This window comes from Lolium perenne, chromosome 6 (assembly GCF_019359855.2).
Source record: "Lolium perenne isolate Kyuss_39 chromosome 6, Kyuss_2.0, whole genome shotgun sequence".
Taxonomy (NCBI): Eukaryota; Viridiplantae; Streptophyta; class Magnoliopsida; order Poales; family Poaceae; genus Lolium; species Lolium perenne.
The window spans coordinates 136,085,307-136,157,395 of NC_067249.2; the positions used below are offsets into that span (position 1 = coordinate 136,085,307).

At 43.0% G+C, this 72,089-nt stretch overlaps 3 protein-coding genes across 3 annotated transcripts in view; 1 reads left to right on the plus strand and 2 right to left on the minus strand.

The window, feature by feature from the left end:
- The first annotated feature begins 33,755 nt into the window (after positions 1–33,755).
- Positions 33,756–35,606, plus strand: LOC127334427 (uncharacterized). The gene has a single exon (XM_051360873.2). It carries the CDS (start codon positions 33,822–33,824, stop codon positions 35,490–35,492), a length of 1,671 nt encoding a protein of 556 aa, XP_051216833.1. The 5' UTR covers positions 33,756–33,821; the 3' UTR covers positions 35,493–35,606.
- A 1,208-nt stretch (positions 35,607–36,814) lies between these two features.
- LOC127334428 (probable protein kinase At2g41970) lies at positions 36,815–39,599 on the minus strand. Its single transcript, XM_051360874.2, has 8 exons — positions 39,431–39,599; positions 39,013–39,162; positions 38,622–38,875; positions 38,360–38,486; positions 37,987–38,260; positions 37,749–37,881; positions 37,470–37,556; positions 36,815–37,383 (listed from the first exon to the last, which is right to left on the minus strand). The coding sequence occupies exons 2-8, from the start codon at positions 39,095–39,097 to the stop codon at positions 37,249–37,251; spliced, it is 1,095 nt and encodes a 364-aa protein (XP_051216834.1). The 5' UTR covers positions 39,098–39,162; positions 39,431–39,599; the 3' UTR covers positions 36,815–37,248.
- Positions 39,600–67,813: 28,214 nt separating this feature from the next.
- The window catches only part of LOC127334426 (homeobox-leucine zipper protein HOX7), a 5,804-nt gene continuing 1,528 nt past the window's right edge, over positions 67,814–72,089 (minus strand). The window contains exons 2-5 of the mRNA XM_051360872.1: positions 69,680–69,939; positions 69,286–69,539; positions 68,629–68,708; positions 67,814–68,538 (exon numbers count right to left, since the gene is read on the minus strand). Coding sequence (XP_051216832.1) covers positions 68,184–68,538; positions 68,629–68,708; positions 69,286–69,539; positions 69,680–69,939 — 949 coding nt within the window. The 3' untranslated portion in view covers positions 67,814–68,183. The remainder of the gene's footprint in view (positions 68,539–68,628; positions 68,709–69,285; positions 69,540–69,679; positions 69,940–72,089) is intronic.

Sequence of the window (72,089 nt, forward strand, 5' to 3'; positions counted from 1 at the left end):
TAGAACCTTCCATAGAATCTTCCGGATCATTTTAAATCACATAAAATGACATCCTATATATGAATCTTATTCTCCGGACCATTCCGGAACTCCTCGTGATGTCCGGGATCTCATCCGGGACTCCGAACAAATATTCGAACTCCATTCCATATTCAAGTTCTACCATTTCAACATCCAACCTTAAGTGTGTCACCCTACGGTTCGTGAACTATACGGACATGGTTGAGTACTCTCTCCGACCAATAACCAATAGCGGGATCTGGAGATCCATAATGGCTCCCACATATTCAACGATGACTTAGTGATCGAATGAACCATTCACATATGATACCAATTCCCTTTGTCACGCGATATTTTACTTGTCCGAGATTTGATCAACGGTATCACTATATACCTTGTTCAACCTCGTCTCCTGACAAGTACTCTTTACTCGTACCGTGGTATGTGGTCTCTTATGAACTTGTTCATATGCTTGCAAGACATTAGACGACATTCCACCGAGAGGGCCCAGAGTATATCTATCCGTCATCGGGATGGACAAATCCCACTGTTGATCCATATGCCTCAACTCATACTTTCCGGATACTTAATCCCACCTTTATAACCACCCATTTACGCAGTGGCGTTTGATGTAATCAAAGTACCTTTCCGGTATAAGTGATTTATATGATCTCATGGTCATAAGGACTAGGTAACTATGTATCGAAAGCTTATAGCAAATAACTCAATGACGTGATCTTATGCTACGCTTAATTGGGTGTGTCCATTACATCATTCATACAATGATATAACCTTGTTATTAATAACATCCAATGTTCATGATTATGAAACTAATCATCCATTAATCAACAAGCTAGTTAAGAGGCATACTAGGGACTCTTTGTTGTTTACATATCACACATGTATCAATGTTTCGGTTAATACAATTATAGCATGGTATATAAACATTTATCATAAACATAAAGATATATAATAACCACTTTTATTATTGCCTCTTGGGCATATCTCCTTCAGTCTCCCACTTGCACTAGAGTCAATAATCTAGTTTACATTTGTAAAGATATAACACCTTGGCCTTCCGGTGCTTTATCATGTTTTGGTCACGGGAGAGGTTTTAGTCAACGGATCCGACACGCTCAGAAATGTATGTATTTTGTAATTCATTTGCGTCTCAACGCATCACTCATTTTCAAATGAGTCGGCATTAAATATGTTTGGTCTTCTGGTGGAACCTTAATTCCGCAGTCTGAAATATGTCACTAATATTGTCACACACAATATAGCTTCAAAGTTCTGACTCTGTCGGAACTACACCAAGTTCTCAAAGAACCTCTTGACTTAACATCCTTTGTCATTGTCAAAACAATGACATACTCTGCCTTCTTTTGTAGAATCCGTCACAATATTTAGAACTCTTCTAAATCTAGCATAGACAACTTCTAGCTCATTGTGCTACCTTTTAAATAACACTTAGTCTAATTTGAGATTGAAATTTTATTTTCATATGTGACAAAACAAATATCGGTGCAACATCTTACAGCGATTTGTTTGTCATTTCTCCATACAAAACTATATATATATATCCTTGGTTCTTCTTAAGTACTCAAGAATATTCTTTACTGTTTTTCAATGATCATCACATGAATCATTCTGGTATATGCTCCTAACTCTTTAGAGCACATGACATCTGATTTTTGTACATATTCTTCGTGATCTAAAATCACTCATGTGTTTTTACTCATCAAGTGTCAGATACACTTAAGTCTTGTTAAAACTTCACATGACAAGAACATTTTCTTAATATTTCTATATTGAACTATTTCAATATCCATTCTATGTACTTTGACTTAAACATATTATGTGTTTCAATCTATCTTCATAAATCTTGACACAAAATTTGTTTCAGTCCATATCCTTTCATTGAAGTTAATTTCTCAATGAAACCTTTTAATCAAGTGTATAATTACATAATTTATAACCAACTATATGTCATCTACATAAGTATTATAAATATGTCTCAGCGCTCCCACTTAATTTCTTGCAAATGCAAGCCTCTTCATCGTCTCTGATGAAATCAAAAACTCTTTGACTATTTCATCCGGTGAAGATTCCAACTCCGTGATACTCACTTCATCCAATTGAAGTTTGTATACCTATCTAGTATTCCACGGACCAGCAAAACTCTTGGTTGTATCTTGTATACACCTTTAATACACACTTCTGATAAGTAATGTATTTTGCCATCCTACTTACATATCTCATAAAAGAAATATGTAGTGATTACTAGAATAATCCATATAGACTATAAGCATTGCTACGGAAGATCTAATTTTGTCGTAGTCAACTCTTTGAACTTTGTCGTAAACAACTTTTCGACAAGTCAAGCTTCTTCAAGGATATTTCATCCAAGTCCATAAATTTTATAGATGCATTTACTTTCAAAAAGTATTCATCTATCTTGGATTTCATGGCGTATAGCCATTTTAATGGAGTCAAGGCCCATCATAACTTCTTTGTTTGTAGTTGGTTTATCATTGTTCAAAATTAATCCTTTGTCCACAAATCATTTATTTGATCACAAAGTAAACCATACCTACAAGGTTCAATATGTACTTCGATCTTCATGGCTAAAACACTTTGTAGTCATGGGAGCCATGATCGTCGTGGTCGCTTCCGGAACCAATTTCCGATGCTGCGCTACTCTGATCATTATGCTCAGGTTCATAAACCTTATCAAGTTCTATTGTCCTCCCACTCAAATACTTCGCTAGAAAACAATTTCTTGGAAATAAGCAAGTAACATTAACAAACAGTTTTGTCGTTTACTTCATAGTGGAAAGAATTCCCAATCAATTCTTTGGGATAACCAACAAAGACATTCATCCGTTTTTGGTTGTAAACTTTTTAGACCAAAATTTAAGAAAAGACTATCAGGTTTCATACCCATGCCATAACTCGTATGGTGTCATTTCAACGGATCATGATGATGCTCTATTTAGTGTAAAAGCGGTAGTCACTAAAGCATAATCCACAAAAATATAATGGCATTAATATTTTATCTCATCATTGATCCAACAAGGTTTGGATACATCTCTCGGATACTATATCATCATTATGATACTCCAATAAATGTGAGTTGTAGAACAATTTCATGACTCTCTTAGATGTTCGCTAAAACTCGTAATTCAAATATTTTCCCAATGATCCAATCATAGATATTTGATTTTTCTATTACGATGATTTCCACTTCATGCTGAAATTTATTTGAATCCATTCAAATGTTTCAAACTTCTTCCTTATCGAATATGTCCACATATATATACTCAATTCATTGTTGGAAGTTTTCATGAAGTAGAAGAATCTCCCGCACACAATTATGCCCAGTGAGCCACATATATCATCATATATGTTTTCACTAAGTTAGTTGCCCTTCAACTCTTGGCCTATGAATGGTATTTTAGTCATTCTCTTTAGAAAAGATTTGCAAGCGCCAAACGATTCAAAAAATCAAATGACTCCAAAAATCCATTTGCATGGAGTTCCTTCATGCGTTCCTTTCTAACATGACCTAAATGGCGGTTCCACAAATAAGTGGAATTCAAATCATTTGCCTTATGGCATTTTAGCGTCAGTATTATGTGTGTGTGTTTCACCATTAAGATTTATAATAACTTATCCATCGTACATGGAGTAATGTCATAATTTGAACAACTCATTGTTTTTATTTGACCAGAGCAAAATAACAATTATTAAGTTCTTTATTATAAATCCTAAGGGCTAGATAGAATGCCAATGACGAACATAATAACACTTTATTTTGTTCCAGACGTGTATTCCTATCATATTCCTTGTCAGTCACTTAGGCCATTGTATTCTTGTATTGCGTTGTTTTGTATGACACTTCATACCAACCAATATGGTACAAATACCCAATAATTTCATTGTGTGACCAAATGAGGAATACATCCAGAACATGTATATCATTTATATATACACCTGAGCTAGACTTTCTAGTCTTTTCTTTCTTTCTGCCAATAATCTTTTGTAGTTTCTCTTTTAGCTTTCCTCATTATTCAGAAAAACACTTCAACATCAATAACTTCTAGGTTTGTTGGTCAAATACCAATAACCTTGAGGTTCTTCCTTTGAAGTTGATCATCATATGACAAGTGTTCCGGATTTCACTATTAGTAACTTTGTAATATGATGAACAATTTCACTCATAATTTTATCCATTGTATCATGATGACTTTCTGAGACCATGTCTGTACATGCTAGGCTCATAAAGTTTTAACCTTGGTATTCGCATGTGCAAATCTGGCTTGCACCCGTTGTATGCACACGTAGAATCTATAACACCTGATCATCACGTGATGCTTCGATACGACGAGTCTTAGCAACGGTGCATATTAAGGATGATAACTTCATGGATATGCGAATATTGTTAGTGCCCCAATAGTTGGAGGATTGGGACGCCTTGCGTCTTCAACCTTCGTACATTCCCATAAAACTTATGAGTTTATGTAGTCTCACCAAATTATATTCTATCATCTTGCAATAAGGTCTTAGATATCACATATATCTCATACCTTGATTATTTCTGAAAACTAAATTTTCAGCTCCTTACTTTTCAAACAGATTTGAACTTCGAGTTTCACGGAGACAAGATAACTTTATGTACTAATTGAAACCATAGCTCTTTGAATCAACAGTGTGAGGTTTACTAAAAGTTTGCAATAGGACTTAATCAATTCTTGATTCTTAACAATACGGTACCAATCCGTAAAGTTTCTTGTCAGATTTTAACAGTATTTCTATCTCAATTACAAGACTAGCGCATAGTAGTAAACGGATGCCAATACTACAAAATTAATTCAAAATACTACTCAGACTAAGTTTATGATAATTAGTTCATGTTTTAATCTAATTACTAATGAACTCCCACTTAATACAACATCCCTCATAGTTGTTAAGTGGTACACGATCCAAATCCACTACACCAAAACCGATCATCACGTGAGATGATGTAGCTTCAATGGTGAACATCAACATGTTGATCATATCATCCATATGACTCGTGTTCAACCTTTCGGTTTCCGTTGTCCCGAGGCCATGTCTGTACATGCTAGGCTCGTCAAGCAAACCCAAGTATTCCGCGTGTGCAACATGGCTTACACCCGTTGTATGTGAACGTTGAGTCTATCACATCCGATCATCACGAGATGCTTCGAAATGACGAACTGTACAACGGTGCATACGAGGGGAGAACACTTTATTATCTTGATATTAATGTGAGGGATCATCTTATAATGCTACCGCCGCGTTCTAAGCAAAATAAGATGCATAAAGGATTAACATCACATGCAATTCATATGTGATATGATATGGCCCTTTTGTCTTTGCGCCTTCGATCTTCATCTCCAAAGCACGGACATGATCTCCATCATCAACGGGCATGATCTCCATCATCGTCGGCGTAGCGTCAAAGTTCATGGCGCCGTCTTCATGGTTGTTCACCTCATGTAGCAACTATTACAACTAATTTGAAATACTACTCAACATGAAATTTAAAGGCAACCATAAGGCTCCTGCCGGTTGCCACAATACAATAATGATCATCTCATACATATTTATCATCACATTATGGCCATATCACATCACCAAACCCTGCAAAAACAAGTTAGACGTCTCTAATTTGGTTTGCATATTTTACGTGGTTTAGGGTTTTCGAGAGAGATCTAATCTACCTATGAACATGAACCACAACGGTGATACTAGTGTTGTCAATAGAAGAGTAAATTGAATCTTCACTATAGTAGGAGAGCCAGACACCCGCAAAGCCTCTTATGCAATACAAGTTGCATGTCGAACGAGGAACAAGTCTCATGAACGCGGTCATGTAAAGTTAGTCCGAGCCGCTTCATCCCACTATGCCACAAAGATGCAAAATACTCAAACTAAAGACAACAAAAGCATCAACGCCCACAAAACCATTGTGTTCTACTCGTGCAACCATCTATGCATAGACACGGCTCTGATACCACTGTAGGATAACGTTGCATAGAAAACAAAAAATTTCCTACCGCGAACACGCAATCCAAGCCAAGATGCAATCTAGAAGACGGTAGCAACGAGGGGATTATCGAGTCTCACCCTTGAAGAGATTCCAAAGCCTACAAGATGAGGCTCTTGTTGCTGCGGTAGACGTTCACTTGCCGCTTGCAAAAGCGCGTAGAAGATCTTGATCACGGCGCCACGAACGGGCAGCACCTCCGTACTCGGTCACACGTTCGGTTGTTGATGAAGACGACGTCCACCTCCCGTTCCAGCGGGCAGCGGAAGTAGTAGCTCCTCTTGAATCCGACAACACGACGGCGTGGTGTTGGTGGTGGTGGAGAAATCCGGCGGAGCTTCGCTAAGCGTGTGGGATGTGGTGGAGGAGAGAGGTCGCTAGGGTTTGGGAGAGGGGGGCGCCGGCCATCTAGGTGGTGCGGCCACCTTGGTGTTGTTGGGGTGGCCGGCCCCCTCCCCTTGGCCCTCATTATATAGGTGGAACACCCAAGAGTTGGTCTACAAGTCTTCGAATAAGACCCCAAACCAAAACCTTCCATAACACATGAAACCTACCCAAGCTAGGACTCCTACTAGAGGTGGGAATCCCACCTTCCTTGGGAGGGGGTGGCCGGTCCCCCTTGGGGAGTCCACTTGGGACTCCTCCCCCCTAGGGTTGGCCGGCCATGGGAGGTGGAGTCCCACCGGGACTCCGCCTTCCTTAGTGGTTTCTTCCGGACTTTTCTAGAACCTTCTAGAACCTTCCATAGAACCTTCCGGATCATTTTTAATCACATAAAATGACATCCTATATATGAATCTTATTCTCCGGACCATTCCGGAACTCCTCGTGATGTCCGGGATCTCATCCGGGACTCCGAACAAATATTCGAACTCCATTCCATATTCAAGTTCTACCATTTCAACATCCAACCTTAAGTGTGTCACCCTACAGTTCGTGAACTATGCGGACATGGTTGAGTACTCTCGCCGACCAATAACCAATAGCGGGATCTGGAGATCCATAATGGCTCCCACATATTCAACGATGACTTAGTGATCGAATGAACCATTCACATATGATACCAATTCCCTTTGTCACGCGATATTTTACTTGTCCGAGATTTGATCATCGGTATCACTCTATACCTTGTTCAACCTCGTCTCCTGACAAGTACTCTTTACTCGTACCGTGGTATGTGGTCTCTTATGAACTTATTCATATGCTTGCAAGACATTAGACGACATTCCACCGAGAGGGCCCAGAGTATATCTATCCGTCATCGGGATGGACAAATCCCACTGTTGATCCATATGCCTCAACTCATACTTTCCGGATACTTAATCCCACCTTTATAACCACCCATTTACGCAGTGGCGTTTGATGTAATCAAAGTACCTTTCCGGTATAAGTGATTTATATGATCTCATGGTCATAAGGACTAGGTAACTATGTATCGAAAGCTTATAGCAAATAACTCAATGACGTGATCTTATGCTACGCTTAATTGGGTGTGTCCATTACATCATTCATACAATGATATAACCTTGTTATTAATAACATCCAATGTTCATGATTATGAAACTAATCATCCATTAATCAACAAGCTAGTTAAGAGGCATACTAGGGACTCTTTGTTGTTTACATATCACACATGTATCAATGTTTCGGTTAATACAATTATAGCATGGTATATAAACATTTATCATAAACATAAAGATATATAATAACCACTTTTATTATTGCCTCTTGGGCATATCTCCTTCAGTACCAAGGCGAAATATTTCGGTAAGTCTAGTTTATCTATATTGTGTATATTTTGTAACTTGAAGGCGTTGAGCCCCCGAGCGTGTCGAAGAATAAGAAGTATATCTCCACTATCTTTATTATATTGCAGCACCGCGAGCCCACCTCATTAAAAACCTTTCCGGCCCCACTCGGTGCCCCGAAAAGGAAAAGAGTGCGTCTGAAAACTCGCGGGCATTTCAGTACATTGTATTTTTACAGAGGAGGACTATATTTCGACTTCTAGGCGTAGAACCGCCTGAGCTGCGCCACGTTCCAGGGGTTTTTCTCGGGAACCCCTGTCTTCTTGTCCTTGATCCTGTATGCACCTCCTTCGGTTACTTCTGTGATGTTGTAAGGGCCTAGCCATGGCGACTCGAGCTTTTCAGTACTTTTTTGATTTAACCGTAAGACCAAATCTCCGACCTGGAAAGATCTTGGCCTCAACCGTCGACTGTGGTAGTTTTTGAGGTCCTGCTGGTATTTGGTGACTCGTGAAAGTACTTCATCTCGAGCTTCATCGAGTGCATCTAGGTCGTCCTCCAAAGCCTTTCTTGAAGTTTCCTCGTCATACTCTGTCACTCTTGGAGAATCATGCTCTATCTCAATTGGTAATACTGCTTCGGCTCCGTGGACGAGGAAAAACGGAGTTTCTTGTGTCGCCGTATTTGGTGTTGTTCGGATGCTCCACAAAACACTCGGCAGTTCTTCTGGCCAGGTATGTCGAGCTTTCTCAAGCGGTCCTAGCAAGCGCTTTTTGATACCGTTGCAGATGATGCCATTGGCTTTCTCGACTTGGCCATTGGTTTGCGGGTGCCCAACTGACGCAAAGTGCAATTTAATGCCTACTTCTGCGCAGTACTCCTTGAATTCTTTGGACGTAAAGTTACTGCCATTGTCTGTGACGATGCTGTGAGGTACCCCAAACCGGAAAACGATGCCCTTTACGAATTTGACTGCTGATTCTCCATCTGGTGAATTTATCGGCTTTGCTTTCTATCCACTTGGTGAACTTGTCGACAGCAACCAACAGGTACTCATATCCTCCTGGCGAAGCTTTGTGCAACTTGCCCACCATATCGAGTCCCCATTGGGCAAAGGGCCACGACAATGGTATTGGCATCAGCTCTGCCGCCGGAGAGTGAGGTTTTGCGGCGAATCTCTGGCACGCGTCGCAGGTTCTTACTATCTCTTTTGCATCCTCGATTGCTGTCAACCAGTAAAATCCTACCCGAAAAACCTTGGCTGCAATAGCTCGGCTGCTCGCGTGGTGACCACATATTCCTTCGTGCACATCTTTTAGGATTATCCTTCCTTCTTCGGGTGTGACGCACCTTTGCAGGACGCCTGAAATACTTCGCTTGTATAACTCCCCTTTGACCACTGTGAAAGCTTTGGACCGTCGAATAATTCGCCTTGCCACAACTGGATCATCGGGTATTTCTTTCCGAAGGATATACGATATGTAGGCTTGCATCCAAGGAACTTCTATCATCATCACAAGCTCTTGGTCTTCTTCGTCCTCCACGGCTTCTTTGAGGGGCGCCGAAGTTTTTCTTCCTTTGCTTTTTTCTGCGCCTTCTTCGGCTTTGTGGATCTCTCCGCTATTTCTTCCCAAAATACACCTGGTGGAATTGGGAGGCACTGCGACCCGATGTTTGCGAGAACATCGGCTTCATCATTGCTCAACCTACTGATGTGATTTACCTCGCATCCATCAAACAGCTTCTCAAGCTCATTGTACACCTCCTTGTATGCTATCATGCTATCATTGACTGCATCACATTGGTTCATAACTTGCTGAGCCACCAATTGTGAGTCGCCAAAGATTTTTAGTCGAGTTGCGCCGCAAGCTTTTGCCATCTTCATCCCGTGTATGAGGGCCTCATATTCTGCTTCATTGTTGGATGCGTTTGGGAACGTCATCCGTAGGACATATTTTAACTTGTCGCCTTCAGGTGATATAAGTATTACTCCTGCGCCAGCTCCTTCTACTCTCTTGGATCCATCAAAGTTCATGGTCCAAGTTCTCGACAAATCTGGGGGTCCTGTGTTTTGCAGCTCCATCCACTCTGCAATGAAATCTGGCAAAACTTGCGATTTGATTGCTTTTCTTTTTTCATACGTGATGTCCCGAGGGGAAAGTTCTATTCCCCAAAGGGAGACACGCCCTGTAGCTTCTGGATTGTTCAGTATATTTGAGAGAGGTGCTTCATTGACTACTATTATCGGGTGTGCCGAAAAATAGTGGCGCAGCTTTCTTGCCGTTGTAATCACTGCATATGCTAATTTCTGGTACTGCGGGTACCGCTGTTTGGAAGGCGATAAAACTTCACTGATGAAATATACCGGCCTTTGCACTCCATGGAGTTTCCCTTCTTCTTCTCTTTCGACGACTAGCACCGTGCTAACCACCTGGGGTGTGGCTGCAATGTACAGCAGGAGAGGTTCCTTTTCCTTTTGCGCCACCAAGATTGGTGGTGTCGAGATTGTGCGTTTCAAATCCTCGAAAGCTCTATCGGCTCCTTCGTTCCACTGGAATTTCTCCCCTTGCTTTATTAAAGCGTAAAACGGTAACGCTTTTTCTCCCAGCCTGGCGACGAATCTGCTTAAAGCTGCGACTCGCCCAGTTAATTGCTCTATTTCTTTCAATTTTGTTGGTTTCCTCATTGTTACGATAGCTTGTATTTTGTCGGGATTTGCTTCAATCCCTCTTGCTGAAACTAGAAACCCAAGAAGTTCTCCTGCTGGGACTCCGAAAGAACACTTCGTCGGGTTCAGCTTGAGGCAGAATTTGTCAAGGTTGTCTAAGGTTTCCTTGAGATCCTCGATCAGCGTCGTCCCCTTTTTTGACGTTATGACGACATCGACGATGTACACTTGCACATTTTTTCCAATCTGTGTCGCCAAACACTTCTGCATCATCCTCTGATATGTTGCTCCCGCGTTTTTCAGACCAAAGGGCATTGTTCTGTAGCAAAACACGCCGTAAGGTGTGATGAACGCTGTTTTTTTACTTCATCTTCTTCTTTTAACCTGATCTGGTTATAACCAGAATATGCGTCCAAAAAGGAAAGACGTTCACATCCTGCCGTGGAATCGATAATTTGGTCGATCCTCGGGAGGGGAAAGTGATCCTTTGGACAATGTTTATTGAGACACGTAAAGTCGACGCACATGCGAAGGACCTTAGTGTTTTTCTTCGGCACCAACACTGGATTTGCTACCCATGTGGCCTCTGTGTGCAGCTCCTTGATAAAACCAGCTTCTCTTAGACGATCAATTTCTGACAGCATAGCCTTGCGGTTTGGTTCTGAAAAACGTCGCAAAGGTTGTTTGATTGGTCTTGCTAGTGGATCCAAGTTTAAGTGGTGCTCGGCAAGTTCCCTGGGTACTCCTGGCATGTCAGCTGGACACCATGCGAAGATTTTCCAGTTCTCACGGAGGAACTCGACGAGCGCGCTTTCCTATGCGAGGTCCATGTCGTTTGCGATGGACGTCGTCTTTTTCGGGTCTGTCGGGTGAATCTGCACCTCCTTAGAATTTTTCTCAGTATTGAAAGTTGATTCTTTATTTAGCCTTCCCACGTCTGGCAGCACGTCATAGTCAGTCATGAGCCTTGACGCTAGATATTCAGCTTGCATCCCGAAAGTTTCTGATATTCGATGAAAATCCTTATCACATTTATCGGCTAGGGCGAAGCTTCCTTTGACTGTGATTGGCCCCTTGGGTCCAGGCATCCTCCATAACAGGTACGTGTAATGCGGTACCGCCATAAATCTAGCATATGCTGGTCGACCCAACAGAGCGTGGTACTGTGATGGAAAATCGACGACTTCGAACTCCAGCTTCTCGATTCTGTAATTTTCTCGGGTCCCAAACTGAACGTCGAGATTAATATTCCCCAGCGGATAACTTGGCTTCTCTGGTGTGATACCGTGGAATCTTGTGTCTGTTGGCTTCAGGTTTGCTAGGGCTATGTTCATCTTCCTTAATGTATCTGCGTACATAAGGTTTAAGCTGCTGCCGCCATCTATAAACACGCGAGATACGTCGAATCCTGCGATGACCGCTGGTAGTATGAGTGCTGACTGCCCTGGTCGAGGAACTTGTTGTGGATGATCTGCTATGGTGAAGCCAATATCTTGCCCTGACCAATTAAGATACTCGACTGTTGGTGGAGGCATTTTTTCTGTCATGAACACCTGTCGCGAGATTACTTTCTGAGCTCTATTGGATGGCCTTCCCTTCTGAATCATCGAGAACGCTCCGTTAGAGTTAGGATCCACGTAAGGCGGTGGTGGAGGTGCTGCCGCTATTCTGAGCTGATGTCGATTGTTGTCCGTAATCGCGGGAGGAGGTGGCAAGTGAATCTCACTCCTTGGTTCTCGAGGATTTCTCTGTGCTGCCTGAGCATTAGCATGCCCTGCATACCTTAGCATTGCCTGGAAATTGCGACAATCCTTCTGCAGATGTCCTGACTGTCTTTTTCCGTTGCTGTCGAGGAAAAAATGCATCTGACACGGCCCGTTCATCATCTCTTCGGGAGACACGAAAGGCCTCTGGAACCTTGGCCCGCTATTTTGCCTATTGTTTCGAGAGTCATCTCTATTGTCGCCTCGTTGCTCGTTGCTTCTCTGGTACTCATCTCTGTTGTTTCCTCCTGCGTGCGCTCGGAAACCAGCCGAGATTTGTCCTGGAGCATCATAGCTCGAGTACTGCCGAGGAAATCGTCGCCTTGGTTGATAATTTCGACCGCGGTCTTCCTCTGGCGACCTATGTCGTTTGTTGTAAACAGCATCTTCTCCATCTACCCATCTGTTTGCTATTTCCATTAACGCGGATACTGTCTTTGGATTGGTTCTCCCCAAATCCTCGACAAAATCTCCACGCCTGATCCCTGCGACAAACGCATCTATTGCTCTCTCGTCAGATATATTTTCTGCCGAGTTTTTGATGATATTCCACCTTTGGATATATTTTCTCATTGGCTCATCTGGCTTTTGTCGGCACGCTCTCAGCTCCTCTAATGACGCAGGTTTTTTACATGTGGACCAGAAATTCTTGACGAACACGTCCTCGAAGCTATCCCAGCTGTTGATAGATCCTGGAGGAAGTTTCTTGATCCAAGATCGTGCGGCTCCACTCAGATGCACCTGGATGCTTTGCATAGCTGTTGCTCTGGTTCCTCCTGCGAGTTTCACCGTCTCGAGATACTCAACTAGCCAATCCTCTGGATCCTGAAGGCCGTCGAATTTCTTGAAGTTATTAGGTAACTTGAATCCCGAAGGGACTCGAGTTTTTCGAACTCTCCTTGTGAAGCACGGCAAGCCACACATATCCTCTTCGTTTAACTCTGGGGACTGTCGATGTTCCCTTATGCTTTGTCGCGCTCTGTCGACTCTTGCTTGTGCTGCCGTGTCCCTTGCTCCACTTGGTCCTTCGGGAGCTGCTGCTGTTGCTGCCGCAGGTCGTGGACTATTTTGCCTTGACGTTCCTTCGGGAGGTGTTGATACAAACGCCGTCCCCATGGCTCCAACTCCTGCCATTGCCATGTTATACAGTGCCTCCCTTGGATCTCCTGGGGGTGGTCTGGATGCAAGGATGAAAGCTTGTGTCGCCATATACCCAGCTTCTGGTGTCTTGGGGATGATGTTTCCTCTCGTGTCTATCGACATAAAAGACATGTCGAGGTTTTGAACCAAGTGCTCTCTTTCTCCTTCAGGAACGTTTTGCAACCTTGATCTTGCTCTGTTCCGAGCTTCCCTGTGGCTATCACCCGAAGTTCTAGATTGTCGACTCAGCTCTGCCCTTCGCCTACTTGATGCAGAGGCTGCCTCCTTTCTTCTGTTTAGCTCAGCTGTCTGTTTTTCCAATTCCCTTGCAGCTCGTGCGAGCCTACATTGATATGCTTGTAGTTCTTCTGGCGTGGCTGTGGTGGCCATTGGTTCTGAGCCATCCATGGCCCTTGCGGCTCTATCCCATGCTGTTTGCGGAAGTTGGACTCTGTCTCGCGGCTGTGGCCCGATATATTTGTTGCCTAGGCCTCGTCGCAAATCAGAGGGATCGACGTATGGATTTCCCAAATCGTCGAAAGCCTCAGATGTTTCCTCCTGATCACGACTTGGCTCTCCAATGACATAAATCTGATGATACTTTGTATTCAGATCTATGTTGGGTTTGGTGACACCATCATGAAGATTGGTGAAGACCTTGCCCACTGTAGTAGATTTGTCGATGAAGTTGTAGCTGTCGACACTGCTTGAGCCATCGCTTATATAGGAGTCCGCAGATGACTCAAACGACATGTCGCTGAAGATCTTGGCAAGTTTTTCTCTTGCCCTGGTGCTGATGAAGCGTGACGACGAAGTTTCTTCCTCTCCTGATTCTGTTGACGATGTATAGCTTGAAAAATCGGAATCGACCGCCGACGATCCCGACGAAATCGGAATTTCGACACGGTACGATCCCTCTTTCTCGACGCGAAAGTGAAATCTTCCGAACGTCATCTCCATAGGCTCCTCCAGATACGCATATGCATCCAAACGGGAGGGTGGGTGAGGAACAAAATTGACAAGACCAGTTGCGATCTGTTTACCTCGATCCATCACGTTGCTTGCGGTTGATGAAGTCGACGATCTTGAACGTGCCATCGAAATCGTATCCTTGACGCCTCTAATTCCCACAGACGGCGCCAATTGACAAGGGATTAACTTGTCAATGCCTACGGGTTGTAGACTAGGGTTCAGTTGGAAGTAGAGGGCAAGTAGATCTCGAAGGTTTCAGCCAAAAAGTACTCGACGATTATGAAAACTAGGGTTTGAGAGACAATGATTCGATGCTTTCTTTATCCCTCGACTCCCCCTTATATAGGAGGTGGAGCCGAGGGATTCGTGTTGTACAAGTTACAGAGTCCGGGAAGGTTTCTAACTCATCCCGCAAGATTACAAATAATGCTTCCTATTACAACTCTAACTTTCCTTAACAATATCTTGGGCTTCCGAATCTTCTTATTCTTCGGGTAGTGGGCCTTCAGTAAACCCCGGGTACTATCTTCGGCAGGCCCATTGGGGATGCCTATGTCACCAGGAACATGGTTATCGCACAACAAGCAACTTATAAGAAATAAAATGCATAAGTACATATTCAATACCACAATAGTTTTTAGGCTACTTGTCCCATGAGCTATATATTGCAAAGACAAAGAATGGAAATTTAAAGGTAGCACTCAAGCAATTTACTTTGGAATGGCGGAGAAATACCATGTAGTAGGTAGGTATGGTGGACACAAGTGGCATAGTGTTTGGCTCAAGGATTTTGGATGCATGAGAAGTATTCCCTCTCGATACAAGGTTTAGGCTATCAAGGTTATTTGAAACAAACACAAGTATGAAGCGGTACAGCAAAACTCACATAAAAGACATATTGTAAGCATTATAAGACTCTACACCGTCTTCCTTGTTGTTCGACCCTTACTAGAAATTATCTAGACCTTAGAGAGACCAATTATGCAAATCAAATTTTAGCAAGCTCGATGTATTTCTTCATTAATAGGTGCAAAGTATATGATGCAAGAGCTTAAACATGAGCACAACAATTGCCAAGTATCAAGTTATTCAAGACATCATACCAATTACCACATGTAGTATTTCCCGTTTCCAACCATATAACAATTAACGAAGCAGTTACAACCTTCATCATGAACACTAAAAGCTAAGAACACATGTGTTCATATGAACCAGCGGAGCGTGTCTCTCTCCCACACAAGCATTTATTAAAAAAAAACAAAAAAAAAACATACAGACGCTCCAAGTAAAGTACATAAGATGTGACCGAATAAAAATATAGTTTAAAGAGAAGGAACCTGATAATTTTGTCAATGAAGAAGGGGATGCCTTGGGCATCTCCAAGCTTAGATGCTTGAGTCTTCTTGAAATATGCAGGGATGAACCACCGGGGTATCCTCAAGCTTAGAGCTTTCACTCTTCTTGATCATGTTATATCATCCTCCTCTCTTGACCCTTGAAAACTTCCTCCACACCAAACTCGAAACAAACTCATTAGAGGGTTAGTGCACAATCAAAATTCACATGTTCAGAGGTGACATAATCATTCTTAACATTTCTGGACATTGCACAAATCTACTGAAAGTTAATGGAATCAAAAAATCCATCAAGCATAGCAAAACAACCAATGCGAAATAAAAGGCAGAATCTGTCAAAACAGAACAGTTCGAAAAGACGAATTTAATTGAGGCACCAGACTTGATCAAATGAAAATGCTCAAATTGAATGAAAGTTGCGTACATATCTGAGGATCACTCACGTAAATTTGCATAATTTTCTGAGTTACCTACAGAGAATTAGGCCCAGATTTGTGACAGCAAGAAATCTGTTTCTGCGCAGTAATCCAAATCTAGTATGAACCTTACTATCAAAGACTTTACTTGGTACAACAATGCAATAAAACTAATATAAGGAGAGGTTTCTACAGTAGTAACAACTTCCAAGACACAAATATAAAACAAAGTTACTGTAGCAAAATAAACACATGGGTTATCTCCCAAGAAGTTCTTTCTTTATAGCCATTAAGATGGGCTCAATAATTTCAATGATGCACTCCCAAGAAATAAGAGTTGAAGCAAAAGAGAGCATCAAGAAGCAAATTCAAAACACATTTAAGCCTAACATGCTTCCTATGAAAAGGAATCTTGTAAATAAACAAATTCATGAAGCATAATGCAACAAGCATAGAAAGATAAAACAAGTGCAACTTCAAGATTTTAAGCATATAGAGAGGTCTTTTAGTAACATGAAAATTTCTACAACCATATTTTCCTCTCTCATAAAGATTTTCAGTAGCATCATGAGCAAACTCAACAATATAACTATCAAATGAAACATTCTTATCGTGAGTCTCATGCATAAAATTATTACTCTCCACATAAGCATAATCAATTTTATTAGTTGTAGTGGGAGAAAATTCAACAAAGTAGCTATCATTATTATTCTCATCATCAAATATAGGAGGCATATTGTAATCATAATCAAATTTGTCCTCCATAACAGGCGGCACCAAAAGACTACTATCATTATAATCATCATAAACAGGAGGCAAAGTATCATCAAAGTAAATTTTCTCCTCAATGCTTGGGGGACTAAAAATATCATGCTCATCAAAGCCGGCTTCCCCAAGCTTAGAATTTTCCATATCATTAGCAACAATGGTGTTCAAAGTGTTCATACTAATATGTTCCATGGGTTTTTTAATTTTTGCATCAAACCATCCATGTCTTAACTCAGGAAAAAGAATAAAAAGCTCCATGTTGCTTTCCATTATGCCAAACTAGTGTAAAACAAGAAACAAAAAGATGCAATTGCAGGATCTAAAGGAAATAGCTTCGAGTACTTACAACGGTGGAAAGTAGCTTAGTAGCTGAGATCCGGAGTGTGAGTACCTTTTACCTTTCCTCCCCGGCAACGGCGCCAGAAAAGTGCTTGATGTCTACGGGTGCTTCTATTCTTGTAGACAGTGTTGGGCCTCCAAGAGCAGAGGTTTATAGAACAGCAGCAAGTTTCCCTTAAGTGGATCACCCAAGGTTTATCGAACTCAGGGAGAAAGAGGTCAAAGATATCCCTCTCAAGCAACCCTGCAACCACCAAGCAAGAAGTCTCTTGTGTCCCCAACACACCTAATACACTTGTCAGATGTATAGGTGCACTAGTTCGGCGAAGAGATAGTGAAATACAAGTGGTATGAATGAATATGAGTGGTAATAACAAGCTGAATAAAATATGGCAGCGAGTAAACATGCAACAAAACAGTAAACAAACGGAGATTCGATGCTTGAAAGCAAGGCCTAGGGATCCTGCTTTCACTAGTGGACACTCTCAACAATGATCACATAATAGAACCACTCTACACTCTCTTGTTGGATGATGAACACCACTAATTGTGTAGGATTACACGAACCCTCAATGCCGGAGTTAACAAGCTCCACAATATTCGATATTCATGTTTAAATAACCTTAGAGTGCATAATAGATCAACACAACTAAACCAAGTACTAACATAGCATGCACACTGTCACCTTCACACTATGAAAGGAGGAATAGATCACATCGATACTATCATAGCAATAGTTAACTTCATAATCTACAAGAGATTACAATCATAACCTACGCCAAGTACTACACGATGCACACACTGTCACCATTACACCGTGGAGGAGGAATAGACTACTTTAATAACATCACTAGAGTAGCACATAGATGATATTCAACTAGATCACATAAAGAGAGAGATGAACCACATAGCTACAGCGGAGCCCTCAGCCCCGGGGGAGAACTACTCCCTCCTCATGGGAGATAGCAGCGTTGATGAAGATGGCGGTGGTGTCGATGGAGAAGCCTTCCGGGGGCACTTCCCCGTCCCGGCGGCATGCCGGAACAGAGACTCCTGTCCCCCAGATCTTGGCTTCACGATGGCGGCGGCTCTGGAAGGTTTCTCGTACCGTGGTTTTTCCGTATCGAAGATTTAGGTCAGGGACCTTTATATAGGCGAAGAGGCGGAGTCGGAGGGGGTACGGAGCCGCCACACAATAGGGCGGCGCGGCCAAGGCCTGGGCCGCGCCAGCCACATGTGTGGGCCCCCTGTGACCCTCCTCTGGTCCCTCTCGAGTGTTCTGGAAGCTTCGTCCAATTCTAAGACTCTGGGCGTTGATTTCGTCCGATTCCGAGAATATTTCCTTACTAGGATTTCTGAAACCAAAAACAGCAGAAAACAGGAACTGGCACTTCGGCATCTCGTCAATAGGTTAGTTCCGGAAAACGCATAAAACAATATAAAGTGTGAACAAAACATGTAGGTATTGTCATAAAACAAGCATGGAACATCAGAAATTATAGATACGTCGGATACGTATCAGTAAACAACATTTCTTTCTTCCTCCACTTGTTCTACTTGCTGTAGCACTTTTGATTTGCAAAGTTCCTTAGTTGTATAGAAATTTCAAAATCTTTTTCTGTCTAGTAATAATAAACTTAATACCCAGAAATGTGCATTTTTCAAAGTTGTCAAAAATTCACAAAAAATATACCGTTGGTCCTATTTTTCGAAGACGCACCTGGGAGCACCTGGGGATGACCAGTGGGGCACCCCAGGGTGGCACCCCACAGGCCGGCGCGGCCTGGAAGGGGGGCGCGCCACCCTGGTGTGTGGGCTCCCCCTTGCCCCACTTCTTATCTCTTCCTCCCACACTCTTCTCTCTCCCGAAAAAACCAGCACCAGTTTCCTCTCACTCGCGTTTCTGCTCAAGAGCTCAAGATTTCTCGATCTCTTTGCTCAGCCCAGATTTTTGTCTGAAATTTGGCACATTTGCTCTCCGGTATGTGACTCCTCCGATTATCCAAGTAGAATTTTGTTTGGTTGAGTATATCTTGAATATTTTGCTGCTATAGGTAACATGTTTAGTGAGCTTGCATGCTTGTTCTAAGTTGTAGAAACTAGTTTTGATGCATGATTAGTACTCTAGCAAGTTCCTATAGTAGTTCCCCTCAATTATATGTCACCAAATCAAATTTTATAATGATTGTTGAAAATTTCAGAAAATGAAGTGGAATAGACATCAACTAAACCAACAAGAATTGGAGGTGCAACAAGTCATGAGAGTGAACCGCGAAGAGGGAGTATACCCCTCTTACTACCCGTGCACAGATTTCATGAGAAGTGCATGAATCTTGGGAGATGTTCAGAATCTAATTTCTCGTGCAGAGTTGAATGATTTTGTTGACGGAGAACCATGCCAATATGCAAAATTGACTATGTCTGTTGTGCAGGATTTTAAGTTCAATTGGTCGCAATCTAACCCCATGGTTCAATACAAAATTTATAATAAAACTGTCAACTTGCCATTCGATGATTTTTGTACAACAATTAGAGTGCCGCAATGGGGATCATGCGAGAAGATAAGGGGATTGCCACGAGAGCTCTTGAACCTCTTCGAGATGATTTGTCATGGAAGGAGCTTCTCAGAGGATGGTGGTAAAATCAGTAGCATTCAACTCCCAGCTAGCCGCTACTTTGCTTATTTCATTACTAAGTGCGTTCTTGCTAGAAAGAATGGTAGTAAATTATCTATCCAGAATTTAGCTTTTCTAGCTGCTGCACTGCGAAGTAATAGGGCTTATAATTTGGGTGCATTGATAGCCTATAGACTTGCTACTAACCGTGAGAAGGGCGGAGTTTGTGGAGGTCTCATCGCCTCTCGTTTACTAGCTTTGCATGGTGTAGAACCTCACCATCTTGATATTCAACTTCCCATAGAGAAACTTGACATAGTCTCCATGATTAAACATGAATTTGTTTCTGATTCGTCTAACTTGAGTAACCTATCTTACAAGATAACATTTTACAAGAAGACTTGGAGAACAACTAAGAAAACTGAAAAACTAGTAGGATTGCCTGCACCTGTTCTATTTAACCTTGATTCCAGGGAGGATTGGTCAGTCACGGAAGGTGCACTGAATGCATACATAGAAGGAGGAGGCCATCATGCAAGAGACAACACAAAGGAGGCCGAGGAACACCTCGACTCGTCATCCGATGCAGCAAGTTCCTCGCATCAACATTTTGGGCATGTGGAGCCTCCACGCTTTTCTTCTGCACAGGGACCTCACTATGACTACACCATGTATGATCCGCCGGCGTGGAACAGCGACCCTCGCTGGGGTTGAACTCCACTTAGGCCAAAAACCTAAGCTTGGGGGGAGGTATACCGGCATCACTCATTCTTTGCATATTATGGTTGCTGGATACTTGTAAATACTTGTTTAGTTTCTTTGAGTGGTTTTCTAATGAGAGGGAGATGATATTTGGGGAAGTGCTGCCTGAAAACAGATTCTGTACTGTTACTAAAAAAATTCTCAAAAATAGTCACAACGTTATTTTGCAAAGCCAATTTTTGTGCATGTTCCCCAGGTTATTATCTAACTTTCATTAGTTGAACACTTTTCGATTTGAGCAGCGGAAGAATTTCTTAAAAATCGATTACTGTACTGCTGTCAAGTTTGACGAATTCCTGCTGCTTTGTGTTTATGTGACTTTTCTAGTTTCCATTTTCTTATTTTTGCTTTGTTTCTTTCCTAAAACACAAAAAGACCAAAAATATTTCTGTTGTTTCTCTTCACCATTTGTTTATTTTGGTTTCTTTCATTTATTTTGCTTTATTTGCTATCGCTGGTTTGCTATAAGAAAATCCAAAAAGATTTTGCTTTGTTTGCTTGTTTTCTTTTGTTCTTGTTTCCAATTCGAAAACACCAAAAATATTTGCTGTTCTTCTTTGGTTTTGTAAAGTTAATTATGAGTTAAATGGTCGTCGGTGGCTGGAGCGTGGTTTTCATTTCATATTATCCAAGCTACACAAGTGAAAGGCAATAATGACGATCTACGACAATTCGACTGTGGTGAGAGGCTGGTATGAACTCTATTTGTTTTCATTTTTGTACATATACTCATCCATGTGAGCATGCTTAGTTGGTTCATGTGAGGTATATGTCATTTAAGAAAGTCTAGTAGTTCATGATCTCTCATGTTTAGCTCCAATTTATTAATATGAGTAGCATATCATGGATGTTTGCTTGCATTGTTTTATTCATAAGTAGGTATGACATTGTGGTATCCTCCTCTGAATAATTCATTTGAATAGACTTGGCATATGCTCACGCATGCATATGACTGAACAAAAGTCAATTAAGCCTCTATGATTTACATTGTTTCAGAGTTCTTGTATCACTTTTATGCCTCCGTTAATTTATTTTGCCGCAAGCATGATTATGACAGTGACTGCTCTCTTGATTTGTCGCTCCCCAGTCTATTGCTAGCCTTCACTTGTACTGAGCGGGAACACTGCTCGTGCTTCCAAACACATGAAAACCAAGTTGTTCCAAAGTGTCCACCATAAATACCTATGCATGACATTTCAAACCATTCCAAGTAAATTCTCATGCGCTACCTTTAAAACCTTCAAAATGCTTCTCAATTTGTGTTAATGTTTTATAGCTCATGAGGAAGTATGTGGTGTTTATCTTTCAACTTGTCATTTACTTTTGACGGACTTTCATAATAAGAGCTGGCAACGGGGTGCCCAACCCCAACTAATAACTTCATTAATAATTCTCTTCACATGTTTTGCTCTGATTCATCAGTAAGCAACTTAATTTTGCAAATAGACACTCATCCATGGTATGAGATTGATGGAAGGCACCCGAGGATTCGGTTAGCCATGGCTTGTGTAAGCAAAGGTTGGGGGGAGTGTCGCCCATAATAAAACTAAAGTACATGTGTAAACAAAAGAGAAGAGGGATGATCTACCTTGCTGGTAGAAATAACGTCCTTCATGGGAGCCGCTCATGAAAGTCTGGTTGGCGAGGTAGTTGGTGTACCCATTACCATTCGTTGACAACAACAAACACCTCTCAAAATGATTTTACTCCTGTTTTAAAAATAAAAAGCTCTAGCGCATGTTAATCCCTGCTTCCCTCTGCGAAGGGTCAATCTTTTACTTTTATGTTGTGTCTCCATCCTTTCTTTGAGCACTTTCTCGAGAGCACAACTGTCATTCTTAGTGTAATATGCTTGTCCCAAAATATGATTGACTGTGGTATAACTTTGATGCCTTTATCTTTGACAATCTCTATTTCTAGTCTTTCTATGAACTTCAGAGGTGCACAGGCATTTATGTTTCTTTGTTCAAATTCGGGCAAGCGAGATACCACTTTATCATACCCTTTTATGAACATTGCAATCCTGCTTATAGACATGATTCATGATGCTTATTATTAATTGTTGGTACCTTTCCATGATTGACATAGCTATTAGATGATCTTGTTTGCATGTACCTTATTATGAACTGCCTAAGTGTTAGCCATATCATGAGAATATTTACATCATATGAGCAAATGTGTTCGTGAAAGTTCTTTTATCGCACTCAGTTGTTAACTGAATTGGTTGAGGACAAGCAATAAGCTAAGCTTGGGGGAGTTGATACATCCAAAACGTATCTACTTTCCCGAACACTTTTGCTATTGTTTTGCCTCTAATTTGTGCATTTTGGATACAACTAACACGGACTAACGCTGTTTTCAGCAGAATTGCTCTGGTGTCTTGTTTTTGTGCAGAAATTCGACTTTCGGGAAAATCCTCGGAATTTATACCAAAGGGCCTATTTTACCAGAAGACTCTCCGAGCCAGAAGGGCAAGCCAGGTGGAGGCCCGAGGGCCCCACACACCAGGCCGGCGCGGCCCAGGGGGGGCGCCGCCCTAGTGTGTGGCCCCTCCGCTGGCCTCCGACGCCCCCCTCTGGACTATAAAAAGGTTTCGATCTAAAAAACGCGAGGAGGAAGTCGAAGTCGCCAGAAACCCTCCAGTACGCCGCCACATCGCGAAACTCCGTCTCGGGGACCAGAAACTCCGTTCTGGCACTCCGCCGGGACGGGGAATTGGAGGAGATCATCGCCATCATCAACACCGACGCCTCTCCATCGACCAGCAATGCTTCCCCCATCCATGTGTGAGTAATTTCCCCGCTGTAGGCTGAAGGGGATGGTAGGGATTGGATGAGATTGGTCATGTAATAGCATAAGATTGTTAGGGCATAGTGCCTAGTGTCCGTAATTGGTACTTTGATGATATTGTTGCAACTTGTTATGCTTAATGCTTGTCACTAGGGCCCGAGTGCCATGATCTCAGATCTGAACATGTTATTGTTTCATCATGATATGCATTGTTTTATGATCTTACCTGCAAGTTGTATAGACATGTCGCTGTCCGGAACCAAAGGCCCCGAAGTGACAGAAATTGGGACAACCGGAGGGGATGGCGGCGATGTGAGGATCACATGTGTTCACGGAGTATTAATGCTTTGCTTCGGTACTTTATTAAAAGGAGTACCTTAATATCCAGTAGATTCCCTAGAGGCCCGGCTGCCACCGGCTGGTAGGACAAAAGATGTTGTGCAAGTTTCTCATTGCGAGCACGTACGACTATATACGGAACACATGCCTATGGATTGCTTTGTACTTGGACACCGTTTTATTATTATCTACAAATGCCCTGCTTTGATTGTTACATGAGTTTCTCTCATCCATGCAATGCCCGTCATCCATCCCTGTGCCTACAGTATTTTAATCCTGCTGTTTACTATAATCACTACTGCTACTGCTATAAAACTGTTACTACTGATAAACTCTTGCGAGCAAGTCTGTTTCCAGGTGCAGCTGAATTGACAACTCCGCTGTTAAGGCTTTCAAGTATTCTTTGTCTCCCCTTGTGTCGAATCAATAAATTGGGTTTTACTTCCCGTGAAGACTATTGCGATCCCCTATACTTGTGGGTTATCAACCTTCACTGTGTTTCTCATGGGTGTATGACACGGGGGTATCCGTAGCCACAGTTGTCACTCACACTCGAGGTTCTTTGATTGCTTGAAATAGGTTTGGTTCTGCCAAATAGTTTGTGATAAAACCATAGACAGTCAACATGCTTTGAAAAGTATCTTCATGTATTTCTTTTCTTCTAGCACCCCATTGATACATCTCAAACGTATCTATAATTTCTTATGTTCCATGCTACATTATTGATGATACTCACATGTTTTATACACACTTTATGTCATATTTATGCATTTTCTGGCACTAACCTATTGACAAGATGCCGAAGAGCCAGTTGCTGTTTTCTGCTGTTTTTGGTTTCAGAAATCCTACAAAGAAAATATTCTCGGAATTGGACGAAATCAATGCCCAGGGTCTTATTTTTCCACGAAGCTTCCAGAAGACCGAGGGGGATACGAAGTGGGGCGACGAGGCGCCGCCACACTAGGGCCGCGCGGCCAGGGCTGGCCCCGCACCGCCCTAGCGTGTGGGGCCCACGTCAGCCCCCCGACTCTGCCCTTCCGCCTACTCAAAGCCTTCATCGCGAATACCCCAGTACCAAGAGCCACGATACGGAAAACCTTCCAGAGACGCCGCCGCCGCCAATCCCATCTTGGGGGATTCAGGAGATCGCCTCCGGCACCCTGCCGGAGAGGGGAATCATCTCCCGGAGGACTCTTCATCGCCATGATCGCCTCCGGATTGATGTGTGAGTAGTTCACCCCTGGACTATGGGTCCATAGCAGTAGCTAGATGGTCGTCTTCTCCTCATGTGCTATCATTGTTAGATCTTGTGAGCTGCCTAACATGATCAAGATCATCTATTTGTAATGCTACATGTTGCGTTTGTTGGGATCCGATGAATATGGAATATTATGTTATGTTGATTATCAATCTATCATCTATGTGTTGTTTATGATCTTGCATGCTCTCCGTTGCTAGTAGAGGCTCTGGCCAAGTTGATACTTGTAACTCCAAGAGGGAGTATTTATGCTCGATAGTGGGTTCATGCCTCCATTAAATGCAGGACGTGTGAGAAAGTTCTAAGGTTGTGGATGTGCTGTTGCCACTAGGGATAAAACATCAATGCTATGTCTAAGGATATTTGTGTTGATTACATTACGCACCATACTTAATGCAATTGTCTGTTGTTTGCAACTTAATACTGGAAGGGGTGCGGATGCTAACCCGAAGGTGGACTTTTTAGGCATAGATGCATGCTGGATAGCGGTCTATGTACTTTGTCGTAATGCCCAATTGAATTTCACACTACTCATCATAATATGTATGTGCATTGTCATGCCATCTTTATTTGTCAATTGCCCAACTGTAATTTGTTCACCCAACATGCTATTTCTTATCGGAGAGACACCACTAGTGAACTGTGGACCCCGGTCCATTCTTTTACATCGAATACAATCTACTGCAATACTTGTTCTTACTGTTCTTTGCAAACATCATCTTCCACACTATACATCTAATCCTTTGTTACAGCAAGCCGGTGAGATTGACAACCTCACTGTTAAGTTGGGGCAAAGTATTTTGGTTGTGTTGTGCAGGTTCCACGTTGGCGCCGGAATCCCTGGTGTTGCGCCGCACTACACTCCGCCACCAACAACCTTCAACGTGCTTCTTGACTCCTACTGGATTCGATAACCTTGGTTTCTTACTGAGGGAAAACTCGCTGCTGTACGCATCACACCTTCCTCTTGGGGTTCCCAACGGACGCGTGCTGTATCGTCACAAGCAACATTTTTTCTGGCGCCGTTGCCGGGGAGATCAAGACACGCTGCAAGGGGAGTCTTCCACTTCCAATCTCTTTACTTTGTTTTTGTCTTGCTTTACTTTACTTTATTTACTGCTTTGTTTGCTCATTATATTAAAAACACAAAAAATCAGTTACTTGCTTTACTTTATTTACTATCTTGTTTGCGTTCTCCATATTAAAAACACAAAAAAATTAGCTACTTGCATTTACTTTATCTAGTTTGCTCTATTTACTCTTGCTAAAATGGGTACTCCTGAAAATACTAAGTTGTGTGACTTCACTAGCACAAATAATAATGATTTCTTATGCACACCTATTGCTCCACCTGCTACTACAGCAGAATTCTTTGAAATTAAACCTGCTTTACTAAATCTTGTTATGAGAGAGCAATTTTCTGGTGTTAGTTCTGATGATGTTGCTGCCCATCTTAATAATTTTGTTGAACTTTGTGAGATGCAAAAGTATAAGGATGTAGATGGTGACATTATAAAATTAAAATTGTTTCCTTTCTCTTTAAGAGGAAGATCTAAAGATTGGTTGCTATCTTTGCCTAAGAATAGTATTGATTCATGGACTAAATGTAAGGATGCTTTCATTGGTAGATATTATCCTCCTGCTAAAATTATATCTTTGAGAAGTAGCATAATGAATTTTAAGCAATTGGATAATGAGCATGTTGCTCAAGCATGGGAAAGAATGAAATCTTTGGTTAAAAATTGCCCTACCCATGGACTGACTACTTGGATGATCATCCAAACCTTTTATTCAGGATTGAATTTTTCTTCGCGGAACCTATTGAATTCAGCTGCTGGAGGTACTTTTATGTCCATCACTCTAGGCGCCGCAACAAAGCTTCTTGATAATATGATGATTAATTACTCTGAATGGCACACGGAAAGAGCTCCACAAGGTAAGAAGGTAAATTATGTTGAAGAAACCTCCTCCTTGAGTGATAAGATTGATGCTATTATGTCTATGCTTGTGAATGGTAGGACTAATGTTGATCCTAATAATGTTCCGTTAGCTTCATTGGTTGCTCAAGAAGAGCATGTTGATGTGAACTTCATTAAAAATAATAATTTCAACAACAATGCTTATCGGAATAATTCTAGTAACAACTATAGGCCATATCCTTCTCATAATAGTAATGGTTATGGTAATTCTTATGGGAATTCTTACAACAATAATAGGAATGTACCCTCTGGTCTTGAAGCCATGCTTAAATAATTTATTACTACACAAACTGCTTTGAACAAATCTGTTGAAGAAAAGCTTGGTAAAATTGATATTCTTGCTTCTAAAGTTGATAGTCTTGCTGCTGATGTTGATCTTTTAAAATTGAAAGTTATGCCTAATCAAAATAAAGATATTAAGTCATTTGCTACAGCAAACGCCATCCAAGTTAGAATTAATGAGAATATTAGATTGATGGCCGAATTACGTGCTAGGTGGGAAAAAGATGAAAATGCTAAAGACAATAATGTAGCTAAAGTTTGGACTATTACCACCACTAGTAATGATAATTCTTCACATGTTTCTACACCTCCTACTATCAATGGTAAAATAATTGGTGTTGGCAATGTTTCTACTCCTAATGCAAAGTGTGCAAAACTGCCTGAAACTGCTAAAACTGCTTGTGATAAAACTGCTGAAATTTTTCAAATTATTGGGGACAATGATCCCATTGCTTTAGATCATAATGGTTTAGATTTTGATGATTTTCACATCTCTGAAGTTATAAAGTTCTTACAAAAACTTGCTAGAAGTCCTAATGCTAGTACTATAAATTTGGCCTTTACAAAACATATTACAAATGCTCTCATAAAAGCTAGAGAAGAGAAACTAAAACTTGAAACTTCTATTCCTAGGAAGTTAGAAGATGGTTGGGAGCCCATCATTAAGATGAAGGTCAATGATTTTGATTGTAATGCTTTATGTGATCTTGGTGCAAGTATTTTCGTTATGCCTAGGAAAATCTATAATATGCTTGACTTGCCACCATTGAAAAATTGTTATTTGGATGTTAATCTTGCTGATAACTCTACAAAGAAACCTTTGGGGAGGATTGATAATGTTCGCATTACGGTTAACAATAACCTTGTCCCCGTTGATTTTGTTGTGTTGGATATTGAATGCAATGCATCTTGTCCCATTATATTGGGAAGACCTTTTCTTCGAACTGTTGGTGCTATTATTGATATGAAGGAAGGTAATATTAAATATCAATTTCCTCTCAAGAAAGGTATGGAACACTTCCCTAGAAAGAGAATGAAGTTACCTTTTGATTCCATAATTAGAACAAATTATGATGTTGATGCTTCGTCTCTTGATGTTACTTGATACACTTTCTGCGCCTACTGAAAGGCGTTAAAAAAAGCGCTTATGGGAGACAACCCATGATTTTACTACAGTACTTTTGTTTTATATTCGAGTCTTGGAAGTTGTTACTACTGTAGCAACCTCTCCTTATCTTTATTTTATTGCATTGTTGTGCCAAGTAAAGTCTTTGATAGTAAGGTTCATACTAGATTTGGATTACTGCGCAGAAACAGATTTCTTGCTGTCACGAATTTGAGTAGTATTCTCTGTAGGTAACTCAGAAAAATCTGCCAATTTACGTGAGTGATCCTCAGATATGTACGCAACTTTCATTAAATTTGAGAATTTTCATCTGAGCAATTTAAGTGCCCCATAAAAATTCGTCTTTACAGACTGTTCTGTTTTGACAGATTCTGCCTTTTATTTCATATTGCATGTTTTGCTATGTTTGATGGATTTCTTTATTCTATTAACTTTCAGTAGCTTTGTGCAATGTCCAGAAGTGCTAAGAATGATTATGTCACCTCTGAACATGTGAATTTTTGATTATGCACTAACCCTCTAATGAGTTTGTTTTGAGTTTGGTGTGGAGGAAGTTTTCAAGGATCAAGAGAGGAGGATGATACAATATGATCAAGGAGAGTGAAAGCTCTAAGCTTGGGGATGCCCCCGTGGTTCATCCCTGCATATTTCAAGAAGACTCAAGCATCTAAGCTTGGGGATGCCCAAGGCATCCCCTTCTTCATCGACAAATTATCAGGTCACCTCTAGTGAAACTATATTTTTATTCCGTCACATCTTATGTGCTTTACTTGGAGAGTCTGTATGTTTTTGTTTTTGTTTTGTTTGAATAAAATTGGATCCTAGCATTCATTGTGTGGGAGAGAGACACGCTCCGCTATTGCATATGAACACATATGTTCTTAGCATTATTCTCAATGTTCATGGCGAACGTCGAAACTGCTTCGTTAATTGTTATATGGTTGGAAACAGAAAATGCTACATGTGGTAAATGGTATAATGTCTTGAATAATTTGATATTTGGCAATTATTGTGCTCATGTTTAAGCTCTTGCATCATGTACTTTGCACCTATTAATGAAGAAATACCGTAGAGCTTGTTGACATTTGGTTTGCATGATTGGTCTCTCTAAAGTCTAGATATTTTCTGGTGAGGGTTTGAACAACAAGGAAGACAGTGTAGAGTCTTATAATGCTTGCAATATGTTTTTATGTAAGTTTTGCTGTACCGGTTCATACTTGTGTTTGCTTCAAACAACCTTGCTAGCCTAAGCCTTGTATTGAGAGGGAATACTTCTCGTGCATCCAAAATCCTTGAGCCAAAAACTATGCCATTTGTGTCCACCATACCTACCTACTACATGGTATTTTCTGCCATTCCAAAATAAATTGCTTGAGTGCTACCTTTAAAATTCCATTCTTTGTCTTTGCAATATATAGCTCATTGGAAAAATAGCTTAAAAACTACTATGGTATTGAATATGTACTCATGTATCTTATTTCTTAATAAGTTGCTTGTTGAGCGATAACCATGTTCCTGGGAACGCCATCAACTATTTTACCTTTGTTGAATATCATGTGAGTTGCTATGCATGTTCGTCTTGTCTGAAGTAAGGATGATTTATCATGAGTTGAATGGTTTGAGTATGCATATTGTTAGAGAAGAACATTGGGCCGCTAACTAAAGCCATGATCCATGGTGGAAGTTTCAGTTTGGACAACAATCCTCAATCTCTTATGAGAATATTATTTGTTGTTGAATTCTTATGCATTAAAGAGGAGTCCATTATCTGTTATCTATGTTGTCCCGGTATCGATGTCTAAGTTGAGAATAATCAAAAGCGATAAATCCAATGCGAGCTTTCTCCTTAGACCTTTGTACAGGCGGCATAGATGTACCCCTTTGTGATACTTGGTTAAAACATATGTTATGCAATGATAATCCATGTAAATCCAAGCTAATTAGGACAAGGTGCGGGCACTATTGGTAATCTATGCATGAGGCTTGCAACTTATAGGATATCTTATACATCACACATATGCTTTATTACTACCGTTGATAAAATTGTTTCTTGTTTTCAAAATAAAAGCTCTAGCACAAATATAGCAATCCATGCTTCCCTCTTCGAAGGGCCATTCTTCTACTTTTATGTTGAGTCAGTGTACCCACTTCCTTCTATCTTAGAAGCAAACACTTGTGTTAACTGTGCATTGATTCTTACATACTTGCATATTTGCATTCATCATATTACTTTGTATTGACAATTATCCATGAGATATACATGTTACAAGTTGAAAGCAACTGCTGAAATTTATATCTTCCTTTGTGTTGCTTCAATGCCTTTACTTTGAATCTATTGCTTTATGAGTTAACTCTTATGCAAGACTTATTGATGCTTGTCTTGAAAGTACTATTCATGAAAAGTCTTTGCTATATGATTCAGTTGTTGATTCATTATCTTTACCATTGCTTCGAATCGCTGCATTCATTACATATACTTACAATAGTATTGATCAAGATTATGATAGCATGTCACTTCAGAAATTATCTTTGTTATCGTTTACCTACTCGAGGACGAGTAGGAACTAAGCTTGGGGATGCTTGATACGTCTCAAACGTATCTATAATTTCTTATGTTCCATGCTACTTTATTGATGATACTCACATGTTTTATACACACTTTATGTCATATTTATGCATTTTCCGGCACTAACCTATTGACAAGATGCCGAAGAGCCAGTTGCTGTTTTCTGCTGTTTTTGGTTTCACAAATCCTATAAAGGAAATATTCTCGGAATTGGACGAAATCAACGCCCAGGGTCTTATTTTTCCACGAAGCTTCCAGAAGACCGAGGGGGATACGAAGTGGGGCGACGAGGCGCCGCCACACTAGGGCCGCGCGGCCAGGGCTGGGCTCGCGCCGCCCTAGCGTGTGGGGCCCATGTCAGCCCCCCGACTCTGCCCTTCCGCCTACTTAAAGCCTTCGTCGCGAATACCCCAGTACCGAGAGCCACGATACAGAAAACCTTCCAGAGACGCCGCCGCCGCCAATCCCATCTCGGGGGATTCAGGAGATCGCCTCCGGCACCCTGCCGGAGAGGGGAATCATCTCCCGGAGGACTCTTCATCGCCATGATCGCCTCCGGATTGATGTGTGAGTAGTTCACCCCTGGACTATGGGTCCATAGCAGTAGCTAGATGGTCGTCTTCTCCTCATGTGCTATCATTGTTAGATCTTGTGAGCTGCCTAACATGATCAAGATCATCTATTTTTAATGCTACATGTTACGTTTGTTGGGATCCGGTGAATATGGAATACTATGTTATGTTGATTATCAATCTATCATCTATGTGTTGTTTATGATCTTGCATGCTCTCCGTTGCTAGTAGAGGCTCTGGCCAAGTTGATACTTGTAACTCCAAGAGGGAGTATTTATGCTCGATAGTGGGTTCATGCCTCCATTAAATCTGGGACAGTGACAGAAAGTTCTAAGGTTGTGGATGTGCTGTTGCCACTAGGGATAAAACATCAATGCTATGTCTAAGGATATTTGTGTTGATTACATTACGCACCATACTTAATGCAATTGTCTGTTGTTTGCAACTTAATACTGGAAGGGGTGCGGATGCTAACCCGAAGGTGGACTTTTTAGGCATAGATGCATGCTGGATAGCGGTCTATGTACTTTGTCGTAATGCCCAATTGAATTTCACACTACTCATCATAATATGTATGTGCATTGTCATGCCATCTTTATTTGTCAATTGCCCAACTGTAATTTGTTCACCCAACATGCTATTTCTTATCGGAGAGACACCACTAGTGAACTGTGGACCCCGGTCCATTCTTTTACATCGAATACAATCTACTGCAATACTTGTTCTTACTGTTCTTTGCAAACATCATCTTCCACACTATACATCTAATCCTTTGTTACAACAAGTCGGTGAGATTGACAACCTCGCTGTTAAGTTGGGGCAAAGTATTTTGGTTGTGTTGTGCAGGTTCCACGTTGGCGCCGGAATCCCTAGTGTTGCGCTGCACTACACTCCGGCACCAACAACCTTCAACGTGCTTCTTGACTTCTACTGGATTCGATAACCTTGGTTAGGGAAAACTCGCCGCTGTACGCATCACACCTTCCTCTTTGGATTCCCAACGGACGCGTGTTGTACCGTCACAAGCACCCATATTTCCCAAAGCGTGATAATTAATTTGGTGAACTTCTCAGTGGAAGAACAACCAATCCTTCACGTTGCCACATTGGTTCATGTTTATGTGCTTGGTCACTTCTTCATCGATGATAGGCTAGACACATCTCGCCACAATACAACTCATTAGCAAGTGTCTCCAATCACCATTTGTTGCTGCACATAAAAGACATCCAAGAGTCATATCCATGTTTTGATGTGGCGAACCGAGTCAGTTGGGATGGACGAATGTGATAGTCAACATAAGAAAATCTTGACATTGCTTGGGACCTTCATCTTCCACTGAGTAGTCCATGCTCTCTGCTCCGTACTAGAAGAAAAGCTACCTAGGAGGCTTGCCCAAACAATCCTCTCTGTACTTCTTGGGTGCTCCTATATGACGCATTCAGCTTTCGCGAGCGTGTAGACGCACACAACAACACATCATGGGCCGCAACCCGCCATCGTATCCTTCGTCTCATCCTTTTCTCATTCGAAATCGACGAAGTCACCCCCTGCTGTTGCAGGCCAGGCTACCAGCTGCCGCCACCGCGACTGGCACCGCTCACGCGGTGCCTCGCCACCTCGCCCTCCTTCACCCCAGCTCACCGCCGGCCACCATCGCTGAGGTCACCCTCTACCCTCATGTCCAGCCGGCTCCCCGTATCGCGCACCCAAACCCTAAGATCCTACCACAAGCGAGCTCCCCACACCTGCACCCCACCCCACCCCATGCTAAGCCCCAAGTTTTCTTCCTCACCTTCGTCGTGAGCCTCGGCAAACCACGTCTTCCCCGTCTCCAGTGAGGTCCATTCCTTGCCTAGGTAGCGACGCTGCGGCCAGCCGTGTCGTCCTCATCAGTGGCGAGGTCCTCGCGATCGTCGTTGTGTCATCTTCAACGTCTCCGACCGTCTAGCGTCTTTGGTCACTGCCCTCACAAGCTTGCTGGGCTAGCCTGTTGCGTCGGAGGGGTACGCGTCGCCCCGCTAACCTGCACCTCTTGGTTGATAGGAGCAGCATGTGCATATGCTGATCGGACAGAACAGTCCCGATTTTTCAAAGTGCCCAAGTGGCATCGGCCTTTTCCTAACCTTGGATTGCTCTGTGACGGCCCACAAAAGTTGGAGGACATTTGAAGCCCAGTTACCTTAGTAATATGAAAGCCCACAGAGCAAACAGTCTTGGCTCCGAGCTCTCCACGCCACGCCTCCACCGTCCCACTCACAGCCACCTTATCGTCGCCGCTGCACCAACGGCGATGGCCGCGTCCCCGCCTGCCGCAGCGCCGCCTCCCGCCATGTCCGCCCTCCCCACCTTCGCCTCCTCCCACCCCTACCCTTCGCTCCCCACCCCCAAAACCCTCAACTCTAAGCCACGCCTCAATTTCGCCCACGCCGGCGTCGCAGCAGCTCCCAACGCCGTCCCGCACCCCGCCGCCTCCAACGACCGCCTGCGAGGCCTCGTCCGCCGCGGAGATCTGGAAGAAGCCCTCCTATTAGTCGAGTCCATGTCCGGCCTCAAACCCTCCGCCGCCGCGGGCCCCTGCGCCGCGCTCATCAAGAAGCTCTGCGCGTCCGGCCGCACCGCGGAGGCCCGGCGCGTGCTGGCCGCCTGCGAGCCCGACGTCATGACCTACAACGCCATGCTCGCCGGGTACTGCGTCATGGGGCAGCTCGAGGCCGCTCGCCGGCTCGTCGCCGACATGCCCATGGAACCCGACGCCTACACCTACAACACCCTTATCCGCGGCCTGTGCGGCCGCGGCAGGACAGAGAACGCCCTTGCGGTGCTCGACGATATGCTCCGCCGAGGGTGCGTGCCCGACGTGGTCACCTACACCATCCTGCTCGAGGCCACTTGCAAGAGGAGCGGGTACAAGCAGGCCATGAAGCTTCTCGACGAGATGCGCGACAAGGGCTGCGCCCCAGACATCGTCACCTATAACGTCGTCGTCAACGGCATTTGCCAGGAAGGCCGAGTTGACGATGCCATCGAGTTCTTGAAGAGCCTGCCGTCCTATGGATGCGAGCCAAACACAGTGAGCTACAACATTGTGTTGAAGGGCTTGTGTACTGCGGAGCGGTGGGAGGATGCCGAGAAGCTCATGGCTGAAATGACCCACAAGGGTTGCCCTCCAAATGTGGTAACATTCAATATGCTCATCAGTTTCTTGTGCCGCAGAGGATTGGTTGAGCCTGCAATGGAGGTTCTTGATCAAATTCCAAAGTATGGGTGCACACCTAATTCGCTAAGTTACAACCCGATACTTCATGCGTTCTGCAAGCAGAAGAAGATGGATAGAGCCATGGGTTTCGTGGAACTAATGGTGTCTAGGGGCTGTTACCCTGACATCGTTTCATACAACACGCTTCTTACTGCGCTGTGCCGCAGTGGGGAGGTTGATGCCGCTGTTGAGTTGCTTCATCAACTCAAGGCCAAAGGCTGCACTCCTGTCTTGATTAGTTACAATACGGTCATGGATGGCCTTACTAAAGCTGGAAAGACAGAGGAAGCTCTACAGCTGCTGAATGAGATGGTAACCAATGGGCTCCAACCGGATATAATCACTTATTCGACAATATCTTCTGGTCTTTGTCGAGAAGATAGAATTGATGAGGCAATTAGAGCATTTTGTAAAGTGCAAGATATGGGCATAAGGCCCAACACGGTGCTGTACAATGCCATACTTCTTGGGCTTTGCAAAAGGCGCGAAACACACAATGCTATCGATCTCTTTGTTTATATGATAGCGAATGGCTGCATGCCGAATGAATCAACTTACACTATACTCATTGAAGGCTTGGCTTATGAAGGCTTGGTCAAAGAGGCACGGGAATTGTTGGATGAGTTGTGCTCCAGAGGAGTTGTGAGCAAGAGTTTGATAAATAAGGGGGCTATTAGGTTACTTGATGAAACTACAGATACTTAAAGAGGGTTATCAGTAGGGATATGTTGATCCAGGGGTATTTTTGTGCATCTTCGGCAGGAGGGATACTTCATTACACTTAATGGTATCTTAATCGTAACTGCATTCTTATAAACATGTGAGTGTGTTTCTCTAATTTGTAGCGCACAGCCTTCTCCAGTTTTCAACTTGGTAGAAACTTGTACAGGGTTCTTCTTTCTTCTTTAATATACCTGACACTATTATGCTATCTTATTTTTTAGAGCAGTTCTGGTTGGAAATTGTTATGTTTTCTTACATTGCACGAACTAAAGAAAGTAGTGCATTGACACTCAAATATGTATGCTGCTTTCTCATCTCCAGTCTGCCGCAATAGTCGAGACAAATCCAGTCTCTACTCTGTTTGTCCCAGTAATCTAAAATGCCACTCTGCCTTAAGTATCCAACAAGTTTCGTGTTCATGCAAAATTCATTTTCATCATTGCATCATATATGAATCAACACCTGCATTTGCTTTGTTGAAAGTGTGATGCTCATTTATATATATATGCTACTGGGATCTAGGACAAAACATTACACACAGCAATTTGCATTTTTTGTTCATAGTTGTGATGTAGCCAGAGGGTGCGATTTTACTGTCTGCCAATTTAGTGATATGGCTTCACATGGAGTTTGCACCTTCTCAATTTTCATTAAACAGGTCATTGCGTAGATAACCAAGTACGAGCCATTGGTCAGAGTGACAAGTATGGTGGTCGAAATTTCTGAAAAGATTAAAAGGTTTTAATGTTATTTCTAGACTTTATATTTGTAAGGAAGTTTTCGATTACTTGTGTACTTTGCATTTGTACAGAATACTACTTCAGTTGAATACTGTAAATTTCAGGCCTCTGACAGAATTTCATCTTACCATGACTTTGCCCAAAGTGCATATATAATGATGATAGATCCAATAAAAAAATGCAGGAGGCGACTGATATGTTCTAAACTGAATTTGGTGTACGAATGGATATTTGATGCCTGGACCGCCCCATGAGATGAGATGCTGCCGTGGTACTCCCATCTTCTTTTCCATTTCTTCAAAGTTGAGCTCAAGGTTTAATTACAACTTTCCGAGTTGAGATCACAGTCCTGATAACCACCAGATGAGAAATACACGGGCTTCACGAGAAATCTTTTGAGAAGCTGAACATGCATGCAGAGATGTCTGAACTCTCAACCCGCAATGTTCTCATCTGTCAAAAGCATAATGCAGGAACTGACACAATCCTTTCCTCCAAGATTTTCAAGGAAGATCATGGAACCAAGTTGAGGACCTTAAGACATATAACAATCTATCAAGCCAGTTAGCAAAATGCTGTTGTCATATTTTCTGGACAGAGAGTTCCTTTTTTTCACAATAAACTTTAAACTCTCCTGAACAGTTTAACCTATGGAGTTCCCAAGAAGTAGTCGAAACTAAGAACAAAAAAAACACACCATGCAATCCCTGCCAAGTTATTGAGGAAGAGCATCTAAACTTAGCTAATCAAGGACCTTAAGGTACACTGGACATGACAAACATAACGTATATTAATCCGTTACACCAGTTAGCAAAAACGCCTCTCTTTACTTGAAATCATGCCGTACCAAAGGATCAATCAGTGTCTGCTTTACAGAAAGCATGATATGTTGATATCGGATCATGGCCGCATGGCTCCTTCCTTTGGGATAGACAGCGATCAGGAACACAGGGAACCGTGCCAGTTCAAGCTTCTTTCTGTCGCCCAGCATGGATTCATCAGGGTTTGGGTGCCTCGGCAGCTGGCCCAGCCGGTTTTTGGTTGAGAAGAGGCTGTATCGCCTTCACGACGATCGTCATGTTCGGTCGGAAGTCGGCTTCGTACTGAACGCATAGCGCCGCCACTGCTGCTAGCTGAAAACATCAGGCGGCAACTTCAGTTTAGTCAGTGATGAACTTTACACTGCGTTTGCTTTGCTAGATTTGCTACAGTATCATACCTTGGCAACGGCTTTGGGAGGGTAGTCACTGTTGAGCTTTGGATCAACACATTGCTTGACTTTATCTTCGCTCAACCTTGGAGTGGCCTGTCTCACATGATCATGAAACATATGTATGTAAGAACAATGACTTGTACGCAAAGTATAATTCATAAGTTTATCCAAATTTTCATGTACTGAACTCTACGGTTTAGTTTCTTGAAATGGAACCAGGGAGAAATCCATGTGAATGTAATAATAAATTTATCTAAATGGAATTAATTAGGAAATGTAGGATACCCAAGTAACAAGACTTTGTTGCCCTTTCGGCATCGTGTGATCGACTGGTTTCCTCCCGGTCAGTAGCTCTAGTAGGATAACGCCAAAGCTGTAGACATCACTCTTTTGGTTGATTTGCCCTGTCATTGCATATCTGAATATTACCCAAATCCAAACAGCAAAATGTGAGCAAGGTTAATACTGCAGAGAAATCAAGCCGACTGCATAAAAGTTGCATGCTAAAGCCATTTGGTCTTACTCTGGGGCGTGGTATCCAAAAGTTCCTAGCACACGAGTCGAGTGTAACCGAGCAGCGGTGTCTGTACCCTGGTTTGTCAGGTTGAAATCCGCAATCTTCGAGCTGAACTCGTCGAAAATTAGCACGTTGCTGGACCGAATATCTCGATGAACAATCGATGGTTGGACTTTCTCATGAAGGTACTCTAGCCCCCTCGCCGCTCCGTAAGCTATCTTCACGCGCTGAGCCCAGTTCAGCACTGGCCCAGGTTCAGCGCCCTGCACTCCTTTCTTGCCTACACGGGCAAAAATTGGCAAGTTACAGTTACAATTTGTCTGCATTAGTTAAGCATTCACCTTGACAGCAGAGACTGAAAACTATACAGGAGACGCACCGTGCAAGATGTTATGCAAAGAACCCATCGTTGCGAACTGATAGGCCAGCATGCGGTTGCCCTCCTCCATGCAGTAGCCCATGAGTTCTACGAAGTACTCGTTCTTAAGCTTGGAGACCATTGCTAGCTATGGCGGCAATGAGATCGTGAGGAAGAACACAAAGAGAAGAAATCAATTAAGTCTGACCAGATTGAAATGATGTGGAAATGTGGCCTCATAGATCACCATCGTCTCAGTTGGTTGGAATTGCAATGCACGCACCTGAGCAGAGAACTCTGAATCAGACTCCTGCGATGCGCTCGGATCGAGCTTCTTGATCACGGCCGGGCGGCCGTCGCTTAGGGTGCCGTTGTAGACGCGGCCGTAGGATCCCTCTCCGATGAGAGCCTTGTCGCTGAAGTTGTTGGTCATCTTGTTCAGCTCATCGAGCGGTATCGCCGGCACGTCGATGCTGACGGGCTTGGCAGGCCCTCCAGTGCGCGGGGCACCCGGCCCTCTCGGCCCGCCTCTGTTGCCTGAGATAATCGACAGTGTAAGTGTTATCAGACAAAATGGCGGCTCCATGACGGATCGATGTGTGCAACATTTGCATGCATGGGAGAACTGAAAAGAATAATGGCGGCGACGAGGAGGAGGATGCACGTGTGGATACCGGGATTGTTGACGTTGGGGGGCGGAGCGGCTTGGTTGGCCGGCGGGCCGTAGGTGTCCTCCTCGGCGCTGCCGCAGCAAGACATTGTTCACGCCGGACTGCTGGATGGCGCACGCGGAGTTAATTTGGGGGCGGTCAGCAGATCATGACCTGGATTTGCATTCCCAACAACAGCAGCAGAGGATCGATGAACACATTCTCTCAAGGAGGAAAATTAAGGTGTATACACATTGTCTTTGGTCCAGAACTAATTGAAGTTTTGGAGAATCTGGCAATGAGCCAACGGATCTTGCTGGATCCTCCAATCTCCAAAGAAAATAAAACGGATCAAAGGTATATTGGCGAAAACACAAACTGACAGTTGACGCACTCTACGATCTAACCAAATAACTTGATTTCAGTGTATCATGAACATTACCTCCCCGAAAATTCCCACCGGAGAATGGTCGATCGTCGGTGGATCAAGAACGTCGGACGAACAGCAGTGTTTTGTTTCCGGGAAAGAGATGAATGGTGGGGAAGGGTGGGAGCTCCCTTTTTTTTCGCGCCAAAGGAGGCTCCCGTCCGGTTTTAACTGTCCACAGACTCGTCGATTTAATTGTGCTCCGGCCTCGTCCTATTGTTGGCATGCGTGTAGGAGAGTATGGCTTGTGACGTTACATCATGAGAGTGAGGCCGCCGTTCCATGAGAAACGAGGATGTTCTTGGTTTTTGCCGAGTCTTAACTGTAATTTATCGAATCTATTAAAATAAGATAGTAACAAAATGTACTATACGTGCTAAATTAATAACAATGAACTGTATGAACAAGAGATTGCTTTAGCGATTGATGGTACACTGTCTAGTGTCCGATATAGTTGGGCCGTCAAGAATCATTTTCGTCCAAATCAAATGAGTGTCTCACGGAATGATCGGGACACCCATGGTGCTATCTTTTTTTTTTTGCTGCTAAATTTCCATATAACAAAGGATCTCTTATTCGCAAATAAAAAGGATCTCTTAGGAAAGAGGAACAAGAATGTGAGTCAAGTTGGACTTGTGCACATGGCTACATGTATGGAGCCAAAAGTTTGATGACACGAAATATGTATCTTCTGTTGAAATGAAGTTATGTGCAAAATAAAAAATAGAAGTACTACATTTGCTTAATAATATTAAAGGTCCATATATCCACAACATGGGGAAGCGAAACAAGTTAGACTCAAGATTCTAACATAACCTATCTTCATGGGGATATGAATCTTTAAATTTTAATTTACTCGGAATATACAAATACAAACAATTTGTTTGTTCCGTAAATTTACATAAAAAGAATGTAAAATTGCCAATTCTTGAAGACAATTAAAAGGAATTTAGCTTTGTCTATACTCATAATCTAGTGTAAAATTTATTGCACTGTAATGATTAGGCAAATTTGATATAGTAATGTTGTTGTTATCAAACAATGTACGAAGAGGGGTATCTCATGTAACATGGTCACACAAGGAGTTACTGAATTAGGGGTGTGCATGTTGTCCTTAATTATAGCGAAAAGGTCATCGTACACTATAATGTTCCAGAACAATTCCGGACCTCCTCGTGATGTTCTGGATTCCATCCGAGACTCCGAATAATATCCGGTCTCAATCTTATATTCCATATCTACTAAACAACATCGAACGTTAAGTGTGTCACCCTACAGTTCGTGAACTATACAAACATGATCGAGACTCCTCTCCGATCAATAAACAATAGCGGCCCACATATTAAACGATGATGCCGTGATCGAATGAACCATTAACATATGATACCAATTTCATTTGGCACGCGATACTTTACTTATCCGAGGTTCGATCATCAGTATATCTATACCTAGTTCAACCTCGTTACCGATAAGTACTCTTTACTCGTACCGTGGTATGTCATTCCTTGTGACCTAGTCACATGCTTGCAAGCTAATTGAATGACATTCCACCGAGGGGGACTAGAGTATATATGTCCGTCATCAGGATGGACAAATCCCACTTTGATCCATGCGCTTCAACTCATACTTTCCGAACACTTAATCCCATCTTTATAACCACCCATTTACGAAGTGGCGTTTGATGTAATCAAAGCATCCATCCGGTGTGAGTGATTTACACAATCTCATGGTCGAAGGATTAGGTTACTATGTATTGAAAGCTTACAGCAAGACGAACTTAATGGCTTGATCTTATGCTACGCTTATTATGGGTGCGTGTCCATTATATCATTCTCCCAATGGCACAACCTTGTTATTAACAACATCCAATGTTCATGATCAGGAAACCATGATCATCTATTAATCAACAAGCTAGCTTAACAAGAGACTTACTAGGGACTCTTATATGTTTACATAACACATAAGTATTAATGTTTCCGGTTAATACAATTATAGTATGAGATGCAAACACTATCATAAACACAAAGATATAATAATAACCAATTTATTATTGTCTCTTGGGCATATCTCCAACAGTCTCCCACTTGCACTAGAGTCAATAATCTAGATTACATGGTAATATACCTAACACCCATGGCATTCTGGTGTAGGTCATGCTTTGCTCTAGGGAGAGCTTTAGTCAACGGATCTGCCACATTCAGATCTGTGTGTACTTTGCAAATCTTTATGTCACCATCTTCCACATACTCGCGAATCACATGAAAACGTAGCTTGATATGCTTCAGCTTCTTGTGTGACCTTGGCTCCTGTGCATTGGCTATGGCACCTATGTTGTCACAATAGATGGTCATCGAATCCAACGCATTAGGAACGACACCAAGCTCAATAATGAACATGTTCATCCATATCGCTTGTGATGAAGCCTCCGAAGAAGCTATGTATTTAGATCCAGTTGAAGATTTCATCACCACACTTTGCTTGGCACTCATCCAGCTCACTGCTGCACCATTTAAAATAAACACATACCCAGATTGAGACTTAGAGTCATCTGGATCAGTGTTCCAACTAGCATCGGTGTAACTGGTTACATTGAGCTCTTGGTCACCTCCATAACAATGAAACATATTCTTAGTCCTTTTCAAATACTTCAGGATATTCTTGACTGTTGTCCAGTGTTCCATTAAAGGATCACTTTGATATATGCTGGTCAAAGCATGTGCGATATCCGATCTCGTACACATCATGGCATACATGATAGAGCCTACTGCCGAGGCATAGGGGATCTTGTTCATCATTTCTCTTTCTTCTGCCGTAGCCGGACTTTGAGTTTTACTCAAAATCTTACCTGGCAACATGGGCAAGAACCCTTTCTTGCTTTCATCCATTATAAACTTCTTTAGAATCTTATCCAGGTATGTACTCTGTGAAAGCCCTATTAGACGTCTTGATCTATCTCTATAAATCTTGATGCCTAAAATATATGCTGCTTCTCCAAGATCCTTCATTGAAAAACACTTATTCAAATAGCCTTTGGCACTACTTAGAAGTTATATATCATTCTCAATCAACAATATGTCATCTACATATAATATCTGGAATGCTACAAAGCTCCCATTCACTTTCTTGTAAATACAAGCTTCTCCAAAAGTTTGTATACATCCAAAGTCTTTGATCACCTTATCAAAGCGTCGGTTCCAACTCCGGGATGCTTGCTTCAGTCCATAAATGGAACGCTGAAGTTTGCATACATTGTCAGCATTTTAGGATCGACAAAATCTTTGGGTTGTACCATATACAACTCTTCCTCAATGTTACCATTAAGGAATGCCGTTTTCACATCCATCTGCCAAATTTCATAATCGAAAAACGCAGCGATTGCTAACAACATCCTCACAGACTTTAGCTTCGCTACCGGTGAGAAAGTCTCATCGTAGTCAACTCCTTGAATTTGTCGGAACCCTTTCGTGACAAGTTGAGCTTTATAGACAGTAATATTACCATCAACATCAGTTTTTTTTTGTAGATCCATTTATTCTCGACAGCCTTGCGACTATCAGGTAAGTCTACCAAAGTCCATACTTGGTTAACATACATGGATCCCATTTCGGATTTCATGGCCTCTTGCCATTTGTTGGAATATGGGCTCATCATTGCTTCCTCATACGTCGCATCATCATTGTTGTCCACAATCATGACATTTAAGGCGGGGTCATACCAATCAGGAGTGGTACGGACCCTCGTCGACCTGCAGGGTTCTGTAGTAACTTCATTCGAAGTTCATGATCATTATCATTTGCTTCCTGTTATCACCAGATTTTAGCCAAATCAGGAGATGGGCCGTAATTGAGGTGGGCTTGAAGGATATACACGTGGAGCGTCTCTGAAGCGGCCTTGCACGATAAGTTTGGGCTAGATTGCCCGTGTATCTGTATATTATTAGTAGATTGCATCTTAGTTTAGAATTAAGAGATAGAGTTTAGCCCGTACACGGGTAAGTTTATTCCCGCATTAGAAAGTCTACGGACTATAAATATGTATCTAGGGTTATTGAGAAAGGAGGACAATCACGTTCACAACAAACACAAACCAGGCGCATCGCCACCCCTTGTTTCGAGGGTTTCTTCCGGGTAAGCATCATGCTGTCTAGATCGCATCTTGCGATCTAGGCAGTATACGTTTATTCGTTATCTTATGTTGCTCGTGATGAAGCATTGTTGATGGCGAGCAGCATTACTTATCATAGATGTTTCGGGGCTTGCATGGATGCTTTCTTATACATATTCGCTTAAGCTATGCCGTCCCTCGATATCTAGCTGCCTTTACACCTATCTAGGTGTAAGGGCAGCACCTTGCTTGTTCGTTATTTAGTAGATCCGATCTGTTATAGTTGCTCCTTGTTCTTCAAGGATTAGTTTAATATTCGTATGGTTAGGCCTTGCAAACGGGTTGAACGATCCGGTAGTTCGAGAGGTGTGGTTTGTTAGCCCTAAGAGGGATTGTTCCGGGAATTGACTTAATGTTGGTTTTTAGGCCTCTTTTAGGGTTAGTTTTCCATCATCTTTCGTGTCTACTAGGCTCAACTACGCGTAGGATGTTCCGATCATGCGGTGAAAACCCTAAACTGTCGTAGATTGGTTTAACTTTGTTTTGATCAAGCAGGTTCCCCATGTCATCGTAAATCCAACGTGAACCATGGGGCAATCGGCTCTTTGAGCCGATCCACAGGGCAACCTGAGAGCCGATCGGGCTCGTATTTAATGTTTACGTGTCTACCATGCAGGAGACTAATCGAAGCAATCCAACACCTTCCTGACCAGGTATAGGTCAGGTGGCACGCCCTTGCAACCGCTAGGACGTGTGCCAGAGCATTGCGGGACGACGTCGAGGCACCAGGGCCCACCCAGCAGTCTTGGTAGCTTCCCGGCTCTTCGTGTTGCTTAGTCACTGCTCGCTGGTGGGTTTTGGCAGGCAACACATTCTGGCACGCCCGGTGGGACACTCTACAGCAACCACTACGTCGGCATCTGCAGCAACCATGTCAAAAGCTGCGGATGAGGTGGTGGGTGAACCAGTCACGTACGCAGATCTGCCGGAGGAACACAAGAAGAAGTACGATGAGATGAAAGCCATCTTGGAAGCCGATCTCATCGGCTCTTTCATGAAGACCCGTTCACATGGCATCAGATGGAAAGGGTTCTCCTCTGAAGGTGCTCTCGATGAAGTAGACCTCTCTACCCCTTCAGAGGAACGCACCAGAGCTCTACGCTAGGAGATCAATTACATGGTGGCTCATTCTCTACACCGCCATTCTGAGAGCTTGGTGAACGCTTTCGAGCGCGTGGCGGTCCGAGTGGTGCAGGAAGTCATAAAGCATCAGTACTCTCCATCCGGACCGACCCTGGGGACTCACCAGGGAGAAATACCGCTCCAGATTAGACCGCCGCTGCCATTCGCTCTTGCGGCGCCAGAGCCGCCGGGTTCACCGGCGTACGTTGTCTATAAGGTTGGTGGCGATCCTAGTGATTGCCAATTCCTATATGAGCCACCCAAGGAGATCCCACATGGATACGTGTGCACATACGTGCCGGACTGCAACGCCTTGGCGCGCACAAGCCAGATCGCACCAGCAGGGATTTCTGGAGTAGATGCTGACAAACAAGCATGGCTGGCTAAATACGCTACTGGAACGAGTCATGAAGGCTCGGTCCCTACAGCTAATACCATGGAGCAGATCAGCACTATCTTGAGAGACCAGTTCGGTATCTTGCCGAAAAGGAAAGCAATCGGCTATTCCAAGCCGTACCCCGACGAGTACGATCTGATCCCGCTGCCACCCAAATATCGGCTCCCTAAATTCTCAAAATTCAATGGAGCTAGAAGAGATTGACATTGGTCCTGGGGATAAGCCACGACCAACATTTATCAGCAAAAAGTTAGATCCGCATCCAAGGGGCCTGATGATAGCCTTGTTGAAAGAGTACCCAGATTGTTTTGCATGGGATTATACAGAGATGTGATACGTCTCCGACGTATCGATAATTTCTTATGTTCCATGCCACATTATTGATGTTATCTACATGTTTTATGCACACTTTATGTCATATTCGTGCATTTTCTGGAACTAACCTATTAACAAGATGCCGAAGTGCCGATTCTTTGTTTTCTGCTGTTTTTGGTTTCAGAAATCCTAGTAAGGAAATATTCTCGGAATTGGACGAAATCAAAGCCCAGGGGCCTATTTTTCCACGGAGCTTTCAGAAGACCGAAGAACACACGAAGTGGGGCCACGAGGTGGCGACACCACAAGGCGGCGCGGCCCAGGGGGGGCCCGCGCCGCCCTATGGTGTGGCGCCCTCGTCTGGCCCCCGACTCTGCCCTTCCGCCTACAAATAGCCTCCGTGACGAAACCCCGGCATCGAGAACCACGATACGGAAAACCTTCCAGAGACGCCGCCGCCGCCGATCCCATCTCGGGGGATCCAGGAGATCGCCTCCGGCACCCTGCCGGAGAGGGGAATCATCTCCCGGAGGACTCTACGCCGCCATGGTCGCCTCCGGTGTGATGTGTGAGTAGTCTACTCCTGGACTATGGGTCCATAGCAGTAGCTAGATGGTTGTCTTCTCCCCATTGTGCTATTATTGTCAGATCTTGTGAGCTGCCTAACATGATCAAGATCATCTATCTGTAATTCTATATGTTGCGTTTGTTGGGATCCGATGAATAGAGAATACTTGTTATGTTGATTATCAAAGTTATGCTTATGTGTTGTTTATGATCTTGCATGCTCTCCGTTACTAGTAGATGCTCTGGCCAAGTAGATGCTTGTAACTCCAAGAGGGAGTACTTATGCTCGATAGTGGGTTCATGCCTGCATTGACACCTGGGACAGTGACAGAAAGTTCTAAGGTTGTGTTGTGCTGTTGCCACTAGGGATAAAACATTGATGCTATGTCTAAGGATGTAGTTGTTGATTACATTACGCACCATACTTAATGCAATTGTCTGTTGCTTTGCAACTTAATACTGGAGGGGGTTCGGATGATAACCTGAAGGTGGACTTTTTAGGCATAGATGCAGTTGGATGGCGGTCTATGTACTTTGTCGTAATGCCCAATTAAATCTCACTATACTCATCATGATATGTATGTGCATGGTCATGCTCTCTTTATTTGTCAATTGCCCAACTGTAATTTGTTCACCCAACATGCTGTTCGTCTTATGGGAGAGACACCTCTAGTGAACTGTGGACCCCGGTCCAATTCTCTTTACTGAAATACAATCTACTGCAATACTTGTTCTACTGTTTTCTGCAAACAATCATCTTCCACACAATACGGTTAATCCTTTGTTACAGCAAGCCGGTGAGATTGACAACCTCACTGTTTCGTTGGGGCAAAGTACTTTGGTTGTGTTGTGCAGGTTCCACGTTGGCGCCGGAATCCCTGGTGTTGCGCCGCACTACATCCCGCCGCCATCAACCTTCAACGTGCTTCTTGGCTCCTCCTGGTTCGATAAACCTTGGTTTCTTTCTGAGGGAAAACTTGCTGCTGTGCGCATCATACCTTCCTCTTGGGGTTGCCCAACGAACGTGTGAAATACACGCCATCAAGCTCTTTTTCTGGCGCCGTTGCCGGGGAACGAAGAAAAATTACACCACAAAGATTCTCAACTCCCACGTCAACAGCTCTTTTTCTGGCGCCGTTGCCGGGGAGATCAAGACACGCTGCAAGGGGAGTCTCCACTTCTCAATCTCTTTACTTTGTTTTTGTCTTGCTTAGTTTTATTTACTACTTTGTTTGCTGCACTAAATCAAAATACAAAAAAATTAGTTGCTAGTTTTACTTTATTTACTATCTTGTTTGCTATATCAAAAACACAAAAAAATTAGTTACTTGTTTTACTTTACTTAATATCATGCATGTTTTTATTTCACTAGTTAAGCATAATGGAAAACAACAAAAATATGAGAGATCTTTATGAACTTTATCTTGAATTAGGACATGATGTGTTTGAAGAGAGAATTAAAAAACCCATGGAACTTTATATGCATGCTAATGGGAATGTTATTACTATGGATGCTTTGAACACCATTGTTGCTAATGCTATGGAAAATTCTAAGCTTGGGGAAGCTGGCTCTGATGAGCATGATCTTTTTAGTCCCCCAAGCGTTGAGGAGAAAATTTTCTTTTATGATTACAATATGCCTCCTATATATGATGATAGCCACTTTGTTGAATTTGCTCCCACTACAACTAATAAAATTGATTATGCTTATGTGGAGAGTAATAATTTTATGCATGAGACTCATGATAAGAATGCTTTATGTGATAGTTATATAGTTGAGTTTGCCCATGATGCTACTGAAAGTTATTATGAGAGAGGAAAATATGGTTGTAGAAATTTTCATGTTACTAAAACACCTCTCTATGTGCTGAAATTTTTGAAGCTACACTTGTTTTATCTTTCTACGCTTGTTGCATTATGCTTCTTGAACTTATTTATTTACAAGATTCCACTTCATAGGAAGCATGTTAGACTTAAATGTGTTTTGAATTTGCCTCTTGAAGCTCTCTTTTGCTTCAAATACTATTTCTTGCGAGTGCATCATCAAAACTGCTGAGCCCATCTTAATGGCTATAAAGAAAGAACTTCTTGGGAGATAACCCATGTGTTATTTTACTACAGTACTTTGTTTTTATTTTGTGTCTTGGAAGTTGTTTACTACTGTAGCAACCTCTCCTTATCTTAGTTTTGTGTTTTGTTGTGCCAAGTTAAGCCGTTGATAGAAAAGTAAGTACTAGATTTGGATTACTGCACAGTTCCAGATTTCTTTGCTGTCACGAATCTGGGTCCACCTCCCTGTAGGTAACTCAGAAAATTAAGCCAATTTACGTGCATGATCCTCAGATATGTATGCAACTTTCATTCAATTTGAGAATTTTCATTTGAGCAAGTCTGGTGCCATTTTAAAATTCGTCAATACGAACTGTTCTGTTTTGACAGATTCTGCCTTTTATTTCGCATTGCCTCTTTCGCTATGTTGGATGAATTTCTTTGATCCACTAATGTCCAGTAGCATTATGCAATGTCCAGAAGTGTTAAGAATGATTGTGTCACCTCTGAATATGTCAATTTATATTGTGCACTAACCCTCTAATGAGTTGTTTCGAGTTTGGTGTGGAGGAAGTTTTCAAGGGTCAAGAGAGGAGTATGATGCAACATGATCAAGGAGAGTGAAAGCTCTAAGCTTGGGGATGCACCCGGTGGTTCACCCCTGCATATATCAAGAAGACTCAAGCATCTAAGCTTGGGGATGCCCAAGGCATCCCCTTCTTCATCGACAACATTATCAGGTTCCTCCCCTGAAACTATATTTTTATTCCATCACATCTTATGTGCTTTTTCTTGGAGCGTCGGTTTGTTTTTGTTTTGTTTTGTTTGAATAAAATGGATCCTAGCATTCACTTTATGGGAAAGAGACACGCTCCGCTGTAGCATATGGACAAGTATGTCCTTGGTTTCTACTCATAGTATTCATGGCGAAGTTTCTCCTTCGTTAAATTGTTATATGGTTGGAATTGGAAAATGATACATGTAGTAATTGCTATAAATGTCTTGGGTAATGTGATACTTGGCAATTGTTGTGCTCATGTTTAAGCTCTTGCATCATATGCTTTGCACCCATTAATGAAGAAATACATAGAGCATGCTTAAATTTGGTTTGCATATTTGGTTTCTCTAAGGTCTAGATAATTTCTAGTATTGAGTTTGAACAACAAGGAAGACGGTGTAGAGTCTTATAATGTTTTCAATACGTCTTTTATGTGAGTTTTGCTGCACCGGTTCATCCTTGTGTTTGTTTCAAATAAGCCTTGCTAGCCTAAACCTTGTATCGAGAGGGAATACTTCTCATACATCCAAAATACTTGAGCCAACCACTATGCCATTTGTGTCCACCATACCTACCTATGCTACATGGTATTTTCCCGCCATTCCAAAGTAAATTGCTTGAGTGCTACCTTTAAAATTCCATCATTCACCTATGCAATATATAGCTCATGGGACAAATAGCTTAAAAACTATTGTGGTATTGAATATGTAATTATGCACTTTATCTCTTATTAAGTTGCTTGTTGTGCGATAACCATGTTTACTGGGGACGCCATCAACTGTTCATTGTTGAATTTCATGTGAGTTGCTATGCATGTTCGTCTTGTCTGAAGTAAGGGCGATCTACACTGAGTTGAATGGTTTGAGCATGCATATTGTGAGAGAAGAACATCGGGCCGCTAACCGAAGCCATGTTCCATGGTGGAAGTTTCAGTTTTGGACAACAATCCTCAAATCTCTAATGAGAAAAGAATTAATTGTTGTTGAATGCTTAAGCATTAAAAGAGGAGTCCATTATCTGTTGTCTATGTTGTCCCGGTATGGATGTCTAAGTTGAGAATAATCAATAGCGAGAAATCCAATGCGAGCTTTCTCCTTAGACCTTTGTACAGGCGGCATAGAGGTACCCCTTTGTGATACTTGGTTAAAGCATATGTATTGCGGTGATAATCCAGGTAGTCCAAGCTAATTAGGACAAGGTGCGGGCACTATTAGTACACTATGCATGAGGCTTGCAACTTATAAGATATAATTTACATGATGCATATGCTCTATTACTACCGTTGATAAAATTGTTTCATGTTTTCAAAATCAAAGCTCTAGCACAAATATAGCAATCGATGCTTTTCCTCTATGAGGACCATTCTTTTACTTTCAATGTTGAGTCAGTTCACCTATTTCTTTCCACCTCAAGAAGCAAACACTTGTGTGAACTATGCATTGATTCCTACATATTTGCTTATTGCACTTATTATATTACTCTATGTTGACAATATCCATGAGATATACATGTTACAAGTTGAAAGCAACCGCTGAAACTTAATCTTCTTTTGTGTTGCTTCAATACCTTTACTTTGAATTATTGCTTTATGAGTTAACTCTTATGCAAGACTTATTGATGCTTGTCTTGAAGTGCTATTCATGAAAAGTCTTTGCTATATGATTCACTTGTTTACTCATGTCATACACATTGTTTTGATCGCTGCATTCACTACATATGCTTTACAAATAGTATGATCAAGATTATGATGGCATGTCACTCCAGAAATTATCTGTGTTATCGTTTTACCTGCTCGGGACGAGCAGAACTAAGCTTGGGGATGCTGATACGTCTCCGACGTATCGATAATTTCTTATGTTCCATGCCACATTATTGATGTTATCTACATGTTTTATGCACACTTTATGTCATATTCGTGCATTTTCTGGAACTAACCTATTAACAAGATGCCGAAGTGCCGATTCTTTTTCTGCTGTTTTTGGTTTCAGAAATCCTAGTAAGGAAATATTCTCGGAATTGGACGAAATCAAAGCCCAGGGGCCTATTTTTCCACGGAGCTTTCAGAAGACCGAAGAACACACGAAGTGGGGCCACGAGGTGGCGACACCACAAGGCGGCGCGGCCCAGGGGGGGCCCGCGCCGCCCTATGGTGTGGCGCCCTCGTCTGGCCCCGACTCGCCCTTCCGCCTACAAATAGCCTCCGTGACGAAACCCCAGCATCGAGAACCACGATACGGAAAACCTTCCGCAGACGCCGCCGCCGCCGATCCCATCTCGGGGGATCCAGGAGATCGCCTCCGGCACCCTGCCGGAGAGGGGAATCATCTCCTGGAGGACTCTACGCCGCCATGGTCGCCTCCGGTGTGATGTGTGAGTAGTCTACTCCTGGACTATGGGTCCATAGCAGTAGCTAGATGGTTGTCTTCTCCCCATTGTGCTATCATTGTCAGATCTTGTGAGCTGCCTAACATGATCAAGATCATCTATCTGTAATTCTATATGTTGCGTTTGTTGGGATCCGATGAATAGAGAATACTTGTTATGTTGATTATCAAAGTTATGCTTATATGTTGTTTATGATCTTGCATGCTCTCCGTTACTAGTAGATGCTCTGGCCAAGTAGATGCTTGTAACTCCAAGAGGGAGTACTTATGCTCGATAGTGGGTTCATGCCTGCATTGACACAGGACAAGTGTGAAAGTTCTAAGGTTGTGTTGTGCTGTTGCCACTAGGGATAAAACATTGATGCTATGTCTAAGGATGTAGTTGTTGATTACATTACGCACCATACTTAATGCAATTGTCTGTTGCTTTGCAACTTAATACTGGAGGGGGTTCGGATGATAACCTGAAGGTGGACTTTTTAGGCATAGATGCAGTTGGATGGCGGTCTATGTACTTTGTCGTAATGCCCAATTAAATCTCACTATACTCATCATGATATGTATGTGCATGGTCATGCTCTCTTTATTTGTCAATTGCCCAACTGTAATTTGTTCACCCAACATGCTGTTCGTCTTATGGGAGAGACACCTCTAGTGAACTGTGGACCCCGGTCCAATTCTCTTTACTGAAATACAATCTACTGCAATACTTGTTCTACTGTTTTCTGCAAACAATCATCTTCCACACAATACGGTTAATCCTTTGTTACAGCAAGCCGGTGAGATTGACAACCTCACTGTTTCGTTGGGGCAAAGTACTTTGGTTGTGTTGTGCAGGTTCCACGTTGGCGCCGGAATCCCTGGTGTTGCGCCGCACTACATCCCGCCGCCATCAACCTTCAACGTGCTTCTTGGCTCCTCCTGGTTCGATAAACCTTGGTTTCTTTCTGAGGGAAAACTTGCTGCTGTGCGCATCATACCTTCCTCTTGGGGTTGCCCAACGAACGTGTGAAATACACGCCATCAAGATGCCTGGGTTAGACAGGAGCATCATTGAGCATCGGCTCCCTCTGAAGAAAGGATTTCGGCCGTTCCAACAGCGAGCACGACAGATGAAGGCCGAAGTTTTAGTAGAAGTCAAGAAAGAGATCGAGAAAATGCTGAACGCCGGGTTCATCAGGCCATGCAGGTATGCTGAGTGGATTTCCAACGTCGTACCTGTGGAGAAAAAGGACGGCCGATGGCGCGTCGCCATAGATTTTCGGAATCTCAATAGTGCCTCTCCAAAGGATGAATACCCAATGCCAGTAGCAGAGACATTGATCAATGCAGCTGCTGGTCATAAAATTTTGAGTTTCATGGATGGCAATGCCGGCTACAACCAGATCTTTATGGCTCCAGAAGATATACACAAGACTGCATTCAGAGTGCCAGGCTCGGTGGGCTTGTTTGAATATGTAGTCATGACATTTGGACTGAAGAATGCCGGCGCAACGTACCAAAGAGCCATGAATTACATCTTTCATGATTTAATCGGCAAATTGGTGGAGATTTACATTGATGACGTGGTGGTCAAGTCTGTTTCGGTGAACGGACATTTGGAAGATTTGCGACACGTCCTGGACCGAACTAGGAAGTTCGGACTAAGAATGAATCCAAAGAAGTGTGCCTTTGGTGTAACGGCCGGTCAGTTCCTGGGTTTCTTGGTTCATGAACGCGGAATTGAGATTGGCCTGAAAAGTCAGGAGGCAGTGCGAACGATGAAGCCACCTACCACGAAGAAAGAACTCCAGTGTCTCATCGGCAAAATCAATTTCGTCAGAAGGTTCATCTCCAACCTGTCAGGACGAATCGAGCCGTTCATGGGGTTGGTCAAAATCAAGTCTGATGAGGAGTTTCGCTGGGGGCCAGAGCAACAATGAGCATTTGACGAGATCAAGGAGTACCTAACGAATCCACCTGTTCTGGTTCCGCCTCAGCAAGACAGGCCATTATACATTTATTTGTCAGTAGCTGACACCTCCATCGCGTCAGTGGTGGTGCAGGTTTATGATGGCCTGGAGAAAGTGGTTTTCTACCTCAGCAGAAGGATGTTGGATGCAGAAACAAGGTACCCTGAGATCGAGAAGTTGTGCCTCTGTTTGTTTTTCACCTGCATCAAGCTTCAGCACATCTTGCTGTCAGCGGAAATTATCGTCATATGCAAATCGGATGTCATCAAGCATATGCTGTCGGCTCCTGTGTTGAAAGGCCGACTCGGTAAGTGGATGTTTGCACTATCGGAATTTGATATTCGATACCAACCTGCGAAAGCTGTCAAGGGACAGGCGTTGGCCGATCTTATTGCTGAACGAATAAACACGGATGTGGCAGCACTGTCTGTGCGTGCATGGGCCATGTTCTTCTATGGATCGGTCTGTGAGGATGGTTGCGGCATCGGCGTTCTACTTGTGTCGCCTCGGGGGGCAACATATTCCTTCTCCATCAGGCTACCTACCCCTTGCACCAACATTGTTGTTGAATATGAAGCCATCTGCAAGGGAATGGAGTTGCTATTGGAAGCCGGGGCAGAAGCAGTAGAGATTTTTGGAGATTCCAAATTGGTGATTTCTCAACTCACGGAGAAATACAAATGCGAGAGCGAGTCGCTCTTCCCATTATGGATGCAATGTCGTGAGTTGATGGCACAGTTCAGGTATATAAATTTCAATTGGATCCCAAGATCGCAGAATACCAAGGCAAACGATCTCGCACAGATGGCATCAGGATACCAGGACGTAGCAGATGGGACCGATGTTCAAGTGCAGTTCATGGAACCAGATGACTGGAGAGCCGATATTTTCAATTACTTGAAAGATTCGGCTCGGGGGGCACCTAAACGGATAAGATACAAGGCCATGAAGTACGTCCTGATTGGGGATGACATGTTCTACAGGACCTTGGAAGGGTTACTTCTCAAATGTTTGGGACCAGCCGAGTCCAATCGGCTCTTGCATGAGGTGCATGAAGGTGCCTGTGGAACTCACCAATCGGCTCATAAGATGAAGTGGCTGATCAGGCGATCGGGATTTTATTGGCCCACCATGCTTGAAGATTGTTTTAAGTACTATAAAGGGTGTCAAGCATGTCAGAAGTTTGGGAGCATTCAGATGGTACCCGCATCAGCAATGAATCCCATCATCAAACCTTGGCCATTCCGAGGTTGGGGCATGGATATGATCGGCAAAATTCATCCTCCATCGAGCAAAAGCCATGAATGGGTTCTGGCCATTACAGATTACTTCACTAAATGGGTGGAGGCCGTCCCTATGAAGTCGGTAGCATCGAAAGATGTCATCAGTTTCGTATTGGAACATGTCATTCATAGATTCGGGATTCCCCAGACTATTACGACCGATGGAGGTTCGGTCTTTGTTTCTAAGGAGTTTAGAAAGTTCTGCGAGGATATGGGAATCAAGCTGATCCGCTCGTCTCCATACTATGCTCAAGCGAATGGGCAGGCTGAAGCCTCCAACAAGAGTCTGATCAAGCTGATTAAGAGGAAGATCGACGAGCATCCTAGACGTTGGCACGAGGTGTTGTCAGAAGCACTGTGGGCTTATCGCATGTCGTGTCATGGAGCAATAAAAACCTCGCCATACCAGCTGGTCTATGGACAAGAAGCTGTGTTACCCTGGGAAATCAAGGCTGGGTCGAGACGGATTACATTTCAGAATGATTTAACTGCTGAAGAATATGCAGCCCTGATGAGCGACAACATTGAGGATGCAATGGAACTCAGACTATGGTCACTTGAGAAAATCAAGGAGAATAAAGCCAAGGTGGCTCGCTCATATAATAAAAAGGTGAAGCCAAAGGAGTTCCAAGTTGGTGATCTGGTATGGGAAGCTGTATTGCCGTTGGGGACTAAGGATAAAGTATATGGTAAATGGTCTCCAAATTGGCACGGCCCGTACAAAGTCGACCAAGTTTTAAAAGGGAATGCATACATGCTAGAGCAGTTGGATGGTGTGAAGTTCCCAGTGACTGTCAATGGCCAGCATCTCAAGAAGTACTTCCCAAGCATGTGGGATGATGGGCAGTAAAATACGGAGGCCGATGCACGAAATCGGCCCAGTAATTTTTTTTTTGGGAAACAGCCGATGCACAGACATCGACTTTAGAATAAAACAGCCGATGCACGGACATCGACTTGAGAACAAAATAGCCGATGCACAGCCATCGACTTTAGAGTTACAAAATATTATGGTCAGATGTCAAGTTACAGTCTGAATTCGAAGAGTGTTTGCTTGGATATCTGTCTGATTTGGGATTTGAGTTTGTTTGAGGGTGAAAGACCGATATGTTGCTATCGGTTCTTGGTGTGTTGACCTGTTTTTGCAATCGGAAGACTTGAAATTAAATAAACGGAGAATCATGTTGGAAGAACGATTTTCATTGATTCGAAGAGGAATTTTTACAAGGAAGAGCCGATGGCTCTCAAAAGATCATCCGATGCCTAATGCACTACTACTACTAGCCCTATACTACTCCCTAATCTAAGGGCCGTCGCTGCCCTCGTCGTCGCCGTCGTAGCTGCCGTCGGCGCTGCTACCGGCGGGCTCCTCGTCGCTGCTGATGAAGCCGCCGGCAGGGGCTTCATCCTCCTCGTCGTCGTCGTCGTCATCCGACCAGGCCCAGCCACGGAAGCGCTTGGCCGGCGGATATCCCGCGGAGGAGGAGTCCTCATCCGTCTCCTCCGCCTCTTCTTCCTCCTTGTCGGAGGAGAGGTCCGCCTCCCATGAAAGGAGGTCGTCGTCGCTTGCCGCTTCCAGCTCCCCGTCGACGAGGAACCGGAGGTCTTCTTCCCCGACAGTGGGGGGCTCGTCGTCCTCCGACTCGATGGCGAAGTCCCATTCTCTCGCGTCCCAATACTCGGGCGCGAGAGCCTCGTAGATGGCCATCCGATTGACCTCCGGCTCTGGCTCGCTGGAGGAGGAGGAGTCGAAGGAAAGGCCGGAGGAGGCAGAGGAGGAAGAGGAAGACATGGCTGAGAGGGTTTTTTTTGCCGATGGCAAGTACGGAGCAGGGGAATGAAGAGATGAACTGCTCGATGCGGTTAAATAAAAGGGGATATAGTGGAGATTTAATGCCTGAGCAGTTTTCGAGGATGCGGTGCCAAAAATTGTCAATCGTGCAGAAGTTGAGAAGACAGGGCATCATGATGAAGGATACTGCGACGGTTCTGCTCTGCCACGACGTGACCTTACGAAGGAAAAACAGAGTGGTTTTGATATTATCATTACCAAAACCAGGGGGCATGTGTTATCACCAGATTTTAGCCAAATCAGGAGATGGGCCGTAATTGAGGTGGGCTTGAAGGATATACACGTGGAGCGTCTCTGAAGCGGCCTTGCACGATAAGTTTGGGCTAGATTGCCCGTGTATCTGTATATTATTAGTAGATTGCATCTTAGTTTAGAATTAAGAGATATAGTTTAACCCGTACACGGGTAAGTTTATTCCCGCATTAGAAAGTCTACGGACTATAAATATGTATCTAGGGTTATTGAGAAAGGAGGACAATCACGTTCACAACAAACACAAACCAGGCGCATCGCCACCCCTTGTTTCGAGGGTTTCTTCCGGGTAAGCATCATGCTGCCTAGATCGCATCTTGCGATCTAGGCAGTATACATTTATTCGTTATCTTATGTTGCTCGTGCTGAAGCATTGTTGATGGCGAGCAGCATTACTTATCATAGATGTTTCGGGGCTTGCATGGATGCTTTCTTATACATATTCACTTAAGCTATGCCGTCCCTCGATATCTAGCTGCCTTTACACCTATCTAGGTGTAAGGGCAGCACCTTGCTTGTTCGTTATTTAGTAGATCCGATCTGTTATAGTTGCTCCTTGTTCTTCAAGGATTAGTTTAATATCCGTATGGTTAGGCCTTGCAAACGGGTTGAACGATCCGGTAGTGCGAGAGGTGTGGTTTGTTAGCCCTAAGAGGGATTGTTCCGGGAATTGACTTAATGTTGATTTTTAGGCCTCTTTTAGGGTTAGTTTTCCATCATCTTTCGTGTCTACTAGGCTCAACTATGCGTAGGATGTTCCGATCATGCGGTGAAAACCCTAAACTGTCGTAGATTGGTTTAACTTGGTTTTGATCAAGCAGGTTCCCCATGTCATCGTAAATCCAACGTGAACCATGGGGCAATCGGCTCTTTGAGCCGATCCACAGGGCAACCTGAGAGCCGATCGGGCTCGTATTTAATGTTTACGTGTCTACCATGCAGGAGACTAATCGAAGCAATCCAACACCTTCCTGACCAGGTATAGGTTAGGTGGCACGCCCTTGCAACCGCTAGGACGTGTGCCGGAGCATTGCGGGACGACGTCGAGGCACCAGGGCCCACCCAGCAGTCTTGGTAGCTTCCCGGCTCTTCGTGTTGCTTAGTCACTGCTCGCCGGTGGGTTTTGGCAGGCAACACTTCCTCTCTTATCGGTGCAAGCGGCACAAGAACATCTTCCGGTGCTGCGCTACTCTCAAGTCCGAGAGAAGGTTCAATAACCTCATCGAGTTCTACTTTCCTTCCAGTCACTTCTTTCGAGAGAAACTCCTTCTCAAGAAAGGATCCGTTCTTGGCAACGAAAACTTTGCCTTCGGATATGTGATAGAAGGTATACCCAATTGTTTCTTTAGGGTATCCTATTTGGGTTCAAGCTTGTCAAGTTGTAACTTATTTACATAAGCTTCGCAGCCCCAAACTTTAAGGAATGACAACTTAGGTTTCTTACCAAACCACAATTCATACGGTGTCGTTTCAACGGATTTAGATGGTGCCTGATGTCTACGCACGCTTCTATTCCTGTAGACAGTGTTGGGCCTCCAAGAGCAGAGGTTTGTAGAACAGTAGCAAGTTTCCCTTAAGTGAATCACCCAAGGTTTATCGAACTCAGGGAGGTAGAGGTCAGAGATATCCCTCTCAAGCAACCCTGCAATTAAGATACAAGAAGTCTCTTGTGTCCCCAACACACCTAATACACTTGTCAGATGTATAGGTGCACTAGTTCGGCGAAGAGATAGTAAAACACAGGTGGTATAGATGGTGGTAATATTGCAGGAAGTAAAGATGCAGTAAAACAGTAAACAAGCGATGTTTGCAGTATTTGGAAACAAGGCCTAGGGATCATACTTTCACTAGTGCACACTCTCAACATTGATCACATAAAAAATAAATAACTTCTCCTCACTTGTGCTACATACACTCTCTTGTTTGATAACAAACACCATTCATTGTGTAGGGCTACAAGAGCTCCCTCAAACCGGAGTTAACAAGCTCCACAACATTCGGAGTTCATATTTAAGTAACCTCTAGAGCATAATAGACCGTTGCAATTTAGACCGAGTACTAACATAGCATACACACTGTCAACAATAGCTATGAAAGGGGGAATAGATCGCATCAATACTATCATAGTAATAGTTAACTTCATAATCTACAAGAGATCACAATCATAACCTACGCCAAGTACTACATGATGCACACACTGTCAACATTACATCATGAAGGAGGAATAGACTACTTTAATAACATCACTAGAGTAGCACATAGATTAATAGCGATACAAAGCTCATCATATGGATCTCAATCATGTAAGGCAGCTCATCAGATCATTGTATTGAGGTACATGAGAGAGAGATTAACCACATAGCTACTGGTAGAGCCCTTAGCCTCGAGGGAGAACTAATCCCTCCTCATCATGGGAGACAACAACGGCGATGAAGATGGCGGTGGTGTCGATGGAAATGCCTTCCGGGGGCACTTCCCCATCCCGGCGGCGTGCCGGAACAGAGACTTCTGTCCCCCGAACTTGGCTTCGCGATGGCGGCGGCTGCGTAACTTTTCTCGTCCCGTGGCTTATGTTCTTAGGGTTTTCGAGGCAGAGAGAATATATAGGCGGAAGGGCAGCCTCGGAGGAGCCAGGGGGTGGCCCCCCCATAGACTGGCGCGCCCCCCCACCCCTTGGCCGCGCCGCCATGTGGGGTGGGGCCCCCAGGGCTCCCCTCTGGTCCCTCTCTGGCTCTCTGGAAGCTTCCTTGATATATAAGATCGTGGGCATTAATTTCGTCCAATTCCGAGAATATTTCCTGTGTAAGATTTCTGAAACCAAAAACAGCAGAAAACAGGAACTGGCACTTCGGCATCTTGTTAATATGTTAGTTCCGGAAAATGCATCAAAACGATATAAAGTATGAATAAAACATGTAGGTATTGTCATAAAACTAGCATGGAACATAAGAAATTATAGATACGTTGGAGACGTATCAGTGCCATATTTAAAGTGAATGCGGCTGTCTCTAATGCATAACCCCAAAACGATAACGGCAAATCGGTAAGAGACATCATAGACCGAACCATATCTAAGAGAGTTCGATTACGATGTTCGGACACACCATTGCGCTGTGGTGTTCCCGGTGGTGTCAACTATGAAAGTATTCCGCATTTCTTTAAATGCATGCCAAACTCGTAACTCAGATATTCACCTCCACGATCAGAACGCAGAAACTTAATCTTCTTATTACGCTGATTTTCTACTTCACTTTGGAATTCCTTAAACTTCTCGATAGTTTCGGACTTATGTTTTATAAAGTAGATATACCCATATCTACTCAGATCATCCGTGAAGGTAAGAACATAACGATAACCACCGCGTGAAGCTACACTCATTAGACCGCACACATCGGTATGTATTATTTCCAATAAGTCTGTAGCTCGCTCCATTATGCCAGAGAATGGAGTCTTAGTCATTTTACCCATTACACATGCTTCGCATCTATCAGGTGATTCAAAATCAAGTGATTCAAGAAGTCCATCAGAATGGAGTTTCTTCATGCGCTTCACTCCAATGTGACCAAGACGACAGTGCCACATATATGTAGAATTATCATTTAATTTAATTTGTTTAACATCAATGTTATAAACATGTGTATCACTACTATCGAGATTTAATAAGAATAAACCATTCATCTCAGGTGCATGACCATAAAAGATATTATTCATATAAATAGAGCAATCATTATTCCCTGACTTAAACGAATAACCGTCTTGCAATAAACAAGATCCAGGTATAATGTTCATGCTTAACGCAGACACCAAATAATAATCATTCAGATTTAAAACAATCCCGAAGGTAGATGTAGAGGGAGCATGCTGACGGTGATCACATCGACATTGGATCCATTTCCAACACGCATCGTCACCTCATCCCTCGCAAGTCTCCGTTTATTCTGGAGCTCTTGTTTCGAGTTACATATGTGAGCAACCGAACCAGTATCAAATACCCAGACACTACTACGATTACTAGTAAGATAGACATCAATAACATGTATATCAAATATACCTTTCTTCTTGACTTGGCCGCTCTTCAGATCAGCCAGGTACTTGGGGCAATTGCTCTTCTAGTGCCCATCACCCTTGCAGTAATAGCACACAGTATCAGACCTAGGGTCATCCTTGGGCTTCTTAGGAGGCGCAACAGCTTTCTTGCCGCCCTTCTTGAAGTTGCCCTTTTCCTTAGGCTTGCCCTGCTTTTTGAAACTGGTGGTCTTGTTGACCATCAACACTTGGTGCTCTTTCTTTATCTCCACTTCAGCAGTTTTCAGCATGGAGAAGACTTCAGTCAACTCCTTGTTCATGCATTGCATATTGTAGTTCTTATAACTAGGTGTCAGTGATTGGGGGACACGATGAATACCCAACTGGTTAGGAATCACTATTCCCAAGTCATTGAGCTTCTTTGCCTGCCCACACATCTTGAGCACGTGCTCGCTAAGGGAGCTACCCTCTTCCATCTTACAGCCAAAGAACTGTTCAGAGGCTTCATAGATTTCCATGGCCACATGAGTTTCAAATATCATTTTGAGCTCACGGACAATCTCACAAGGGTCATGGTGTTCAAAATGCTTCTGAAGCTCTGATTCTTGGCCGTACAGAAGGGCACACTAAACTGTGGAGTAGTGAGTCTTCTGAGTGAGGTAAACATTTTTACATCATCGGTAGCAGTTTCTGCAGGTGGGGCACCTAGCGGTGCATCGAGCACATGAGCAGTTGTCCAGCAGTGAGGACAATCCTCACATTACTGGTCTAGTCCGCAAAGTTGCTTCCATTGTTCTTAAGCTTTTCTTTCTCTAGGAACTGATTAAAATTGATGGTGGGAGCCGCCATGATCTACAACATATTTGCAAAGACTTTAGACTAAGTTTATGATAAATTAAGTTCAATTTTAATTCTTAAATTAACTAGGTGAACTCCCACTCAAAACAACATCCCTCACGTTGCCTTAGTAATTACACAAACCAAATCCACTACACCAAGTCCGATCTTCACGAGAGAAGATGTAGTTTCAAAGGCGAACATTCAACATGTTCATCATATCATTTATATGACTCATGCTCTACCTTTCGGTATCCCGTGTTCTGAGACCATGTCTGTACATGCTAGGCTCGTCAAGTTTAACCTTAGTATTCACATATGCAAATCTGGCTTGCACCGTTGTATGCACACGTAGAATCTATAACACCTGATCATCACGTGATGCTTCGAAACGACGAGCCTTAGCAACGGTGCATACTAAGGACGAACACTTTATTATCTTGATATTTAGTGAGATGGATCATCTTATAATGCTATCGTCGGGATCTAAGCAAAAAAAGATGCATAAAGGATTAACATCACATGCAATTCATAATATGTGATATGATATGGCCTTTCTTCTTGTGCTTTTGATCTCCATCTCCAAAGCACGGACATGATCTCCATCATCACCAGCATGGTGTCAAGTTCAGTGGCGCCGCTTCATGGTTGTCCATCACTAATAGCAACTATAAAAACTACTTGAAATAAAGCTATTACATGATGGATAGACACACATGTCTTAACAAATTTAAAGACAACCATTAGGCTCCTGCCGGCTGCCATAATACAATAATGATCATCTCATACATCAAATATAGTCACAATCACATAGCCATATCACATCACATGCCCTTGCAAAAACAAGTTAGATGCCTCTAAAAAGAGTGTTTGCATGTTTTACGTGGTTTGGGGCTTTCCGGTAAAATCCGATATACCTACGAACAAGAACCACAACGTTGATACAAGTGTTGTCAAGTGCAAATTGTAAATTGGATCTTAACTATGGTGAGAGAGACAGACACCCGTAAAGCCACTTATGCAATACAAGTTGCATGTCAAGCGTGGAGCAAGTATCATGAACGCGGTCATGTAATGTTAGCCCGAGCTGCTTCATTTCACCATCCCGCAAGATGCAAAGTACACGAAAAGCAAGCGACAACAATAGCATCAACGCCCACAAAACCATTGTTTTCTACTCGTGCAACAGATCTATGCCTAGACACGGCTCTGATACCACTGTTAGGTTCGTAGCATAGAAAACAAAAAAATTCTACCGCAAAGATGAATAAAACCAAGATCCAATCTATGGAAAAGCCAAGATCTAATCTATGAGATCGGAGCAACGAGATAGAAGAGAGACTAACCCTCGAAGATCCAAAGCCTTAACGAGATCAGATCTCGTGGTTGATGTAGACGATCGTTCCGATGTTGCAATCCGGCAACACTTCCGTACTCGGTCACGCGTAGGGTGTCAATGAAGTCCTTCCTCTCCCTGTTCCAGCGGGCAACGGAGGAGGAGATCCCCTCGGGATCCCAGCAGCACGACGGCATGGTGTTGGTGGTGGAGGAGAATTCCTGCAGGGTGTTGCCTAAGCCGGAGCAACAGAAACTGAGAGGGAGGAGAGGTGGCAGATTAGGGTTGCGTACGGAGCAGCTATGGCCGGCCAACCCACCCCTCTTTATATAGTGGGGGGTAGGGTTAGGGTTTCCCAAAACCCATCTAGGGCCGACGCCTGGTGGACCCAGACCATGCCTAGGTGCGGCCTGGGGTGGACCCGTGCCTAGGGGTGGTCTGGCCCCCTACCGGCCTTTCTCCGTCTCCCCTTTGGACTTTGTCCGCGTGATAGAAAAATAAGAACTTCTGTTTTTGTTTCGTCCAATTCCGAGAATATTTCCAGAACAACTTTTCTGAAATACAAAACAACAGATTTCTTCCAGAACAATTCTGGACCTCCTCGTGATGTCCTGGATCCCATCCGAGGCTCCAAACAATATTCGGTCTCCATCTCATATTCCATATCTACTAAACAACATCGAACCTTAAGCGTGTCACCCTACGGTTCGTGAACTATGCAGACATGATCGAGACTCCTCTCCGATCAATAACCAATAGCGGGACCTGTAGATCCATAATGGCTCCAACATATTCAACGATGACTTCGTGATCGAATGAACCATTAACATATGATACCAATTCCCTTTGTCACGCGATACTTTACTTATTCGAGGTTCGATCATCAGTATCTCTATACCTAGTTCAACCTCGTTACCGATAAGTACTCTTTACTTGTACCGTGATATGTCATCCCTTGTGACCTAGTCACATGCTTGCAAGCTAATTGAATGACATTCCACCGAGAGGGCCCAGAGTATATCTGACCGTCATCAGGATGGACAAATCCCACTCTGATCCATGCGCTGCAACTCATACTTTCCTAGCAGTTAATCCCATCTTTATAACCACCCATTTTAGAAGTGGCGTTTGATGTAATCAAAGCATCCATCCGGTGTGAGTGATTTACACAATCTCATGGTCGAAGGATTGGGTTACTATGTATTGAAAGCTTATAGCAAGACGAACTTAATGACTTGATCTTATGCTACGCTTATTATGGGTGTGTGTCCATTATATCATTCTCCCAATGACATAACCTTGTTATTAACAACATCCAACGTTCATGATCAGGAAACCATGATCATCTATTAATCAACAAGCTAGCTTAACAAGAGGCTTACTAGGGACTCTTATACTTTTACATAACACACAAGTATTAATGTTTCCAGTTAATACAATTATAGCATGGGATGCAAACATTTATCATAAAAACAAAGATATAATAATAAGCACTTTATTATTGCCTCTTGGACATATCTCCAATAGGGCTATTTATAGGCTAGGGGTTCTTGAAAACATACCAAAGCCATCTTGAGGGGGAGAAAAGTAAGGGTAAAGAGATAAATCCAATCTAGTAGTCCATAATCTATGGTGAGTCATCCCTCTTATCCTCCCATCTTGATGGGCTTGTTTCTTGATGGGCCTTGGCTTGATGTTTTGTCTTTTCCCTTTTGTCTTGCTATAATTGAGCCTTATGCTTGGGTCTTTTTTTTTTTGACTTGGTTTGATCAAGGTAATTTTCCATTTAGGGTTTCATGTAGGCATAGGTGGGATCTTTCTAGATAAGATTTAGTCATTCCCACAACAGAGAAATTATAACAGTTACAAAAAATAATCATTATTCCTGAATAAATGTATGGTTGAACTTTTTTTTCCATTGATGAGTTTCCAAAGATATTTCTCATCAACGAAGGTTTTGGGAATTTATAAGGAACGCATCAATTAGATTTTAGATCATATATTTATGGACCATAAATTCACAATATATGAAAATTTTGTATCCTGAGATTTTAACTTAACATGGAAGGGATAATGTTCTTTGTTTCAGGGAGGAGGATTGCATGAATCCAAGAAGATAACACTCACTGATCACTATTTCTCGCATGCAGCCACCCTCAGACGGTGAGAGCCTGCTTCTCCTCTATTGTTTTTGCCCGCTTCACCTTCCTCGACGCGCTCTACTACGGCTGCAGGGTTGGCTGCTACTCCGACAATGCCTATATGGTAGTCTGCAAGTGACACATCTTCTAAGGTTGCGATGGACTTCTTCACCATCGTTCATTTATGCGTCGCCTTGCCAATCGTCAAATACGGTCATGTGGCGCGTTCGAGTGAGCATCACATGTCCACCACGGATGGGGCTTCCATGACGGATGAGGATTCACTGATGAGGACAATGCCCCGTAAGGGGGCATATAATTTGGATTCGTCAAGTCATCTATCGGTGCTTAGCTACGCTTTGTTTATGGTTGTCTCTACATCGTATGGAGCATCGCAATCTGCTTATGGAAGTGTGTACCTGTTGGAGAATGCGGCGAGGCATATTTTTATCCCACATGGATGGCAACGTAATCTACGGATTGGTCCTCCATCACCTTACACGCTCTTATAGTTTCTTTCGTGATTACTTGTAAAGAGCCTCAATATCTTATTTTTGATGTATTGCTTTGCTTGGTTTGAAATGGCCGTGTGCATCTTAGTTATGTAGAAACCGGGTGTCATGCTTAAATGTTTTGAGTAATAAAAAACATATATACTTTATCAAACAAGATATCGCTAGACCAGTCTCTTTTTACTTTCTCAAATGAAAATTCTGCTTAGTGATTTCTCGATGGGGTGATCACGCCCAATGACAGTTATTAGTTCCGAGACTATTGGATAAAAATATTATGGTTGGCAAGCTGGTAAGTCCTACAACCATGCTAGGCATGTAATCTGACTACTGGCTAGCATAGCTAGTTTTAGGCGGTTGTAGGTTGTTAGCAACTTGGCATATCCACGTCTACGTTGTATACGTGCATGCCTGAGCATGACAATCCAAGACTGACGTGCTGACAACCAATAATGCGCACATATAGCTAGGATGTACGTGTTGGTGATCATGGGCTATAATTAGACATGCAGGAACGAAAAGACATGTTCATTCCCGTGATGCTCTTCTCCCCTTGAGAGAATGAGAGCTAGAGCCAGCCAGCTTATCATTTCCGACATTTGATTACGGTTGATAGCATCAGTGGATAAGCTGATAAGCACGTAAGGGCTCCACACAGTGCCATAGCCAAGATCTGAACCGATCTGTCTTGCTAGCTACACACATCGATCGATCCAATTAATCAAAATCAGTTTACCTAATCGATCGCTTGAAACGTTCACTGGACTCACGTAAGCGTTTGTCTCGTCGATGGATGGATTGATCGCTTCGTTTGCGACGGCACACGTGTCGCCGTCGTCGTCTACGTGGGCTCGCCTAATCAAGCTTTCGACCACGAAATATATGCTACTCTAGCGTTCTAGCTGCTCGTCCACATCAACACGTGTGGAAGCCCAATCGATCGAACGGGCCTTGTCAACTTTCAGTGTCTCTTGCCTTGTCTCGACGTGCGTAATCGTGAAACTTTACAAGTTTTGACATAGCAACGGGTAAAACCTATAGCTGATTGTATATATCTAAGATCTCCATAATTTCAAAAGAACAGTTTGACATTCCATCACACGTATGTGAATCTAAGAAAAACTACTCTCCACCATTGCAGGAAAACACATCTTTGCCTAGTACCAAAAAAACTAAAAAATGGCTAAAAAAGTACTCGGAAAAGCTTTTGCCAAGTATTACAATTGCTAAATGTAAACGTATTATGGCCACATTCAAATATTGGGATACTCGAGAAAAAAAATACTAGGCAAACCGGTTCAATACTCGTTCTCTCTCAACCTCACACTACACTTTCTAGACATATTAGGGCCACATGCAAGTTTTGGGAGGATTCCTACCCTCTGAAGCGCGGTTTCTGGTGAACCCTAACCTACAGATCGCCGTGGTCTACCTCTCTCAGACTCTCCGAACGACGGTTGACCTATGGACTTTTCTATTGGTTTGTGTTTGGCTAGTTCATAGGAACATGTAAAACTAAGGTTGAGCACAAGTTCTCACAAAATCCCCCTTCCCCGATTTACACGGAGTTGGAGCCCCCCCTCCCCCCCCCCCCACCCACCTAAGTCCAGAACCTTCCCTAAGTGGAAATGCAAGTCTATGAAGCGGGGTCACACCCACGGGTTAAATGTTGGCTCTATCAACCCCCACCACACTTGCATAGACATATTAGATCCACATGAAAGTTTTGGGAGATTCATGAAGCGCGGTTTTCCAGCAAAACCCTACCCCTCGGGCCGAGTGTGAATGTCTTACAATAGGAAAAGCATATATTAATTTACCGAGTGTTAGACCAATGGCACTCGGGTAAGACCTGGTGGAAAAACTCCCGGAATTTCGTTTGCCGCAAAACCTGAGGGCTTTGCCCAGTGTCCGTTAGGCCGACACCAAAATTTGACACTCACAAAGAGGAATAAAGTATGCAAAGGTGAGTTTTTCGGTAGTGGCCTTAGCACAAATTTATTGGGGCAACCATATACAGGTGTATTCTTGAGGCACGTGAAATAATTTGAGGCGGAGGGAGTAACAATTTGACGTTAGATCCTAGGTGAATCCACAAAAAATAACCGGTGTTCCAATTCCAACCATGACGGGCTGTTAGTCTGCTACACCGGCCTATTGCAAACGATAAGCTTCCAAAGACACGTGCATGCATGCTCCTAGTTCCAATTTCAACTGCCTCTCGCTTAATTTGCTGGCACAGTAGTGCCACTCAAGCAACCACGGAGAGAGGAGTTCCATTGTTTCTCGTACACGTAATGACAGTGATACAGCCTCAATGATTGATTGATTGTAATCTGCGTTGTGGCCGGCCGGGGTCTGCATCAACCATTTGTTTTCTGCTTTACACCCAACACGTTTCAGTCATCGACTCATACACTAGGTCATAATGTTTCACCAAAAGCTAGTATATTGCACATTGCCAGAGTGCTACACAAGTGGAAAGAGGACTCTTGCCATGCCAGGATTATGACAACACATATCACATCCTATATTGTACAAAGCCAAGCTCTACAAAGTCAGCAACACACGCAACCGCAAATATTCCACACCAACTACGAGGTTTAATTAGCACAAACTAACATCGGGTCGCTTGCATGCAAGAGCACGACACCACATGATGCAATTTGTTAGCTTGAGCACTGCACATTCATACAAATCTACCTAGCTAAGTATGGTTCTTTTCTTTCTATGTACATACACAAACTATCTGCAGAACTTACACGCCAACATGGATGCACAAGCGCAAGCTAGCCACCGTATCACGAGGTCGCTGATGGCTGGCGGCGGAGCACCGGGTGGCCGGTGGTGAAGGGGCCAAAGTGAGGCCTGGCGAATAAGGTAGACATCGCCGATGGCGGCGAGGCACTCGGTCTCGGAGATGGCACGGTGGCATTACTGGGAATGACAAAGAGAGGATTGTTGTAGGTTGTAGCCTTATTATCACATGATGGGCACGCCCTGGCCCCATAGAGGTGGTGGTTGTAGAGAGGGTATGTGGGACGGAAAGCCCGCAGCTCTGCCACCTCCCTTTGGAGCCTTCGGTTCTCCTGCGTCAGCGTCTGGCAGGAACGCTTCAGGTACTCGCAGTCCATTTCGGTTTGCTTCAGCTTCGTCCTGTGATATCATGTCAAAGTGGGTCTAATGGATTATGTTTGATGGAAGAAATTTTTCAGAGAGTGAGAGAATGATAGTATGTCTGGCTACCTAGCTCTTCTGTTTTGGAACCAGACCTCAACTTGGCGTGGTCGAAGGCTGAGCCGGTTGGCTATATTGCTCTTCTGTTCCTGTATGCAGAATGGAGAAAAAAGAATACTATGATTAAATGTCAACACATACAGTTTCATTTGCTAATAAATTTCTGGTAAACTTCTTATTCCCAGTACGTATGCTGTACCCACCAAAACCCCAAACAACCCACGTGTCCCATGAGCAGCAAGAAATTAACACTCGTGATGTATCACATGATAACATATGATCATTGCTGTGATGTGACAATTATTCCTGAGACTTGGTATTTCCAACTGAAACAGTTCATCATTTTATGTTTTTTCATCAAAAGAACACACTTGGGACTATGTCATACAGATATATAACAAAGTGCTCGTCAAGAGCCATACTACAGTATACTGATAGTAATCCAAGTGCCAACTATATGTTGTTTCCGGAGAACCATCAATATTCATGAAGCTATTACTTGAAACAATCGACTTATATGGTCTTTAATAGAAAGTCTAGACAAAGAAAAAGAATCTGTATCTATCATTTACTGAAATAGATACTGAAGATAGCGTACGCAAGTTCAGTTTCAATTAGATACTGGAGAAGTATAGCAAGATGGGCAGAAAAAGATAGGACGCATACCATGGTTAGGGTGCTGTGCTCTTTGAAGCTATCTTCTAGAAACGCAGACTGTTTCTTGGACAGCCTTAGCTTCTTCCTCACCCTGCCACCTCCGTTCTCCTCATCCTCTGAAGCTTCTTGATCGACTGCATGTATCCAAGGAACCTCGACCTGCATGAATGATGGCGACAAAGACCTCACTAGCGATGCTCCACCGTCCACCTGAACAACGTTCACATCAAACCCTGGTCTGCACATCTCCGAATTCATACTCCCTGTACAGAAAAAGGATCCATCAACAAACGAATAATTTACACTCCAACCTTAAGCTTTAAACTGCTTAGTGACCTATGGACCTACTGGGAACCAATCATACCAAGAGCATACATAGTCTGAAGAATTCGCTTGAACGTACCTGTTTGTGCAGAGACTAGGTTCAGCGCGCAGCTGATGCTTGCCTGGATAGGCAGCTCAACCTGAGGGCATGCTTCATCATCTTCTAGCACCTCAGTATCTTCTCGTGGTAGGCTTTTCCTTTGGCTATCTTGTCCAGATCCTTTGGTAGGCGTTACTCCAAGTCCAAGCGCAAGATCATGGCCTTCTCCCTTGCCTGTGCATATAGGTGCCTGTGCATGCGTGATGGTGTGCTTCACTGGTGCTAGAGAATCTCCAAGACTAAGCTCAAGCTCCATATCAAGAAGAGGGAAATGTCTTGAGTGATGAGGCAAGGAGGAACCAGGTAGCAAGTAACATATATATAGTAGTGGCTGGCTAATGATAAGGTTTGGCCAAAGAAATAGTTTTAAGGCACAGATGATTAAGTATCAGCGAATAGATTGGGCTTACTATCTCATGCTTGTCCTTTCAATAATATTATATTAACTCTCCTGCTATTAAATTCAACATATATTTTTTATAATGCAAGACAAAGCGTGCAATCAATTTAAAAAGTGGAACTACTTCCATTGTTGTAGTTGTTTCCAAAGAGAACTGTTTCATGATCTTAATATATTGGCAGACACAGTGAGCATGGGGTTTACGTGTATGGGCTTCCTAATAAAGGCCTCAGGGAATGTAAACGCACCGATACAGAGGCTATTACAATGGACAATGCTAATTCAGGTTACATGAGTTATGAACTCACTGTCATGGGTCTCTTCTAAACCATTTATTCCGCTTTTACAAATAGAATCAAAACATTCATATCGATTTTTTTACCAAGATTTGATAAGCTTTAGACTCAGAACTTACCATTCAAATGAGTACTTTCAAGCAAACATGAAAATTAGGAACATGAGATTCTGAACTTTCAGCTCGCATCCAGAAAACATTCGACTTTGGGAAACGGATATTCATATTACAACTGAGGTCCGGGAAAACTATCACTTTGACATTCAAAAGTTTCAACTTCAACATAGAGGTGTAGGTGTAAACAAGATGAGTTCCTCATGGATATGGAGGAGCATTATGCGCCAGTTTCACATTCACATTTCTCCAATAGCATTAGGAAACTAAAACACCTTTCTATTTTCTTAAGACAATAACCATTTTTTCCTTGAAAAGAAAAGGCATGGTTGAAGACCAATAATTTATTCACATAGTGCAGAGTTATCATTAGTTTTATCAATAATTATGCTATGCATAATTAATACAAAAATATGCTTTGTCAAAAAATTGTTTGCAAAGTTATGTCTCCTTAAAATTATATAAGCTCGGCATTGAAAATAGGCTTTCACGAAAACAACAACGTATATTGTAATTAAGTCCTTCCAGCAAGGCACAGATGCTCACTGAATTTATCACACGACTGCTATGGCCTGTGAAGATAGGAGTAGTTGGTAAAGTGATGTTCAGATGTCAAAATCTGAACTGCAATCATCTTCCGCATGAGGTGATCTAGATACTCCACAGATAAGCAGACCATGATGTCAGAATCTGGACTCTAGTGTGTGGATAACATGTAAGAAACCACTTTGTGAACGTTGTAAGAACAACTACGCAAGGTAGCGAGTCAATTATGTGATTTCCAGATGATGCCAACTATTCTAGAGGGCTACAGTTGGAGGAGAGACCGGGAAACATCGATTATATATCTTCATTCTTATTTTGATCTGAAGTATCTAATCGAAATGGCTACAAGAGATGGCCAAGCTTTATCTGGACAATTGTATTTTGTTGAGATATATATTGTTGAGATATATAAGTGGATTGCCTAGCCCTTTCCATCAGTTCGGACTTTTGGTTGCGTTGGCTAGTGCATGAAGCTTGACATGGTATCAGAACCCAGGGTCTCGAGTTCGAGTCCTGGTTCTCGCAATATTTACCCACCTCTATGTCCGCCGCGTATACGATCATTCATACGTGTGCTATTCTGCTTTCCACGTGTTGACCTCCTCTTCTCTTCTTCCGGTCACACGTGAGGAGGGGTGTTAAGATATATATTGTTGAGATATATAAGTGGATTGCCTAGCCCTTTCCATCAGTTCGGACTTTTGGTTGCGTTGGCTAGTGCATGAAGCTTGACATATTTAAGCTCTCCTTGAAGCTAATTGCTCCAACAGAATCATTTTTACGGACAGTATATGAGTGATGAACCCCCATTGAATTTGCCCCCATGCATAAGTGTTATACTGGAACTGAATCTTACAATTCTAACTTCAGTCAGCCAAGATTCCGTGATCATGAGAATTCCAACACAAATCATGTGGACCATATACACATAAATTCATATTCCCTATTAATGGGCCTGCTAGTTTCTGTCGATGAGGATCAGCGATTGCAGACAAATAAGAACTGTTTATTGTCATAGTTAGAACAGAAAAATT

Coding starts and splice junctions, on each gene's coding strand:
- LOC127334427 (XM_051360873.2), top strand. CDS start 33,822: ATGGCCGCGTCCCCGCCTGCCGCAGCGCCGCCTCCCGCCATGTCCGCC.
- LOC127334428 (XM_051360874.2), bottom strand. CDS start 39,097: ATGTCTTGCTGCGGCAGCGCCGAGGAGGACACCTACGGCCCGCCGGCC. Junction 38,261..38,359: donor TTTGCATAACATCTTGCACG/GTGCGTCTCCTG, acceptor TTGCCCGTGTAG/GCAAGAAAGGAGTGCAGGGC. Junction 37,384..37,469: donor CTCCCAAAGCCGTTGCCAAG/GTATGATACTGT, acceptor TGATGTTTTCAG/CTAGCAGCAGTGGCGGCGCT.